Here is a 72,089-nt window from a genome sequence, read left to right as displayed (position 1 = left end):
GGATAATAGCTTAAATGTGCATAATTTCATCAAATTAGATAAAGTATCATTACAAATACGTAGTGCTAATTGTATGAATTTGATAAATAATGTCACCAAGGTTAATATGAACAATGAGCCACATTACTAGTTGAAACTCATATTGGTTAAGTGCCTGTTTGGTTTTGATATTAGAATTTTAAAATGTACTTTTTTAGCCATTTAAAAGCCCTTATATAGAAAAATAATATGTTTGATAAATTTATAAAATACGTTTTAAGAACTAAGAAAAGATGAAAAATTCATTTTCGAAAACCACCAACCTGAAGCATTTGTTGATAAGTTCATGCAAATAACGTAAACACCATTGTAACTCATTCAACGTAAATGCCACTAATTCAAAATGCACTTTAGGTGTATACTTACTAAACAGTAAATAGTTTCTTAGTAGTATAATTTTTTAGCAAAGCTTTACAATGAAAAACTCTATTGCTTACAACAATCCCAAACAAACATGCTTTATGCTATAAAGTAATCCGTTATTTTTATCCTTTGCCATTTTAATTAAAACTAGGGGCCAACATGATTTTGAAATTCAAAAATTATTGAAAAGAATGAGTATTGTATGTGGGCGAGACTTCAATAAGGAAACAAATTTATTTTACATGAGAAAACATTGTCAAAATCTCATCACAAAAGAAAAAGAGAGCAGATTTGTCACTTAATAAAACACTAGTTGAGAATTGCACGAGAGATGTATCAAATTTAATTGAGTAAACAAATGTTAAAAAAACTATAATATGCATTTTTATAACAGTTCAACTATAACTTTTGTCAAAGTGAAAGATATAGTATAGTAAGAGGCAACTGAACAATGAAAACAATCTAACAACAAGTGTAAGGAAGGAAGATATTTTGAGAGCATAGACCACATAAATGTTTAGTCCAAATTTCTCAATGGTCTAATAGAAGCCATCAAAACTAAAATAAATTATTTTACTCAGTTTTCATGACATTGTTATGAATGGAACAATGTTATAGCAATAATGTGCATTTTCACATGGTTGAAATAGTCATAACTTACACATGAAAGATGAAAAGACACAATTGCAACAACTGAGACACAATTGACACACAAAAAGTGAAAAGATTGAAAGAGAAGTAAGATGGACGCAAGGAAAGCCAAAGTGCTCAGGACCCCAACGAATGAGGACAAATGTTCACCTTCATTGCTCAACAACTACGGAGTTTGAAAGTGCGCAAGCTCGAGGGGTGAGGACAAGCGTTCACCTTCATTGCTCAACAACCAAGAGTTTGAAAGTCCTCAAGAACAAAGTGAGCAACATATTCGGGGCTAAGAGAGGACAAAGTTGGGCAATCCCTCTAGTAAGTACAAAGAAGGGTAACATGTTCAAATCTGGTAACTAGCATACAAAGTCATCGAATAAGAAAGATGAAAATATTGGATGAGTACAAGGGTGAGCAAACTTAGGTGGGAAGCAAAGCGCTCGCCACCTCAATGAGAACCACAGGCTCAAATACTCGTTGCTCGCCCCTAGGGTTCGAGTACTTGTTGTTTGTCAAGTACTTGTTGTTTGTCCTAGCGTCCGAGTATTTTTTGCTCATCTAAAGTAAAGACAATTGTTATTTGTTTTCCTATGAACTGAGCACTATTGCTCACATTCTAGGTTGTTACTAAACCTCCGGCTTCAAGTAGTCTTTGTTTGTTTCCCCCTAGATTAGAGAGCCAATCCAAACTCCCACGTGATCTGACCGGTTTCATTAGGGTTGATACTTGTGGAGATCGGGATGGGCTTTACATGCAAAGGAGCTCCCACATAATCCGACCAAGCCGAAGTGCTTCGCATGTTAGGGAGCCAAGGTCCTATGCGATCCTATTTTGCTCGCCCCAGGGTTCAAGTATTCGTTGCTCATCCTAGGATTTGAGCACTGGCGAATTTAACTGCATCACCCAAGAGATTGGTTCCCTAGCAAGGTTGCTACAAGCTAAAGAGCTCACCCCATCATGGTCTCCCCGTCCATGGGAACATAGGTAAGCAGAGTGTGAAAATATTGGCGGGCACTCAAAGGGCTAGCTCAGCCTTTCACCTTTGTTGCTCGATAACCGCAAGTGGCCAATGTGCTCACCCTAAAGCAAGTACAACGAGGTAATGTGCTCGAACCCATCGGCTAGCACAAAAAGCCATTGACAGCGAAAGATGGAAAGACTAAGCGAGTATAAAGATGAGCAACATTGGCGGGAAGCAAAGTTCTCAACACCTTAGGAATTGAGGAATGTTGCTTGCATTCCATAGTGTTTTTGGTCCTTTAGGTTTCGGACAGTCTTTGTTTAACTTGGCTATACAAAAAGCAATAGGACGAAAAAAGTAGTAATACACAAAAATGAAGATGAGACGGAAAAATGCAATAAGATGGAAAAAAAAAGAGTAAATAGAATAGAAAAATATAAAAAAATGAAAAAAATATCATAGGACAAGAAAATGAATAGAGAATGGAATAATGCAATAGAATGGAAAAATGTTATATAAGTGAAAAATGAAGACGAGACGAAAAAATACAACCAGATGGAAAAATGCAATAGGAAGAAAAAATGAAGATATAACAGAAATGGAGATAGTACAAAAAAAGAAAAGACTGAAAAATGCAATAGAATGGGCAAATGAAGATAAAATGAACAAATGAAATAGGACGGAGATGCGAGTACTTCGCCTCCTAAGGTGCAAGTTGATGGTGAGCACTTTTCCTTTCCACTTTGCTCACTAGGTTGGCGAACACTTTGACTCCCTAGGTGCTCAACCGATGTTTGAGCATTTTGCCTTTAGTAGTACTCTAAGATAGAAATAAAGATAGGATGATAAAAAGAAGATAAGATTGAAAAATGCAATAGGAGAGGCAATTGAAGATAAGACAAGAAGAAAATGCAATAGGACGGGAGGTGTGAGCACTTTGCTTCTTGTGATGCTTGACTGGGGTTTGAGCACTTTGCGTTTATCATTGTTCGCCTTGGTGTAAGCACCTTCTCCTTTTGGATTGCTCACCTAGGTTGTGAGCACTTCGCTTTTCTGACTCCTTTCTTGAGGTATGAGCTTTTTGCCTTTTAGGGTGCTCGCTTGGGATAAGAATACTTCATCATCTAGTCTACTTGTTTCGGTGCGAGCACTTTGCCTTTCTGGGTGCTTGCTTTGGGTAGGAGCACTTTGCCTCCTAGGATGCTTGAGGGTTAGATTCATTTAGACCAAGGTAGGCTTGACATGATCTGGAGCTCCCACCCAATCTAACCAATTTGATAGGGGGTTGGGCTTTGCATGTTCGGGAGCCAAGCTCCCATGTGATCTTACTTTGCTTTTCTCGGGGTTCAAACACTCAATGCCTAAACTGTTGCCCAGATGACTAATACAAGAGGGGGGTGAATTGAGTTGTATTAAAAAAAATAACTATTATAAATCAAATATATAATATAAAATATAAACAAAATAAAAAATAGCAATAAATATAAAGAGTAAGGGTAAGAGAGAAACAAACTCAGTATGTTAACGAGGTTCGGCCCCACTGCCTACATCCTCGCCTCAAGCTACCCCTTGAAGATTCCCAAATTTACTATTCAATCTCATTCAGGTGGAGATAGAAACCTATTACACATTTGAACAACATCGCTACAAAGGATCCGTGTAGAACACCCTCTACACTTGCAATCACCTTACACGTGGTGATTCAACTATTTCCTGTGTGGAACACTTTCTACATGCACAAGGGTTATACACACCCTTTTATTGATACAAAAGCTTATAGTGGATAGGTTATCAGAAAACACTCCTCAATGACTGAAATAAGAATAATACAACGCAAACTATATCTCTCAAAATGAATAAAAATTAAGACTCAATACTTAGAGAAGAGAGAATGAAAGTTTTGAATAAATATTGTATGCTCTGAATGTTGTAAATGTGAAACTCTCAAATGATCTATTTATAAGCATATGAGACTTCATATTCAAATTTAAAAAGATTCACATGTCAAGGACAATATCATTCACTTTTTCAAAAAATTCAAATAAAAGGTTCTTCTTTTTCAATTGTCAAAGATAACATCATTCATTTTTCCAAAATTTCAAACCTAATTTTGTACTTTTGGCATATGACAAAATGAGCACACTTTACTTTTCAAAAAATTCAAACCTAATTTTTTACTTTTTGCATATGACAAAAGGAGCACACTTTACTTTTCAAAATTTTCAAACAAAATCATCTACCTTTTACATAAGTCAAAAAAGTATCAATCACTTTTGAAAATATTCAAATAAAACATGCACATGTGAAAGATGACAATCAATCATCTTTAATATTTTCAAAATTCAACCCTTTAATCAAGGTATGCACATGTGAAAAAAGACAATCAATCATCTTTCAAAATTTTCAAATTTAATTTTCAAAATATTCATGCACATATGGAAAATGTGTTTTAATGCTTTATGATAAAATATTAGTTTTGAACCTTAATCCTAATTTCAAATTTTTAAGAGATTTACAACATTACTCTATGACTTTAATGTGAACTTTTTCCCTTCTTGCTCATGCTTGTTTTCTTGATGTGCTTGACTCCATTGTGTAGACAACTTGAGCTTGAAACTCTTTTATTCTTTGAATTCATTTGTTATCATCAAAATTCATGTGTAGATATATAATTACTCAAAACTTAAGATCTTGGGTTCAACAATCTCCCCATTTTTGATGATGACAAATATTTGATAGAACCTGAAGCCTGTATTAATACTTAAGCTCCCCCTGAAAATGTGCGTTAGTTTTTCAAGCAAAAGTATGAATATAATTCCAAACATATATAACAAGTTTAGCAATTAAAACAATGTTAATGTTTTAGTCTAACACTTCTCCTACTTTTGGCATCATTAAAAAGGATCCGCAATAAGTAAATAGACTGAAGAAAACGGTACGTTAGTAGAAATTATAGATAGTTGAAAAAATGGATCTATCCGTGACCCGACAAGTGTAGCTGGAGATTTGAAAAAAATCGCCTAATATTGTTGACAAATGAGTTTGAGGGCTCAGAGTTTCTAAAAGAATGTCATTTTCACCGATCGGTAAAAAAAATCACATTGCTGTTTGACTTGGATGATAGCTCGTCTTGTTTTTTATGCTATCTTTATAAAATCAGTCTTAAAATTCATCCAATCCGCATTAAGTTTTCTTCTCATCTCTATAACTCATCTGCATTCCTTCAACATTCTCGTTTTAAGCTTTCAATTCTTTTCTCAATGGCTCATTCTTCTAATATTTTTCTAGATCCATCCATGAGGCATTCTGCACCTCAACCTCCTGACCTTTCTGCAGCTGTCATTGGTGCCATGTTGCAGCAAGAAAATAATAATTTGGCTAATAAGTCAGATTCCGATGTTATCTACGACTTGGTGAGTCTTGAGACTCGCTACTCCTCCCCTATTGTGACTTTTTCTTAGCGGCTACAAGTTAGAAATCATGAAATTGAAAAGCTTAAAGAACAAATTATTATACTTCAACGAATTGTTCAAGAGTCTCACACAAGGAAATGAATCATTCGGCATAAGAATAAACAATTGAAATCTTTATTAGATTCTTTATTCCGCTTGCCGGTTCCCATTGATAAGAATGATATGATAGAAGTATTTAAAAAATCACTCTCTATTTTTATTGACTCTGGTCTATTTTTTAAGAGATATTCATAGTATACATCATACATATTTCTCTTCTGATCATACATAATCTATCTTCTGGTAAAGGTTTTGTAAAAATATCTGCTAACTGATCGTGTGTATTTGTGAACTCTAGTACTATATCACCTTTCTGCATATGATTTCGAAGAAAATGATATCTTATTTCAATATGCTTAGTTTTAGAATGTTGTATTGGGTTCTTTGAAAGATTTATAGCACTTGTACTATCACATTTGATTGGAATGTGATTGTATATGAGTTTACAATTTTTGAGTTATTGCTTCATGTAGAGAACTTGAGCATAACAACTACCCACAGCAACATATTCTGCCTCAGTAGTAGATAGTGCAACAAAATTTTATTTTTTACTAAACCAGGAAACTAGTGCATGACCTAAGAAATGGCATGCTCCACTAGTGCTTTTTCGATCTATTTTACAGCCAGCATAATCTGCATCTATGTAGCTGATTAGATTGAAAGATGTGTGTTTAGGGTACCATAACCCTAGATTAATTGTACCACTAAGATATTTAAGAATGCTCTTAACTGCAATTAAATATGATTCTTTTGGAGATAATTGAAAGCATGCACATAAGCACACACTAAACATAATATCTGGTCTACTGGCTGTTAAATATAATAAGCTACCAATCATACATAGATATATTTTTGAGTCAACTGGCTTACCGGATTCATTTTTATCAAGTTTATTTGATAGACTCATTGGTGTTCCAATTTCCTTAGTACCTTCCATACCAAATTTCTTCAGTAAGTCCTTAATATACTTTGATTGATTGATTAATGTCTCACTTTTCTCTTGTTTAATTTGCAATCCGAGAAAGAATGTAAGTTCTCCCATCATGCTCATCTCAAATTCTTCCTGCATAGTCTTAGTAAAAACTTGACACATATTTTCATTAGTAGCACTGAATATTATATCATCAACATAAATATGAATCAAAAGAATATCATCATTTTCATATTTAATGAAAAGAGTTGTGTCAATTTTTTCTCTTGAAAAATCTTTTTCAATCAAGAAACCATTGAGTCTCTCGTACCAAGCTCTAAAAGTTTGTTTAAGTCCTTATAGTGCTTTTATAAGTTTGAAAACATGATTTGAAGAAATATGATTTTCAAAACCTGGAGGTTGCTCAACATATACCTCTTCATTTATAAAACCATTTAAGAAAACACTTTTATCATCCATTTGAAAAAGTTTGAAATTTTTATAAAAAGCATATGCAAGTAGCATTCGAATAGCTTCTAATCTTGCGACTAGTGCATATGTCTCATCATAATTGATTCATTCTTCTTGATTAAAACATTGGGCTACAAGTCGAGCCTTATTTTTAGTAATGACTCCGGACTCATCTTTCTTGTTTCTAAAAACCCATTTTGTTCTAATAATAGTATGATTTTTGGGTCTAGAAACAAGTGTCTAAATATCATTTCTTTCAAATTGATTCAACTCTTCTTGCATAGCTAGAATCTAAGATTCATCAAGAAGTGCGTCATCAATATTTTTGGATTCAATCTGAGATAGAAAAGCAATATGATTGCAAATATTTCTAAGAGATGATCGAATACTTACACCTCGTGAAGGTTCGCCTAAAATTTGTTCAACTGGATGATCTTTCACAAATTTTAACTGTTTGGTTGCATCTTGTATTAAATTTTGATGATCTTTCCTGATGGTTCCATGTTGAACTTCTTCTATTGTGTTCTCTTTGTTGAGATTGAGACTTTCTGTGTTATTTATACCTCCTGTTTCTTCATCAATAGATTTCTTAGAGAGTGAAAAATTAGATTCATCAAATACTACATGCATAGATTCTTGTACAGTCAAAGTCTTTTTATTGAATACTCTATAAGCTCTACTATTAGTAGAATACCCGAGAAAAATACCTTAATCAGATTTTGCATCAAACTTGCCTAAATTATCCCTGTCATTCAAAATAAAACATTTGCATCCAAATACATGAAAGTAACTAATGTTGGACTTTTTCTCATTCCAAAACTCATAGGGGGTTTTATCTAACCTAGACCTTAACATAACTCTATTTATAACATAACATGCAGTACTTACTGCTTCGGCCCAAAAATAACTAGGCAAGTTGTTCTCATTGAGCATTGTTCTTGCCATTTCTTGAAGAGATCTATTTTTCCTTTCTACTACCTCATTTTGTTGAGGAGTTCAAGGAGCAGAAAAATTATGTACAAAACTATTTTCATCACAAAAAGTTTCAATATTTCTATTAACAAACTTTTTTCCCCTATCATTTCGGATACTTGAAATAACTTGGTAAATGCATTATGTACCTCATCTTTATGAGTAAGAAAGATGACCCAAGTATATCTAGAGAAATCATCAATAATAACAAATGTATAATATTTTCCTCCTAGACTTGCAATTCTATTTGGTCCAAAAAGATCCATGTGTATCAGTTATAATGATTTAGTAGTGGAAATATATTTTTTGGTTTTAAAAAAAGTTTTTGTTTGTTTATCAAATTGGCATGCATCACAAATTTTGTTTTTAAGAAAATTTGTTTTTGGTAAATCTCTCACAAAATCATTTTTTGAAAGTTTAGAAATAAGTTCCATGTTGGCATGACCTAATCTTCTATGTCATAGCCAACTAGTTTCATTTTGAGCTGAAAAGTAAATAGCATCTTGTGAGTTAATGTGACGCCCCCAAATCCTACATACGGATACGTGGAAATCGAGACGTCCGGATGATGACAACATGGGTCACCACTCTATCGCCAAGTGCCAAAAGTGTGTACATGCAACAAGTGTGCAAAAGAAAACACGCAGCGGATAAACAAAGTCATATAACTAAGTACCAGAATTTTTTCTTTGTTTAATACAAACACGTTCAAAACATACATAATAAAATATTACAAGCCACAAATATTATTTCAAACCAAACTACAAAGCAAAAACTCCAACTCAATACTCCGACTGAGCCGCCTCCTCGGGCTCAGCCTCCTCCTCCTCCTCGATCTCTACATCAAAATCTACGGTACCAAAAATGGTGCCGCAGATAAGTAAGATCCAAACACCACTAGATAAAAACATATTAAACTCAAACAATATGCATGAAATAATACAATGCACATAACCCATAAAACACATTTTTCCACGCACGCCAAAATCCCATTTTGGCCCAAAAATATGTCCTTTAAACCAGTCCTTGCCATTATCCCAGATAATGACTCAAAACAAGAAACCACTATTTTTCCAGAAAATGGATCACAAAACCTCAACGTAACCTCGTCATTTTTCCAGAAAATGGCCTGTATCCGAAATCCATAAAACCGATCCAATTATTGCATGCACCATGATGTCCCTAGGGATTATCCGCACACTCCGGCTCCTGTGCCACACTGCAGGTAACGACTACGCATGTGACACCTAAACGAGCGATGCCCAGTACTCACGCCCAGCGCGTCCCTAGACCAGGCCATCCTCTAGTCCCTGCCACTCTAGGAACCATGAAGTCGACACAACAGCGTTACCGTATCGTGCGATCCGGTCGTCGCCCAACGACAACCCAGGGGATGTCACTCAGTATTATTCACTTTCGAATGACCAGAGGAGCTCCACCGAGATAATACCTCATCCCGGCTTGGGGTCGTGATACATACGTACCCGAAAATTCATTTACATGAATAAAACTGAATTTTCTCAATTTAAATAAAATGCACATAAATGCACCATGTAATGCACACCTCAAGATACAAAACATCCAACCAATCACAAAAACAACCAAAGCAACTCCGTCCTCAATCCATCCGACCCTCGAACTCCTCGGACTCAGTCCGGAATCAACCAACCAGTCCAAATAAATAATTGTAAGAGCAAAAATATATTTAAATCTAAAATAGATTTTGGAAAATACTTACAGTGCTATAAGGTATTTTTTGAAGGATCATGACGTTGCGAACGGCGGAGAAAAAGTAACGTAACAGTGTATTTTACACTGTGGTCGTGGGTAGTAAATTACCCACTTTTAAATGGGGACAAACCAAGACACGAAATTGATAGGGAATGGTCTAGAGATGTTTATGAAACTAATGGAAGTGAGCTTTGGCCGTGGGTGGTGGTGGAAATGGCGGTGGAAGTGCAAAAAGGGGCAGATCGGAGTTGAGCTCGTAGGAGCTGCTCCGGCAACGGATCGGGGCCAGAAATGAGTGGGTTAGGACGGCAAGAGGTAGGGGATGAAGTGGTGAAGAGGTGGTGGTCGGAGGTGGAGTAACGGTGCCGGAAATGGCTCAAAGCCATGAGGAAAGGTGGGGGCTCTAGGGGGTTAACGGCGGCTCTGATGGGGCTGGTTTTTTGTGGGGGTGTTCACCGGCCGAAGGGGAGTCGACCGGTGGGGGTGGTGTCGGCCAGCGGCGGCGGGTCTGGGTGGCTCAATTGGACGGCGACGGGAAGAGAAGGAGAGTAGCTCGCGCGCGGGAGGAAGGTGGAAAATGAAGAAGAAGAAAAGAAAGAAAGAAGAAAAGAAGAAAAGGAAAAAGAAAAAAGGAAAAGGGGAAAAAGAAAAAAGGAAAAGAAAATATGGAGAAAGAAAATGAGGTCCAATCCTCACCTCCGGAATCCAAAAACTGATCCGACGAAAACGATTTTAAAAAACATAAAACGACTAAAATAAATTAAAAACCACATCAAACTAAAATAAAACCAATTAAAATACAATAATTTAAAATAAAAGAACTAATGTATTAATTAAATTAAAATATCCCTTTAGTGAAAATACACTTAAAAACGGGATATCACAGCTAATTTTTTCAAAATTGATTGTATAAACATTGTTACTTCTAAAAGCAATAAAACAAATATTACAATCATGATCATTCAAAATAATGCACTTATCCATTTTGAAAGTAACTGTAAATCGTTTATCACATAATTTACTTATGCTTAAAAGATTATATTTTAGACATTCAACAAGTATAACATCTTCAATTATGAGAGAAGATTAATTACCAATTTTACCTATTCCCACAATCTTCCATTTCGAGTTGTCTCACGTGTCCTTCTTCTTTAGATATAAGATCAAAGAATTTCGTCTTATCTCCTGTCATGTGTCTTGAACATCCACTATCTAAAAACCATTTGTTTTTGCTTGTGGATAACTTCATGCATTCCTATAAAAATAATTAAAATGATTTTTCTTGGTACCTAAGTTCTTTGGGTCCTTTGTTTATTAATATTAGAAAAAAAAACAAGATTTTTAGGTACCCATATAACCCTAATAGTCATTGTATGATTTCTTCTAATAGGACAAACATGATAATTATGACTATTTCTATTACAGAAATTACAAATAGCATGTGACATATATGAAGAACTTGAATGATTATAATAATATCTCTTTTTGTCAAAATTATTTTTATGAAAAAAATTTTGAATATTGGTCTTTGATGTAGAATGATTATCAAAATTTTTTTTATAAAATTTGTATTTTTGTTTTGGCATATATCCCAAGTCTGACTTGTCAAAAACACATCTTTGACTACCAAGAAGTTTTTCAAAATTTCTTTTTCCATTCGTAAAGTTTTCAACTATATTTTCTAAATCAGTTTTCTTCTTATTCAACTAAATATTTTCATCTTTCAAAATGATACTTTCTTTTCTTAAAATATCAATTTCATTTGTTAAAGAAAAATTTTTCTTTTTCAAAACAGTATACTTGATACCCAATTTTTCAAATTCCTCATATACCTCTTCTAAAACATTTTGCAATTCTTCATATGAAAGATCTTCAATATTATCAAGATTTGTTACCTCAATGTCATATTTAGCCATAAGACAAAGATTTGCTGATTCTCCATTGCTTGCTTCACTATCTGAGCTACTTGAATCATCATCTCATGTAGCTTTCATTACTTTCTTGCCCTTGTTTCGATCTTTCTTTAACAGAAGATAATCTAGTTTGATATGACTAGGCTTATTGCATTTATAACAAATTAAAGTGTCATTTTTACCTAAATTTTTTGGAAAACCTTTTGAATGATTTCCTCGGAAGAGTTTATTTTTCTTTAAGAACCTCTGAATTCTTCTTGTTATCATCGCAACTTTTTCATCTTTGTCTTCATTTTCCTCATCTTCATCACTTTCACTTTCATGAGGAACAGTTTTAAGTGACAAGCTCTTTTTTGGCTTTCATTCTTCTTCTCCTCTTTTCAATATGTACTCATGTGTGATAAGTGACCCGATGAGTTCATTCACTTAGAGCTTCTTGAGGTCTCTAGCATCAAGAATCGCTGTCACTTTTGATTCCCAGTATTTTGGTATAGAGTTGAGAATTTTTCTTACTATCTCCACCTTAGAATAAATTTTATCAAGAGCTGTCAAACTGTTTATGATGTTAGTAAAATGAGTGTGCATACTAGAAATAAATTCATCATCATTCATCTTAAACATTTCATATTCATAAGTAAGAATATAAATTTTTGATTCCTTAACTTGCAAATTTCCTTCATAAGTAACTTCCAAGTTATCCCAAATTTCTTTTGCCGTAGCGCAAGTTATTATTCTATTAAATTCATTTCCATTGATAGCATTAAATAATAAATTCATAACAATTAAATTCAAAGTATAAAATCTATCGTCTTCACGATCAAACTCTTCTTCTTCCTTTTTGACCTTTACTCTATCAACCACTTTTGTTGGAATATAAGGTCCATTTACAATGAATTTCCAGATTTCTCGACCTTGAGCCTAAAAGAATATTCTCATTCTAATTTTCCAGAATGAGTAATTATCTCCACAAAAGAGTGGAGGTCGGCTGCTAGATTGACGTTCACCAAATGAAACTGCAATGTTAGTCATAAGATCTTAACTCAAAAGATAGTTAATCTTATAATAGAGCTCTTAGCTCTTATACCAATTGTTGCCCAGATGACTAACACAAGAGAGGGGGTGAATTGAATTGTATTAAAAAAAATAACTATTATAAATCAAATATACAATATAAAATATAAACAAAATATGAAATAATAATCAATATAAAGAGTAAGGGTAAGAGAGAAGCAAACTCAGTATGTTAACAAGGTTCGGCTCCACTGCCTACGTCCTCGCCTCAAGCTATCCCTTGAGGATTCCCAAATTTACTATTCAACCTCCTTCAGGTGGAGATATAAACCTATTACACCTTTGAACAATAAATATCGCTATAAAGGATCCGTGTAGAACACCCTCTACACTTGCAATCACCTTACACGTGGTGATTCAACTATTTCCTATGTAGAACACTTTCTACACGCACAAAAGTTATACAAACCATTTTACTGATACAAGAGCTGATAGTGGGTAGGTTATCAGAAAATACTCTTCAATGAGTGAAATAAGAATAATACAGTGCAAACTATATCTCTCAAAATGAATAAAGATTAAGGCTCAATGTTTAGAGAAGAGAGAATGAAAGTTTTGAATGAATGTTGTATGCTCTGGATGTTGTAAATGTGAAACTCTCAAATGATCTATTTATAAGCATATAAGACTTCATATTCAAATTTAAAAAGATTCACATGTCAATAACAACATCATTCACTTTTTCAAAAAATTCAAATAAAATGTTCTTCTTTTTCAATTGTCAAAGACAACATCATTCGTTTTTCAAAAACTTCAAACCTAATCTTTTACTTTTGGCATATGACAAAATGAGCACACTTTACTTTTCAAAAAATTCAAACCTAATCTTTTCCTTTTTGCATATGAAAAAAGGAGCACATTTTACTTTTCAAATTTTTCAAACAAAATCATCTACCTTTTACATAAGTCAAAAAAAGTATCAATCACTTTTGAAAATATTCAAATAAAACATGCACATGTGAAAGATGACAATCAATCATCTTTAATATTTTCAAAATTTAACCCTTTAATCAAGGTATGCATATGTGAAAAATGACAATCAATCATCTTTCAAAATTTTCAAATTTAATTTTCAAAATATTCATGCACATGTGAAAAATGTATTTTAATCTTTATGATAAAATATTAATTTTGAGTCTTAATCCTAATTTTAAATTTTTAAGAGATTTACAATATTACTCTATAACTTTAATGTGAACTTGTTCCCTTCTTGCTCATACTTATTTTCTTGATGTGCTTGATTCCATTGTGTAGACAACTTGAACTTAAAATTTCTTTATTCTTTGAATTCATTTATTATTATTAAAATCTATGTATAAATATATAATTACACAAAATTTAAAATTTTAGATTTAATGATGAAATTGCTTGGATCATGAGGTCCTCTACCCACTCTTATCGGCTGGCTTGGCGAAAAGACAAAATAATTCAGGTAAGAAGGGGACCGCCTTAGATGACAAGACAAAAGGCTGAATGCAAAGAAGGGGTTTGATAGTAGGCTAGGGTACGATGCTATACAATACAAATATAACTTATTTACCTCAAATCATAAATACTAACGTAATCAATAGGAAGGATATTGTAGTCTGCATAACTATAAGAAAATACAAATTTTGAGATCAAGCTAGATCTTTTATCATAAGTATAGAATAGAGGAAATATTACAGCAAGAAACAGGCAGGAGGAGAACATTGCTTGATGGAGAAAAAAAAAAAAGCTGCCACACGACCATTAATTGGAAAAGAAAAAAAAGTATATGGAGCTGTAAGAAAAAAAAAAAGTAGGGTTTTTCTATAGTCCTTTTTTTTAATAAAAAAAAGAAAATGAACCTTTATTCATCTAAAAATCAATTGCATCATAGAATCTGATCAAAAAATTTGGGAAATACACTTGAAAATGAATTCCACCAAACTGACATGTTTTCAAGACTCCATGCATGCTTTGCCAACCGATGGGCTACTTCATTAGCTGTACGTCTTGTATGCTTGATTGAGCACCTTAGAATCATCTCCATTAGCTTCTTAACATTATAGACTAAGTTCCCTAGCAAAGACCAGTTATGACCATCATCAAGTAAGTCATTTACCACAAGAAGGCAATCAGACTCCACTACTAGATTTGGCAAACCCAAGGGAACACATAATTGTAAACTCCTTAGAATAGCTAGCAGCTTGATTTCCATTGGCTCACTGACTTCTTCTTCCTTCCTGCTTGCTACCATAAGGATCATTCATTTGTCATCTCTTAAAATTACTCCAACTCCTGCTTTACATTAATCACTGAAGATTGCACCATTAGCATTTAACTTTACACAACTTGTAGTAGGTAAACCTAACCAAAGATAGAACCTTTAGAATGACTTAATCCCTTCTTGATCTTAGTATGTAACAATGTTAATGTTACGAAAGCATTATAGATTTATTTTTTTATTTTTTTATTTTCTTTATTTTATTTCAAATATCATCTTAATTTTTATTACTGTTAGGGTTATAAAGTTTATTTTCAGGAGCTTGTTATCCAAATTATCAACTAAGGTTAATGATGAAATCTCATTGAGAATCAATAATATTTATGAGATTTGGTTTTTTTCTAATTACTTTTTTGTTTAATAATTACTTTTTACTTAGTGATTAAGGAAGAAAATTTTTAATGATGTTGTGAATATTTAAAAAAAAAAGTTTAAGAATATAAAAAATAAAAATAAAATGCACTTATCGGGATCCATCTCGGGCAACACCTGTTCATTAATTGTTTTTGCTTTATCTCAATTGATAAAGATATAATCTTAGATATGAGTTTAATCATATTTTAATCATGATTTAGAATAATCTTAATTAATTGAATGTTTGATTCCTATTTTAATTAAAAAATCAAATATCTTTAGACAAAATTAATAGCTTGATCTTAAAGTTTTTAAGCTAATAAGAACGCATTTTAGATATTTTCTTTTAAAAAAAATGTTTAACAATGATATTTTTATGTTAGTAATATTGATTATAGATCATATAGATGTTTTGGGAGAACCAATATCATAAATATATGTTGATTTTAATTCTTTTATGGTAATAGACTTATAAACTTCATTACTTAACTTAGCAGAATTAATTTCTTATTCTTATTATTATTATTATTATTTTACTTTATTTTAGACGGTTCTCTTTTTTCCTGCGTTCTTACAAGGGGTTCCTTTTTCCACGTGAGCTTCCAAATAAAATTAATTTCTCCTTTCTTTATATCATTTTCATCTTTTCTTGTTTATTTTTCTATAATCATGTGTGTTTCCTTAGATTTTGTGTGTCTTTTACTAAAAGATAGCACGATCTCATCTCTTTATAAATTTTTTTAAAGAGAACTGCAACTATACCACCCTAGTTATACCGCTCACTTTGTCTCATTGACCCACTACCACTTGATGTCACGTAATTTATTAAATATATATATAAATTCAAAACAAAATTACAATTGAATGTTAAAATCCTAGATTTCCCTTTATCCTTTTTATGTTGTTTTTTTTTTTTTAATAAATCACGTGGCACGCATAATGGTCACACGTTAAATGTTAATGAGACAAATAACTGGGATAACATAGCAGCATTTCTCTTTTGTAAATTGTTTCTGTCTTGGATCATATTTCCCCTTTTGTGCATTTGCCAATTCATGAATTTGACATTTTGATATTTTTCTATACATTTGATTGTAGAACTAACAAAATATATTATTACCACTGTTTGAATTATATTATAATTTTAGACACAAACACTACAATAAAAATAAAAAATATACTTCTTTTCTATTTATCTTGAATTTCGTATGGCTCTCCTAAATAAAAATTTTGACAATATCATCACTAATTGAACCTGATAGATGAACAATGTTGGAAAGTAATTGACGTTGATATGGCATGGATTACATTGCTATGATTCTCTAACTATTCTATGCATGATTAATATCTTATATTAAGAGATATATGTGGGCTAAATATAAGAAAGTTTTTATTTAATGTAAGTTATGAGTGATGTTACTCGTTAAAGATTGTAGATCATCGTGATGATACATTATTATATATCAATTGTTGCATTTCTCGATGGAAATGCGCTAACAATAAACACCATTATAAATAGATTGAAAAGGTCCTTAGCCTACCATGAAAATGGTAATAACAGGATTTGTAAGTCTAAAATTTAACTAAAAGTTGAGGTTTTGGTTAAAAATAAAATTATTGGAGATATTAATCCACATTTGACTATGTCCATCTTAAAATCAAAATAATAATATAATATTATATATTTTAATAATAATTTTTATATTTTTTTATATTTTACAAATACATTCTATATATTAATTAATAATTTAGTTTTTACTTAAAATTATTGTTACCCAAATATTTTTTTCTTAACTTAATTATCCAACAAACATATTTCGAAATATTTTTAGAGAAAAATATTATTTTGAAGATAAATAGTAACTGACCAAATTTAGAAAAATAAATAGAATTACTATAACTCAAAAGTGAAGTCATAAAATTTTGACTACATACAACCATGTTTGCTCAAGTTAGCTAAAATTTGACTACACACTGGCATTTGGTTAATCTAATGTCAGTGCTCTAAGCATATATATATGTACTTCATCTATGATGGTTTATGGAAATTAATTAGTTAGAATACTTCTTCCATAATCGGGTTGAGTTTTCTTTCTCGAGATTTATGAATTATATTTTGACAAACATGACTAAATGTACATATTAACATTGTATTTTTCGTATTTCTCGCGTGCATTCAACATTTCTTATATTGATGGATAAGAATAATAATTCCATTTCTATTCTTTTATATTCTCTATTAGCTATTCCTATCAAACGTTCACCATGATTCAGCTGAATTGAGAAACGTGTCCTCCTTTGTCTATAGAATTTCAAATCAAGGCACCTTAGAAAGAGTGTTCTTAAATACTTAGAGCTTGTTGGGGGAAGTGAGCTGATTTCATATCATCCCATATCAACATTTTTCATAATTTTTTCTTTAAATACTATTTAAATACAAATACTCTTTAATTTTAAATGTTCAATTTTTTCATCTAATCATTATTAAATCATTACAATTTTTTAAAATTTCTAAATAAAATATAAGAAATACTAATTTTCAATTTTCAAAATAAAAATTATATTAAAAATGATATTTTAACAAAATTTTAACTTTATAATATTTTTGTTTAACTTTTTTTTTTCTTTCTCAAAACTCAATAAAATATCTTAAGCCTGCGTTTAGATGTTGAGATGATCTCAGATTATTAGGGTTTATATGTGAATAGTAATGTTTTATAAGTTCCATTGATATGTGTTTGAATGTAAATAGGTTGAGATATATGTTTAGATATATAAAGTAGATTGAGATAAGTTAACTTTTTATGAAAAGTTAAAAAAATAGTAGATTCCATCAATGATAAATTTAACATAAATTATGATGATATTGACATCTAAACAGAGCCTAACTTAATTAGTATCATTTATAAACTATTTTAATATTATTTATAAAATTTTTATCTTATCTCATTACTTAAAAAGCAAAATGGATTTCAGCTTTGTAAAGTCAAAAAACCTATGTTCGATTAATTAGCCATCAACACCCAAAAAGGACAAAGAAAAACAATAAAGGAGAACTTGGAAAGAGCAGGTATAGCATTCCAAATTGGCTTCCGCTTGGAATCTTCAACTCAATTTTCCATCACCTGCAACAAAAGGTAAACTAAACTTCCCAGGTGATAGTTTTACATATTCTAACTAAAAAAGGTGCAGTTAGATGGTGAGACAAGATCAAAAAATTTTAAATAAAAGTTAAATAAAATATTTTTAAAAAATTATTTTTTAATATTATTATTATTTAAATATTTAAAAAAATTGAATTGTTTATTATATTATGTCGAAATTTAAAAAATTTATAATAATAAAATAAGATGAAACTATTTCTATATCTAAAATATGCAGTACTTATAACTTTCATAGCTCTTTCTCATGAGAATCATAAACGTACTATTTATTGTAGAGCCCATCAATATAGTTTTTTTTTATAATGAAAAAGTTAAAATACAGATATTTTTTTAAGTAACATTTAAATAATTTCATCACCATTAAATCACAAAACTCTAATTACTCAAATACTGAGAATTTTCATTGAACATGTAATTTTTTGTTTAAAACAATTTTAAATACTTTTTTCAAAAAAATATAAAATTATTAAAAAATAATTCCTTAATAATTAAATCAAAAAATAAATAAATAGATATCAGTAACTTTTGTCGGGATGCATCCACGATAGATGCATCATTTCCCTTATGGTATAATGGTTATAGGCAACCTCACCCATTAACTTGTGTAATGCCACCTTCAAGCTTATCTCTTCTGTTATAGCCAAGAGACCCCAACCAATTATTTGAAAAGAGAACCCCATTTTTTTTTTTTTTGGTCTTATATTAATTAGATATTTCGTATTATAAAAAAGCAGAAAAATTGGTTATGTGGACCTCAAATTAGAGGTAGTTAAAGCTTATGAAAAATCAGAATGCTCGTTTGATCTGATTTGGTCAACTCTACTTTGGATTTGCTCTTAATAATTTTAACCAAAAGAAGATAAAAACAATTTGCACGTACTCATTTGATTTTATTTTATAAGAAAATATATTTTATATGAAAAAAGCTTTGAAACATGCTTTTACTAATTTTATTAACTTAGTGGGATTTATTAAAAAATTGTTCAGAAAAGATGCATTTGTTTTTGAAACTTTATCAAAAATTGTTTTGATTTTCATGTACAATGAAGTATGGACCAATGATTCAGCGGCTTTCCTTGATGTTTAAGGTTCAGTTTGGTAAGTTAAAATTTACATCTTAAATTTAAAATTCTTATCTTATCATTATAATTTTTTTAAATTTTTATATAAAATATATTAATATTTTAATTTTTAATTTTTAATTTTAAAAATAAATATTCTCAGTGGCTAAACCGTGTCGCTGTCAGGTGACTTCCCTTTTGGCTTGAATTGGCCACCGAGTCATTGTCTACCCACCAATAAATATTTGCATTTCTTTTTGTCAGTGTGAGGCCCAGCTTTTAAAGTTAGGTGTGTGCATTAGTATAAATTTTATTTTTTATTTTTTACATTTTTTTCATTTTTTAATATATTTAAAATTTTTACAAATTCAAAAAAATTATACCAATTTACTAAAATTTACTTCTTTAATCATTAAATAAAGAAAAAAAATTAAAAACATATATGAACAATTAAAATGATCGAATAGAAACGTTTGAGACATACTAACATTTTCTTATATTTTTAGTCAATGATGTTAGCAATTTAAAGAATAATAATACATTTATAATTAGTTAATATGATAGTGCCATCCCAATTAAATCAACAGATGTTTTTTTTTTCTTTTTATATTTTTTCATTTAAAAACTCATATTTATCTATAATAATAAGTATCTATAACACAGCTACAGTAATGAACAGTACTTTCTAATTCCGTTTCCGTGTTTTTTTTTCAACTTTTGTGCAAGCTGTCCGTGCAAGATCATACACTTCTTTCTCGGCGCCGCTGCCACCTTGTTTCATCTCTGTTGGTAGTTGCTTGGTTGTAGAGCTTCACGCTTGTGGCCTACTCAAACCAAAAGGCGAACCGAAAGTTGCTGCCACCAAACTCAACCTAGACCGAAGCCAAGCTTCACCTCCACCCAGACCCATTTTCACCGTCGCAGCCTCACTTCCTCAAAACCTCTGTTTGGTTGCTTAAAATCAGAGCAAACGGCTGCTCAAAATCACAGCCCAGAACCAAGCAAATCAAATGAAGCTCATGGTTTAGGGGCTGAAAAATAGAGCAAAACTGAACTCAAGGCAGCCGGATTTGGAGAAGAAAAATTGGAAATACAAAGGGAGTTTCACAAGCTTGCATTCGGAAATACTAAGGGAATGACGAAGACAAAACGAGGCAGGCATGGAGGCTCACATTAGACCTGCAAATGGAGAAAAAAGAAATGAAAAATAAAACAATAGAAAAGAAGAGAATGCAAGGTTTCGTAGTAGAAGAAGAAGAAAATCAAAGACAGAGAGAGAAAAAAACCATACCAGACGAAGAAGAAGAATGGAGCAGCTTGCAACAAGCATGATTGTTGTCGTGTGGAGAGCTATGCGGCGTTGCTGGGCTGCTGTGGCTTTCGGTGGAGGTTGGATAGCTAGGCACACACGACTGATTGCCCGAAAATGAGAGGAAGAAGAACTAGAGAGAAGCAGCAGCAGCACGCAGAAAACAGAGGAAGAAAAAATAAAAATGGAGGAGAAGCAGTAGGCGCCAGCAAGAGGAAGAAGAAAAAATGAAACCCTAAGGGGCATGGACCAAAACGGCGCCATTTAAGGGAATAAGGGGCCTGGACTTAAGGTACACGGGTTGGGCCTGAAAACTGAAAGGGTTTGACCCAAAAATAAAGGAAAAATCCACTAAAACAGAGTCCATCCAAAAATATAAGTCTAATAAGGTAAAAAAGTACAATAAAAATTAAATAAAAACACTACAGCTCAATATTAATAAAATAAAATAATTAAACCCAATAATAAAATAATTTAAAGTAAAGAGTAATTTAAATATAAAATAATAATTAATATCAAGAAAGAACATTAAAATAAATTTTATAACTTATAAATCATAAAATAATACAATAAAAAACAAGTTAAAATTAAAATAACAAACTTGTTTTAATTTTAACGGAAATGGGGTGGAGAAGAACTACAGTGCGCAGGAGAAAGAAGGAGAAAAAAAGAAGAAGCCCTAATGGCTGGATTAAACGACGCTGTTTGGGAGGAATTTAGTGGGCCGGGTTGAAGGCTCACGGGTTGCTGGGTTGAAGGCTCACGGGTTGGGCTGGGCCCAAAAGAAAAATAAAATACACTCTCCCGGCCCAGTCTGAAAATAGAAGAGTTTAACAAAAGAAAAATGCACAATAAAAAAAATAAATAAGAGCCAAATAAAAATACTATGACTCAATATTAATAAAATAAAATAATTAAAGTCCAACATTAAACTAATTTAAAGTAAAGATCAATTTAAATGAAAAACAATAATTAATATCAAGAAAACACATCAAAATAAATTTCACAACTTAAAATTCATAAAATTAATGTTTTCATTCCTATTGTTTCTATACTATACATTAAACATTTCAACTTTATATTATAATAAAATACTAATTATTTTTTTATTTTACTTTTTTTGTAAATTAATTATTTACACATTTATTCATTCTCTAATCTCATTAAATATATAGCATATACGAGCATACTAATTATTTTTTTATTTTACTTTTTTTGTAAATTAATTATTTACACATTTATTCATTCTCTAATTTCATTAAATATTTAACATATAGGAGCAAGTTTATAGAGACTATTGCAGTACAAGTTTCAGAAAAATAGTGGATGATTCAACTTACTGCAGATTCAAAAATATTCAATCAGCAACAATATAAAAATTTCAATGTTCTCTCTATTGGCCCTATGCAATATAGCTGAGAATTACAATGATCATGAACAAAAAAAAAAAAACAAAATTCTGTTTGTATTTCTATTTTGTTGTTCAAATTTATTCTAAACAAATTTTTTTATAAGACAATTATAAAACACAACTAAGCAAACGTGCAAAGCACGTTTGGCCTTCACTAGTATATACATACTTATATATAAAGTGTAAATCGTTTATCTACAGTATTTTCGTCTAACTTTTTTTTTCCTATTTTGCCCTTAGTTTTATTAGGCAATTACGGTCGTCTGTATTTTACTTTCCTTTTACTGACAGTCATTTTGGTCTTTGTACCTTCCCACCGACTAATTTGCTTTTCCTGTTTTGTCTCCAATTTTGCCCCATAATTTTATTGTTCAGTTCGTTAACTTTGATGTAATTGCTTCGCCGACTTGATGTTAATGTCTTTTTACGGTTAAAACTTATTACTTTGTTTGACAAATTCAATCGGACTGAAATTTAAATGTTAATGTTTATTTCATTCCGTATCTTGTGTTCTCTACTCTCTGTATTCTAATTTTGAAAATAAAATATCCTGAACGAAGTTATTCGTGAATCTCAGCAATTGTAGGTTTGTTCTTATTCCTTCTCAATATTGTATGAATGAATTTATTCCGGTATGTAATTAGTTGATATGCATATTCATCTTCTGATTTGCTCGTATGTATTGAGAACACCAAAAAAAAACCTAGTTAGTGTGAAAAAAGAAAACCCAGGTGTTCCTAAATCTTTGAAAAAAAAAACTAACCTTAGTGAAGATATGTTGATGGGATTGTTGAATTTCTTCCTTAGAGAAATTTTTTGTTCTATAGATCTGACAAATACAAAGGAAATATAAATCAAATGTTGAAGAACAAGAAACAAAAAAGTAGAAGAAATTAAACCCAAGAAAAAAAAATAAACTTGAATCGAAAAGAAAGAAAAGTATATGAACACAGATAGCAAAAAAAATAAAATTGTTGTCTGTAGATGTGAAAAATACAAACCTAATATATATCAATCGTAAAATAAGGAAAAAAAGTGCCAGAAATGAAACAAATGGATAAAAAATTTCAATCGAGAATATAAAAGCCCTAGGAAGAGTCGAAGAACAAAGGAAAAAAAAAGTAGAAGAAATCAAACCGAAGAAAAAAATAAACTTAAATCGAAAAAAAAAACATATGAACACAAACAGTAAAAAAAATAAATTGTTCTGTAGATATGAAAAATACAAACCTAATATATATGAATCGCAAAACAACAAGGAAAAAAAGTCCCAGAAATTAAACGCATGGAAAAAAAATAGAAGACATGCAAGGAAAAAAAAACTTGGATCGAAAATAGAAAAACCCTAAGAACACAGATCACAAAAAAATACAAATTATTCTAGAGATCTGAAAAATGCAAAGATAATATACATCAAACGCCGAATACCAAGAAAAAAAATTAAAAGAAATGAAGCACAAAGAAAAAAATTTTCTACAGTCTGCAAGAACAAATGCAAGATTTAAAAAAAAATGTGCGATAAAGAAAATAAATAAAAGAGACAAGAAGAATAAGATGAGAGAAGAGACACGGTGCAAACGGAAAATAATAAGAACAAAAACAAAAATCCACAAAGAAAATCAAGAAAATAAAACAAAAACAAACATGTTCAGATCTGAAAGCAAAAATGAAAAAAGAAAAAGCCGTAAACAACAATCTAGATCTAAACGCACAAAAAATGAAAAAAAAATAAACGAAATAAATACAAGAGATGAGTAGTGCAGACGAAAGTGCAAAAGACGAAAAGAAGAAGAAAATAGAAAGAGAGACGAAACGAGAAGAGGAAAGCTATGAGAGAGAGAGAGAGAGAGAGAGAGAGAGAGAGAGAGAGAGAGAGAGAGAGAGAGAGAGAGAGAGAGAGAGAGAGAGAGAGAGAGAGACAGAAGCAGGCGCAATGAGAAACAGCTAATTAAGGAGGTTTATATATGAGGCCTGTAGGGTTAGGGTTTTATGGTGTTCAATTACGCTTTTGTCCTTCCTTTTTGGTTACTGCCTTTCACGAATTTGTCCGCTTTGTTATTATCAAATTCCGGTTTCTTCTTTTCACCGCCTACACCTTAGTATAAGATTGATTTCACATTCACTTTCTTCATTTTCTACTATTTAGAATCAGGTAAAATTAACTCTTCCCATTGTTTTAACTTTTTGAAATCTGCTTCTTCAGTTTTGGGTTCTCAATTTGCATTTCGGGTCTCAGCTTTAACAGGTAATTCTTTTTAATGTTGGTTCTTCTATGTGATGCCTCCAATTCCCACGTACGAACACGTGGAAAATCGAAGCGTCAGGATGATGACAACACGGGTCACCATCCTATCGCCAAGTGCCAAGTGTGTGTACATGTAACAAATGTGCAATAAAAACATGCAGCGGATAATAAAAGTCTTATAACTAAGTACCAGAAATTTTTGTTTAATACAAAACCGATTAAAACATACATAATAAAATATTACAAGTCTCAAATATCGTTTCAAAACCAAACTATAAGGCATAAACTCCAAATCAAAACTCCGGTGGAGCCACCTCCTCGGGCTCAGCCTCCTCCTCATCCTCCTTAATATTTGCATCAAAACCTACGGTATCAAAATGGTGCCGCAGGTAAGTAAAGATCCAAACGCCACAAGATAAAAATATGTTAAACTCAACAATATGCATGAAAGAATGCAAATGCATATATTCCATAAATCCACATTTTTCTACACACACCAAAAATTCCATTTTGGCAGGAAACATATCTTTTAAACAAATTCTTGCCATTATCCTAGATAATGGCCCAAATCAAGAAAACCATCATTTTTTTCAGAAAATGGATTACAACAATCTCAAGCAAAATCTAGCCATTTTTCCAGAAATAGCTCGTATCCAATATCCAAAAACCCGTTTTAATTATCGCATGCACCATGATCTCCCCTAGGGATTATTCGCACACTCTGGTTCCTGTGCCACACTGCAGGTAACGATTATGCGTGTGACACCTAAACGAGCGATGCCCAGTCTCACGCCCAACGAGTATCTGGACCAGGCCATTCTCTAGTCCCCGCCAGCCTAGAAACCACGGAGTCGACATGACAGCGTTACCGTATCGTGTGATTCGGTCGTCGCCCAACAACAACCCAGGGAATGTCACTCAGTATTATCCACTTCCGAATGACCAGAGGAGCTCCACCGAGATAATACCCTATCCCGATTTGGGGTTGTGATACTCACGCACCCGAAAACCCATTTACATAAATAAAACCAGTTTTTCTCAATTTAATAAATGCACATGAATGCACCATGCAATACACACCTTAAGACACAATCCATCCAATAAATAACAAAATCAACAATAACACACAACTCCGTCCTCAATCCATCCGACCCCAACTCCTCGGACTCAGTTCGGAATTAACCAACCAGTCAATGAATTTATTGTAAAAGTACTAATATATTTAAATCTAAAGTAGAGTTTGAAAAATACTTACAGCGTTATATGATAATTTTTAAAGGATCAAGGAGCTGCAAACGACAGAGAAAAAACAACGTAACAGTGTAAAATACACTATGGCCGTGGGTTGTAAAATACCCACTTTCGAACGGGGACAAACCAAGACTTGAAATTGATAGGGAATGACCTAGAGATATTTATGAAGCTAATGGAAGTGAGATTTGGTCATGGGTGGCGGTGAAAGTGAAAAACGGCAAAACGGAGTTGAGCTCGTGGGAGTTGCTCCGGCAATGGATCGGGGCTGAAAATGGGTGGTTTAGGATGGTAAGAGGCAGGTGATGAAGTGGTGAAGAGATGGTGGCCGGAGGTGGAACGACGGCGGCAGAAATGCACAAAAATCGTGCGGCTTGGAGGGGCTCTCGGCGGCAAACGGTGGCTCGGATGGAGGTGAAATTTGGTGGGGAGGTGCGCCGGCCGGAGGGGAAGGTTTTTGGGTAGGTGGTGTCGGCCACGTTGTCGACGAGCGGCGGTGCTGGGCAGCAAAAGCTGGACGACGATAGTGACGAGAAAGAGAGAGCACGTCGCTCATGGGAGAGAACCGGAAAGAAAAAAGAAAAAAAGAAGAAAAAGGAAAAGAAGGAAAAGAAAAAGAAAAGGAAAAGAGAAAAAGAAAAAGAAAAAATGGGGAAAAGAAATGAGGTCAAATCCTCATCTCTAAAGTCCAAAAACTGATCTGACGAAAACAAATTTAAAAACTATAAAACGACATAAAATAAACTCAATTAAAATACAATAAATTAAAGTAAAAGAACTAATATATTAATTAAATTAAAATACTTTATTCAGTGAAAATATATGTTAAAACGAGGTATCACATTCTGGATTAAAGATGTTTCTGACTATTTATTTATTCAGTTATTTCCTTATACACAATAGTTAATTGTTACAAATCAATTTAGAAAAAAAAAGGGTTACAATAAATTTTAGGATTGATGGACGAATAAACTCGAAATGAAAGAACAAGAATAAAAAGTGCAGGGGTGTTTGAATTTACAAAACTAAATTTAGTTGAGTAAGGGGTGACTAAATCTGATCATGCTTTCCATTTCCAATTGTAGTGCTATTTCTGTCTCCTTAAATCAATCCAAATTGATAACTATTCATAAAATTCTTGAAAAAAAATAAGATCAATCTGTATTTGTTTATATAATTATTCATAAAATTCTTGAAAAAAATTAATTTATGAAGATATATAATTTTGGAAGTTTAATCTTTGTTTATTTACTAACATCAAATTTATGATGTTATTTGATGTCTATTTACTGTTTCAAATGTGGTATATATATATTCTGTTTAACGTAAAGGATGAGATTTTTTTATTATAATTATATGATCAAATTATGTAATATTTATTATTGTATTTTTGAATTTTAAAATTTAAGTGTTATGTGTTTATTCTGAAAATAACAAACATACAACATATGTGTTTGATTTTAAATGTTAAAAAACACACAACATATGCTTTCGATTTTAAATGTTAAGTGTAGTAATAATAAATAGAATAGTATATTTACAAATTTTCATAAAAAAATAAATTGTAACTTTTTAATATTTTAAACATATAAAATTTGGTTTTTACTATATTACTTAGATAGGCGTGAGAATGTTAAATCAATTATTTTTTTAATTTTTAATATTTCTTATACTGTCATAAAAAAATTGAAATCATTAAGAAATTTTTGAGTATTTCATTTTTATGTCTTAATAGTGCTAAAAAAAGGTTATGAAAACTCTTGAAGTAAATTAAGATGATATGGTTTTCATTATTAAAGTAAGAGTTAAACAGCCTTCGGAGAGATGCAATGATGAAATTATTATATGTAGTACTAAATAATATAGTATAGAATATGTTAATATAATGGTGAAATTGTTTTATACATATTTATAAATAAATGTTTGATAATTATTGAGAAATTATCTTCTCACAAAGATTGAATACAAGATTTAATAACACTCTTTAATAATATGTTACTATAGTCCATAGTTTAAAAATATTTTCTCCCATATAAATATGAAATAGATTCATTTTTTTGATATAGAAATATAATAAAATTATCATTAATATTATTTCTAACTGGCACATGTGCACTGCACGTGTACTATTTTTATTGATGTTTCTTTTTTTTTTTTTTAATTTCTTTTCACACCTTCTTATTTACTATTTTATATTATTTTTATTTTTTTATATTATCATCTAGGTATATGTGCAGCACACGTTTTCCTTACTAATATATACATATAGCATCTCATTAACTGCCCTTGTTTTGATTCTAGGTAATCAATTGGAACGAGGTCAAATGGGACGCCAGCAATGATTATAGTGAAGTTGAGACTGACTGTGCAGTAGGGAAAAAAAAATCATAAATAGGTTAAATTGAAATATAAAAGAAAATAAAAAATTTTATATGATAAATATTTTTATTATATTTTATTTTTTATAATAAAAGTAAAAATAAAAAAAATGATAAAATTAAACTTTCAACCACACAATTAATTTACAATAAGTTGAATTGGAACATTGTTATCAAAACTATTTTTTTTATTTTAAATGTCTTTGATTGATATGCATGTTGTATTTCCTTTTTATGTTATTATTATTTATTTATTTATTTTTGAATTGAAAAGATATAAATTAAGAATTTTGTTACGTATAAATAAAGTCACGTATTAATTTACGTATCAATATTAATTATTTTATATTTAAAATTTAAATTATTATTATTTTTAATAAAATTTACTTTTTAACTAATTATAATAAATTAATATATATATTAATACATAATTATATTTATAACTAGATATTTTTATTTTAAAATGGAAAACAAAAGACACGTGCGAGAAACCAACAAGGGTTTTTGTAGTTATGTTTTGTGGCACCGCCATGTAATAGTTATCAACGTCTTCCTTTTTTGCCTCTCTCTCTCTATCTCTTCATCTCCCATTGGAACTAGAGGAGTTACTCATGGCGGCCGTCTCACCGTGGCAATCACCCGTACGGAATCAGAAGCTGAACCCACTTTTGAAACTGGATTTGGGGCATGGGTTTTACAGAAGCTTGGATTTTGGATATTTGAGGCCAACCCAATCGAGGACTTTTGAATGCAAGAAGCTGGCGGTCTCTGCCGCTAGCAACGACAATGCAGCGTCTCTGACCGAGTCCACACCTACACTGACTCGGTCTAAGTGAGTTGCTCAGTCTATTTTTCTTTCGCTCTCGCTGATTTTCTTTTGCTCTTTTCTGGGTTTTCTAAACCCAATAAGATGTTTTCTAAACCGAATTAGATGTATACGAAGGATTGCTTTTAACTAATCAAGATAGTGTATACACTTGGTTGACTACGGGCTTCTTTTTCTGTTGGGGTTGTAATGGTTCTACCTGAGCTTTCTTTGGTTCATTAATTGGATTTAGTGGTTGCATGCAACTGTTCTATAGCTCTATTTTATTTATTGAATAATCTTTTTTTTGTCCTTAAAATTGCAATTTAGTTGTACGAAGCAGTTATTTTTCTACAGAATGATTTTTGGTTAATTTGTCGTAAGTTGAAGCGATAAATACTGGAGTTTGATGGCCGGGTGACAAGGGTCTCATTATCTTTGTTCAGCAATAAAATGTAAGAATGGTGATAAGGTTCAGAAATACAATCTGTTGGTCATTTTTTTAATATTTTTTTTCCTAGATATCTATTTCTGGTTTCTATTTGATATAATTACGTTCTGAAAAAGCTTTGTATCAGATAGCTTTACTTAATTAGATTTTCCTTGGAAAATTGCGAGTTTTTTCTTTGTCAAAAGGCTACTTTTGAGCCTGTTTTCTTTCCCTGTACGATATCCATACCTACTATATTTATTATGGTTATAATGTGGTATCTTAATTGATTTCAGGGTGAAACGCCATACAATTTCAGTGTTTGTTGGGGATGAGAGTGGAATAATAAATCGAATTGCAGGGGTATTTGCTAGGAGGGGTTACAACATAGAGTCCCTTGCAGTTGGTTTGAACAAGGACAAGGCTCTCTTTACCATAGTCGTCTCGGGTACCGAGAAGGTCTTGAGACAAGTCGTCGAACAGCTGAACAAGCTTGTGAATGTCATTAAGGTTATATCTCTCCTAGATAATCTTAAAATTTTCCATGGAAATCCTGATTTCTGGTTGCTGATGATTTGTTGGGATGGGGCTAGGGGACTTTTATTTTCAAATGAATCTTTCAAGACTCTGCTTTCTTGCCAGTGCCCTATCTCTTCTAATAATTTGATTCTAGTTTTTTTTTTCTTTAATAAATATCTGTATATATATTTTAGAAGTGAGTGTTCCCTAATTTGGTTCCACACTTTACTTCTCGAGTGACTTATATTATGTATCAGGTTGAAGATATCTCAAGAGAGTCACAAGTAGAACGTGAACTGATGCTTATAAAACTTAATGCGGAACCCAACAGTCGTGCTGAGGTAATGATTTCGATCATTCAACCACTAGTCTGATCCATCTCTTGGATGGGCTACTTTGACTAGAAAGCAAAGCTCCTCCCATCAGTTGGTTCTCTTTTTCCTGAGTATATTGCTATGTTTATCTGTCTGAAGGCAACTTATTTGGACAGATATTGCATTGATGGAGTAGGAATAATGTTTTAATTTCTTTTTTATTTTGTACTGGGTGCAATATTGCAAGAAAACATTTCTGATTTTTAGATGCTTATGGTTTGATTTTCTCCTTTTGTTGTCCAAGACTTCGTTTCCTAAAAATATTTTGGGGTATGTATAAGAAAACTGAACTGATCTTCCCTTTAAAATTAAATTTAATTGATTAGCTTCTCTAAAAATGTAAGCATATGTTTATATTGAATTTTGATAAATTTAGAACAGTTTGTATTTCCATAAAAAAGTGTGCTAATTTGTCAGTTATATAGTCTGGTCCTAAGGTGGGTCTACTAAAAATGAGTTCATGCCCTACATGTATGCCATGCGCCTTTGCACTATATAGTGGTGTCATGAATTTCATTTGGTTCAAGCAGGAATTAACCAGTAAGGTCTACTATATGTTTCTTTGTGTATGGAGTTTAATTTTTATTTCAAGATAATGGGAGTAGCTCTCTCATTTGAAGATAAGAGAGCAATGGCTTTTTGTTGGCTTTTGTTTTATTTAGTGCCTTGAAGTACCTGATGTCTTCTTTGGGCGGTAATCTCCAGATCATGTGGTTGGTAGACATCTTCAGGGCAAAAATTGTTGATACCTCCGAAGATTCACTGACTATTGAGGTGAATTCTGTCATATCCTTGGCCTTTTCTTGTGTTTTAGTCATTATAATGGTCTATGAATTTAGTTTTGGAGATAAATAATAACATTGATTATAGAATAAATTCACAAAGGTATGATTATGAAGAGGGTAAATTCACCTCACCAGATCTCTGTACCATTGGTTTGCTGCAAACGCATGTGTTTTTGCCTTCAGTTTTCATGATTTTCTTGATCTTTTTCCTCTTTTTGGCTTGGTGTTTTAAGTTCATACTCCCTGTATACGGTAGCGCATTTATGCTCGCTCATAATCTATTTATTACTACTCTGCTACTGCTGTTGTTATCATTATTAGTAGTAGTGTTATAATTACTTTGACATGGGAAAGCTCTTATTTAAAGAAACACTCATGGTCAAAACCATGGTAAACTTCACACCATCAATGATAAAGAACATAGCCCAAACTTGCAAGAAGCCAAGGTCACCTACCACTATATATGAGCCTTGTATAGTTCCTCGTTAAAAATTTCTGAATTCTTTCCTATCTTTTCTCTTAGCAGCCAAGGAAACAAGAGACATATAGAGATTCCATTCCCTCTATGAAAAAAACACTTACATAAGTCCCCAAAGAGATGGTACTTTTTGGAATATATATTTGCCATTTAAGTAGGTTTCATTTCAGTGAAGGCACCTCTCCTGATGCAGCTCTGATTTAGGTTAAAAATCATGATATCCAAAAAGCATAGCTACTGACGAAATGTGTAACAGCCCCTTCCTGTGGGTATAGGAATGCTACCGAAATGTTGAATTGGTGCCAGGTAAGAAATCCGCATAATAAATTTTCTCTCATTTTAATGAAAACACTTTTAAAAAATATAATAAAAATAGTTTCATGGCAAGAAAACTTAAAACTAATCCTATTGTGTAAGGGCACTTAATCTTGGACACCAGATTCTGATGTCTAATCCTAACCCGGCTGTATTCATCTTGATCATTCTCTTCATCTAGAGGGTTAGAAGAAATAAAAACAAACAAAATGAGTTGGTATGCCATACAATATACATAATTTCTAACTTGGTTTTTCTTGAAAATATCCATACCAGTCATGGCATATAAAAGCATCTATGTACGCAACAATTTGACATCTAACTTGTTTGGCATGTGACTTAACATATTAAGCATGGTAAGCTATCTATTAAATCGTCTTTCACTTTTCTTATGGCCAACACACGACTCCCTATGTGTAGGGTTGTGCCTTGGTTTCACAGATTGTGGCTACATGGGTAACCACTTAGCTTATTCATAAGTTTCTTTGGCGGACCACAATTTCATGTAAATGTCTTTAAGCAAGCTAACATGACATTTGTATGCATATGTATATGGCATTTTTTTATTGGTGAATATGTACATGACATAACAAATCTTTTTTTTGATCAGTAAATGGGAAATTTTATTAGAAAGAGGTGAAGCCAAGTACATAGTTAATATACAAGAACCGCACCTATGCATCTATCTAAAGATACAAGAAAATCATGTACGTTCATGCTATTAAAGTTTATTACAGTCGACCAATGGAATAGCGTATAAAGAAAAAAAGTTCTAATCTTGTCCATTGTCCGTTCACGATCCTCAAAACTCCAACCATTCCTCTCCATCCATATTCAGCACCATAGGCAGATCGTTATCGTCTTCCACATAGCTGCGATTTGAGAGTTACCTCAAATGCCATGCCAGCTGGCCAAAAAGTCAACAACCCTTCTTGGAATTACCCAAAGGAGTCCCACTCTAGCAAAGATATCATTCCATAAGCCCATGGCTACATCACAATGTAATAATAGGTGATGCACAGACTCCCCCCTTTTCTTACACATATAACACTAATCCAATATAATGAATTGGTGTTTCCTTAGATTATCTAAGGTAAGAATCTTCCCTAATGAAGATGTTCATACAAAAAAAGAAGCTTTTAGGGGGGCCTTAGTCTTCCATATGTTCTTCTATGGGAATGTTCTTGTAGAGTGTCATGAGGGACTTATGGTACAATTGTATAGTAAAATTCCCCTTCTTGGATTGTGACCACATAATCTTATCCGCTTGTTCAATCACTCTATTACGTTGCATATCTCATAACATCATGGCATTAATAGCATACATGTGCATGATATAAATTCAAATATGACATAATAAGCATACTACGTGTAACTTTAACTTTCATCATTGCTTGGGTACATAGAATGGGATTTTTTATGAAGGGTTTTATGTATTATAATAATTTAAAACAACATTGTTTGCTTTATACGTAAGGTTATGGTTATGCTATGTACTTCTAGCTTGAGCACAAAACTTCATAACCACCTATAATTAGACGTAGTACCTTGTCAACTTTTATTGAATCCCTTGCTAAATTGTAATGCCTCAAGGGAGGCCTAAGCCACATCTAGGCCATAATCTAAAAGAGCAAGAGCTTTTCCCACCTGAGTAATGTGGGATCCTATACCTTGCTTACATCATCACTCAATATTGGGTACCACAATCTCCCCATTTAAATTCTTGACATCCCCGTTGGGCCATTCCATCATAGGTGGCACAGTTCAAGTCTCACACTTTTGGTTGGGGTAGGTTTTGGTATCATTTGTAATGCTTCAAGGGAGGTCAAACCCACGTGTGAGCCATACTCCAAAAGGACTAGTCAATGGTATAATTGGAGCCCCATTGGAATCATTATAAAGAGCAAGAACTTCTCCTCCCAAGCAATGTGGGATTCCGTACACTACCTACACTCATCACTTAGTATCAAGTATCAAATAACTAATCATGCATGTAAGGTGTTCTAGGGCTGTTTTTTAGTAAAATAGTTTACAATAATTGTCTTTTTGAATCCCTAGGGGTTGGCTCAAGTGGTAAAGGCCTTAGGCTTGGGGGTATGATCCCCCCAGGTCTAAGGTTCAAATCCCTTTGGGTGTAAACAATCTCTAGGGGCTATTGGACTGTGAGATTTTCTCCTTGAATTAGCCGACGTGCACTTGCGGGAAATTCCTTGCCGAGGGCTTGTGCACCCCCGGGATTAGTCGGGACGTTATTCTTGGACACCCGGTGCCAATAAAAAAAAACCAATAATTGTCTTTTTGAAGCTATGTCTTGCTGGAATTTCCATCATCGGTTGCACAACCGCACAACAACACAACCGATGAACAATGACATTAATTCTGTCAGCACACCTATTGATTCTGACGACCACCAAAGCTATGATTATGTTTAGGGAGAACAAATAGAGCAATAAAAGGTAGAGAAACTCTATACCATGTAAAAGTTAGAGTTTAGAGAAAGAAGAAAAAATGGAAAAGAAGGAAAATGATGGGTAATTCAAAATCTTGCACTACTCTCTTACTATTTAATTATGTATATTTAGCTTGAAGTTGACAGTTAACACCCTCATGGAGTATACTTAATACAATCATACCCAAAAATATGGTTAAACTTTACATTTGGTAGGGACCAGATTTTCTGGTTTATCTTAAAGTTAATTTCCAAGTGGATATTCCAGGTCACTGGAGACCCTGGGAAGATGGTTGCTGTTCAAAGAAACTTAAGCAAATTTGGAATCAAAGAACTTGCAAGAACTGGGAAGGTAATATTTTTGTATGTATATGGTCTTTGTTTTGTATGCATGTATTTATGTTATGTATTCTTACATTATTCAATCCCTTATTGGCAATATTGAATTTAATTTGTAACTATTGAGAAATTTCCATCAGTTATTTCTTTTCAATTTAAATCAGAATGCTACATAAAGTGATCTTTCATGGTATGGTGACCATGAGATCTGATATTGGAACAAACGTTAATATATTGAGCAGTCAGTTTGTATTACAGTTGGGCAATATTCTTTCTGAGTTGAGCCTCGAGTGTTGGCTGTTTGAACTCGGTTCGAACAAAGTTATATGTAGGCTTGACCTTCATATATGTTCGAGCTAGACTCGAGCAAATTTAGCCAAGTTTGAACTCGGCTCAAGCTTGACTCCAATAACCCACATAAGTTGACCTTGAGCTCAAGTGAAATTTCAATTTAAAAAGACAGAAAAAAAGAGTGTAGATCTACCATAAATCTAGCTTGAATCAGATTTCAGTACAGATGAACAAACAAAAGCACACATTACCATTGATTAATCATCTTACCCCCAAAATACAAATGGTGGAAGAAAATGAGAAAAAGGACCAAAATAATGAAGGCAGCGATCTTTGGGGATCTATAATGGAATCACAAATGGCGGAAGAAGTGGAGGAGGAGAAATTTCTAGATTGTGTGGTCCTTGGAAAGGGGAGAAGGTGGCAGATGATGGGGCTGAAAATTTGGGGGATGGTCTGGCTGTTGACAAGTAGCACAAAGGCCTTCTTTAGGGCTCTGATATTCAATCTGAAGTCCATGAAATCATTTCCTTCCAGGCTTGTTCTTGGTTGGTTGGTTAGAGAGAGAGAGTGAGTGAGAAGATTTGGTGAAAAGCTGAAATTTGCATGGTTGGGAGGTTGGGGAGAAAGGAGATTTGTGTGAGGAATTAAATGTGATAATCTGAAACTGGTCGTTTACACATGATTGTTGAAAAAGTTGATTGACCAGCTGGCATACACTTCTTTTTCCTCTCTCTGTTCTTTTTTTTTGTTTTTTTTGGGGGGGGGGGGTGTATGTGGTGATTATCAATTCTGTAGGTTAAGGCGATGAGAAAGACCAACATTTGTGCACATGTTGGGCTTGTTTGGCAGTTAATGCACTATAGTAGAACTTTTTGCAATGCTTTACCTCGAGGCTCATGAGTAGTGCTTTCCTTATTTTTTATTTTTGATAAGTAAAGTAGTGCTTTCCTTATTCTCCACAGCTTTTACCATTATGATGTTGGGTCCTACATCCATACCATAATGCACTATTTTTTTTTATCTGTTTATTCCTTTGTATTTTTAATCAACATACTTTACTGCCACCAGTATTTAGCTCATATTACGATTTGATTTTCCACACATGTTTGATACCATGTATATAACTACATATATAATTTATGCAACACACACACACACGTATTTAATTATTTCAGCATTTTTAGAAGTCTTGGTTAAGAAGGGAGTATGGGTCTGTTGAGTTGTTTTTGGATGGAATTGAAGCTTTCAAGCTCTTAATGGAAATAGGTATTGATACAAGGAAGATTGTGGAGATGAGCAGACGGGATGCGAGGTTAGTCTCATTGAGTTGTATTAGTGTATGGTGACTGGTGACCATGGTGGAAGCGGTGCAATAGGCGAAGGGACAGCTGAAGTTCATAAAGCACATGTGATGGAAATAGAGCATACTTGGGTCAACGGTTCTAATGTTCATGGTTGCTATTGAGAATTTACCAAGTACGGTGGAGGAAGCCGGCAAGGTTTTGTCATTATACCAAGGGATGTTGAAGTTCTAGGATGGGAGAAATGTCACTAAGCTCCACAAAGCTGCGTTCTTGGTTTTCTCAGTTCATGGTAAACTGCCATGGGGGAAGAGCTCGTATAATCTAGCGGTGGCAATATGATGTTACGTAGATAGAATTTGGGCATAATTATTGTAATTTAGTAATACTTTCCTTTCTAGCTAGCAAATACATAATTGTCAATTACCTTGTAAATACTTTTTTTTTTTTGATAATTAAACTAATTTTATTGATCAATGGCAAAGCCAGTATTACAACTCTAACGCCCTAGCTAGGTAGGTACATTAGAGACAAGAAAATCATGCATGGCCATGCCATCAAAATCCACAGCAACAGCCCAGTTACAAAGTGTTCTGAAAAATAAAAGTTTAAGCTCCGCTACTGATCTTTCTTGGTCCTCAAAGGTCCTCCCATTTCGCTCCTGCCATACACACCACATGATACATAGAGGGATCATCTTCCAGATAGCTTTAATTGGTTTTCTGCCCCTTATATTTGACCAACTAGCCAGTGCCGCCTCCACAGTTTTAGGCATAACCCAAGCTATATCTAGTCGTAAGAATACCTCATTCCAAAGGGCCCTTACTGTATCACAGTGTAGAAGGAGATGGTCGACCGACTCTCCCCCTCTTCTACACATGCAACACCAGTCCGCGATAATGATCCTTCTTTTCCTCAGATTATCTGTAGTAAGTATCTTTCCCAAGGATGCAGTCCACACAAAGAAAGATACTTTGGGAGGAGCCTTATTTCTCCAGATTTTTCTCCAGGGACAAGGAGTGGAGTGCTCCTGTGTGAGGATCTTATAAAAAGAGCGAACAGAAAAAATACCTTTGTCTGTTAGAGACCACCTCAACACATCCTCTTGCTGGCTATTGGGTCTTATGGAGTATAAAAGGCCGTAGAAGTCCTCAAACATACTTAGTTCCCAGTCTTGCGCAGCCCTACTAAAATTAATATTCCAAAGAATCTGACCCCCCTCCAACCCCCTGACTTCTGCCACTGAAGCATCCTTATCTCTAGCCAACTGGAACAGAGGAGGGTACAAGTCTTTCAAGGCCCTACTAGCACACCATACATCTCTCCAGAATTTGATTCTTAAACCCGTACCCACACAAAGCTTTACATGTCGATTAAAGAACCCCCATCCTCTTCTTATATGTTTCCATAACCCCACACCATAAGCTCCCCTTACTTCTCTAGTGCACCACTCCCCCCATAAACCGCCATACTTCTTCACAACCACCAGCTTCCAAAGGGAATCATGTTCGTTGGCAAATCTCCAAAGCCATTTGCCTAATAGCGCTCGGTTGAACATCCTTAGGTTTCGAACCCCCAAGCCTCCCCCTGATATAGGTCGACACACTTGCTCCCACTTAACCAAGTGGAATTTGAACTCCTCCCCCAAGCCCCCCCATAAGAAATCTCGTTGGAGCTTCTCAATACGAACCGCCACGCTTGCTGGTATTGGGAATAGAGATAAAAAGTAGGTAGGTAAGTTAGAGAGTGTACTCTTTATCAATGTAGTCCTTCCCCCTTTCGACAAGTACAACCTCTTCCACCCCGCCAATCTTCTCTCTATTTTTTCGATAACTGAATCCCACACCGCAGACGCTCTCGAAGCACTCCCTAAAGGAAGTCCCAAATAAGTCATAGGGAAAGAAGATATCTTACACCCCACCGTTCTCGCTAGGTGTCGAATATTAGAAGCCTCCCCTATGGGCACCAACTCTGATTTTTCCCAATTCACCCTTAACCCGGAGACGGCCTCGAAGCAAAGGAGTAAAATCTTTACCACTTGCATCTGATTTTGCTCAGCTTCACATAGTATAAGTGTATCATCTGCAAACAGGAGGTGAGAAATGATAATAGTTCCCCTGTCCGTGTTGCCAATCGGAATCCCGTTTAAGAGTCCGTTTTCAACCATAACCAAGAGCATCCTACTTAGAGCCTCCATAACTATCACGAACAGAAAAGGTGACAAAGGATCCCCTTGTCGCAATCCACGAGAACTCTGGAAGAAACCTACTGGAACTCCATTTAACAACACAGAGTACTTTACCGTAGATATACACCAGTGAATCCACGCCCTCCACCGTTCCCCAAAACCACATCTCCTTAGCAAATGTAGAAGAAAATCCCAATTAACATGATCATAGGCCTTTTCCATGTCTAACTTGCACATGATTCCTGACTTTCCCTCTTTCAACTTGCTATCAAGGCATTCATTGGCAATTAGTACCGCATCCAAAATCTGTCTGCCCTTCACGAAGGCATTTTGGGGTTTAGTAATAAGCTGTCCCATAACCTCACTCATTCTGTTTGCAAGTACTTTCGAGATTATCTTATACAATCCATTCACTAGACTAATAGGCCTAAACTCCTTCAAATCCATAGCCCCCACCTTCTTGGGAATCAGTGCTATAAAAGTGGTGTTTAGACTTTTCTCAAATTTTCCAGCCATGTAAAATTCCTGGAAAACCTTCATAAGGTCCTCCTTTAATACATCCCAACAATCTTGGAAGAAACCCATGGAGAAACCATCCGGTCCTGGTGCTTTATCCCTGGCCATCTTACTCACTACCTTAAAGACCTCTAACTCCTCGAACTCCCTTTCCAACCGAGAGACGTCAGTCGACCCAATAGTATCAAATTCCATCCCATTTAGGGGAGGCCGCCAACCCTCCTGCTCTGTCAGTAGATTCTCATAAAATTCAACTACGTGATTGTGAAGTACCTGCTCATCTCTACACTCTGCACCATCCACTATCAGCTTCTCAATATTGTTGTTCCTCCTATGTGAATTTGCAATTCTGTGGAAGAAACTTGTGCTTCGATCTCCTTCCCTCAACCACAGTGCCCTGGACTTTTGCCGCCAAGACATCTCTTCTAACAGAATCAGTCTCTCAATCTCAATGACCAGCTCTGATCTCCTGTCTTGTTCTTCCTGGGTGAGTGGTTGTACCTCTTGCAGCCTCTCAATCTCCTGTAGTTCCAACATCTTGGCTTTCCTGTTTACTTCTACGTTGCCAAAAGACTCTAAGTTTCATTCTTTTAGATCTCTTTTTAGGGCTTTCAATTTACTTGCAAAAATGAAACTGGGAGTACCATGGAAATAATAAGAAGACCACCACTGTTTGACCCTCTCCACGAACCCTTCCGATTTTAGCCACATATTCTCAAATTTAAACGGCCGACGACCATTATGAACTCCTCCGCAATCAATCAGAATAGGCCAATGGTCGGATCCAATACGGGGCAAACGTTTTTGCCAGACACATGGGAAATGGCTTTCCCATTCTGGAGAAATTAAGAACCTGTCCAATCTGGACCATGACTGATTATTTGACCAAGTGGCAATTCCCCCCGCAAGTGGCAAGTCCACTAAGTTCACATCAAAAATAAACTTCGAGAATTCCTCCATGGCTGGTCGCAATCTTCTGGTACCCGAAACTTCACTCAGGAATCTCACCACATTAAAGTCTCCCCCTATACACCATGGAAGTCCCCACCAGGAATGAATCCCTGATAGTTCCTCCCACAAAAATTTTCTTGACTGGTCTAGATTGGGGCCATAAACACCTGCAAAAGCCCATGAGAAATTATCGGAAACACACTTAAAAGAGCATGCTACCACATACTGCCCAATGCAATCCTCCACCTTCTCTACCACCCGTCTATCCCACATAACCACGATCCCTCCGGATGCCCCCTTTGATGCCAGGAATGACCAATCCACATGATTACCCCTCCACAGGCTCCTCACAATTTTCCTATCAATCATTTTCAGCTTGGTCTCTTGTAAACATACAATATCCGCCTTCCACGCCCGAAGTAGATTCCTAACCCGTAGCCGCTTATTTATCTCGTTTAACCCGCGGACGTTCCAAGTCACAATTTTAGGCTTCATTGAGGAATGGACAGCCCCTTCCCTTTCACCCTTCCCCTCCTAGCGCTGCTCTCACTGTTCATCGACCAATTTAATCTTTTAAGTTCCCTATGCTTCTTCGATTCACCTTTAGTATTTTTATTGTAACCCTCCTCGATTGCTGTAAATAAAGCCATGAATTGCTCCTCATATCCTTCACTTTCAATCCCCACTAATTTTTGAATTTCCTTCACTTTATGGAAGACCCAATCTGAAATAATTGGTTGCGTTGGTAGGTGGAAGTTCAACGGCATCGGTTCCTCCACCCTACTGATCTGCAAACCTGTAAAATCTCCTTCTACTGGTAGATCATCCAACCCCAACTGTCCACACACGTCAGGGAAGGTGAGTTCTTCCCCCTCTTCCTCCACCGAAAGCTCTACCTCCTCTAAACTCCCCTCCTCTTCAACCGCTGCCTCCGTTGGTGTGATAAAGGCCTCCACCGACGGAGAGAACCCATCCCGATGTAGTCTCGGGCCCGTTGCTACACTCGGTAGCGTCAAATCATTACACAAAACCGTCGGGAACTCGTCGACAGTCTCCAGCACCACCGTCGGCGAGGTCTGTGTCGTCGTCGGGACCATTGCCACCGATTGCTGCCGCGGTGAAGACACCAGGTCCTCAGATGTGTTGCGGAAAACCGGGTTGGAAACATCCGGATTACCCGGGTTTGGGTCTTCAGAAGAGGACCTGGGTTGAGGAGGTCCAGGCCCGAAACCAGGCCCTCCACTCGTGGAAGCCTTGTTTCCGTTTACTGCTAAAGGGCTACTGAGCCCCATTCTGTCATCTTCACTTCTCCCTCCTTTTTCCACAACTAGCCCGACAAATACTCTGACTTCCTCCATCTCTTTCTGCAGCTTCCTCAACTGCCCTTGTAGCTCCAACAGTCTTTTGCTGGACACCCACGTCTCCTGTCCAACCAGCCTACCACCCTCTACACTTCGGTGTTCCCCCCCACCAACGTGACCTGCACTTCCAACAGGCCCCCTCTGCGCCCTTCCCGCCGTGAGAACCTCCTTGAAGGTTCTGGCCACCATGTTTGAATCCCTCTCAACTTGATACCTCTGCCCCCCTCCCCCTTTTCCAGACCCAATCCCTTTTAAATGAACCATCTCGGTAGCCAGGTTTCTCATTTTCCTCCATCCCCACCCATCTGCACCTTCTGGAAAACAGAGCAACCTTGTTCTTCCATTCTTCCCGTATTCGGCAATGGACAAATAACGCCCACGCCTATTCGAACACCGTTGAGCAACAAAACTGCGATAACCCTCTCTAATTACCGAGTACACCTCCTTCTTTCCCCCCTTAAGGCAATCCTCCAATATTTTTACAATCCACAGGGTTGTATTTCTGCCCACCAACAAGTCGTACCTCTCCTTCCATCCAAGTTCAGAAAAACGAATATTAACTCCCTCCTTTGTGAGGATAAACAACTTGGACTCAACAACAACTTCACGTGATACCATTGCACTCTCCAGAAACTGTAAAGACTACACCAGGAAAACAAAAAAAACACCTCGCCGGAACAGTACACCTCGCCGGAAAAACAGCTCTGACAGATCCGGCGAGGACCCAGGCTGCCCAGAACCTGCCGATCAGGCTCTGCCTGTCACCTCGCCGGAAAACCGACAACCCTCCCCTCGCCGGAAAACAGCATCTCTCCCCTCGCCGGAAAACAGCTCAGACAGAGCCGACGAGGACCCAGGCCACCCAGAACCTGCCGACCAGTCACCGCCTGTCACCCCGCCGGAAAACAAGCACTCTCCCCTCGCCGGAAAACAGCAGACAGGTCGCTGTTCCGATTGGACGGGACGACAGGACGACTCTGGTTCTCGTTTATCGACGACGACGACGGGACTCACGACGGGATGACGGAATCTGGTATGTACGCTGGGTCTCGTACGACGCGGCGGGTCAGATGGACTTTGTGTTCAGCAATTTGGCGGTATTCTATAATTAGGAATTCTACGCATTCACAGTCCATACCAGCAACAACCAACGAACAAATGATAGATATGAATTTTGCTTTTGTACCTTGTAAATACTTACCTTGTATAGAAGATTAGGCGCTGGAAATCTGGCAGTAATGGTGTAAATATTCTTATATAATGAAAGCAAACCCTATGGAAAGGGTATTCAGACCAAAATTGACATGGTATCAAGAGCCCCTACTCTGATATTCGTCATTGTGGACGAAATCCTTGCTGTGTGATACTTGCTGCCGACGGGAGAATTTTTTTTCTCTGTTCTGCAAGTTTCCTTTGTGTTCTTGGTGGGTCGGCACCTTCTGTGCTTCGTGGGTTTCGGTTTTGGGATTTCCATTCAGCATTGCTCATGACTGCGTGTTGGCATTTTCTGTCGGTGGCTGAGTGACTGTCGGCATTGTCTGAGTGGCTGTGGGCATCTTCTGTGGCCGTCGGTGATGTCTTTGGGTGGCTGGGTTGCAGTTGGCTCTCTCTGTCGGTGTTCCTGGTGCTTTCGCAAGTGCTGGACAGGTATCGCACATTCTGAGTCTTCTCTTCTCGCCATGGGCTACTCTTTTCGAGTGGGTCATTTTGTGTTTTGGGCTTAATTTTGAGTAGGCCATTTGATCTCTGTTTCTGTTTGGCCTTTTTCTCCACTGGTTTGAGTGTTTTGGGCCTCATATTATCTTGACTTGGATCTGCTTTTGGGTTGAATTTACTGCTTATTTACTTGTGACAGCTTGGGCTTAATTTTTTGAGTGGTTTTCATCATGTCTATTGAAAATTTTATTGATCGATTTACTAGAAAGAATTTTCCTACGTGGGCGTTTCAATTTAAAATGTTCTTGAAAGGGAAATAATTATCAAATCATATTGATAGTTCTGCTAAAATTCCCATTGATGGAAAATAATTTGCCTAATGGGAGGTCAAGGATGCTAAGGTGGTCTCTTGGCTATTGGGGATGCTTGAACCCCATCTTGTGACAAATCTTTGCTGTTTTATTATGGCTCAGGCTATGTGGGACTACTTGCATCGTATTTATCATCAAGATCACAGTGCTCGGAAGTTCCAATTGGACTTGGAAATTAGTAATTCCCGTTAAGGTAATTTGACTATTGAATAGTTTTATTCTGTTTTTATTAATCTTTGGAGCGAATATTCTGCCATTGTTCATGCTAAGGTTCCCCCGGCGGCACTAGTGGCTCTTCACGTGGTTCACGCTGAGAGTCAACGCGATCAGTTTTTGATGAAGTTTCAACTTGAATTTGAGTCTGTTCGAGTTGGTTTATTGAACCGTAATCCGGTTTCTTCTTTGGATATTTGTTTGGGCGATTTATTGCGTGAAGAACAACTATCCACTCAGATGTGTATGACTTCTGAGAAGGTATTCTCTGAGCTTGTGAATGTAGCACATGTAGCACAAGGGAGAGGGAGAAACAAGTTGCAGTGTTTCAGTTGCAAGGAGTTTGTTCATATTGCTCGCAACTGTTTTAAGAAAGTTTGTAACTACTGCAAGAAAGAGACCCATATCATCACAAACTGTCGAGTGCGGCCTCAAAATCGTCAGTCTCAAGCTTTTGAGGTTGCTGTTCAGTCCTCTTCTTCTTCTTCAGCGGCACCCACTGTAAGCTTTGATTCATCTGTTCTCACTCCAGTAATGGTCCAATAGATGATTGTGTCTGCTTTTACTGCTTTAGGCCTGCAAGGTATGGGTACTAACTCAACTTCTTGAATTGTTGATTCGGGCGCTTCTAATCATATGACTGGTAATATGACGGGTCTCCATGGTATTCGTAAGTATAGTGGCACGCAAAATATTCAGATTGCTGATGGTAGTACCCACCCTTCCTATGACTGTTGTTGGAAATTTGAGCTCTTCATTTCGCAATGTTTTTGTCTCTCCTGGATTGTCTACCAATTTGATTTCTATTGGACGATTGGTATATAATAACTATGATGTTCATTTTTCTTGTGGTGGTTGTCTTGTGCAGGATCCGGTGTCGGGGACGGTAATTGCGAATGGGCCCCTAAAGTGGGACGTTTATTTTCTTTACAGTTTTCTATTCCTCACGTTATTTCTCTTGTTTGTACGACTACTGCCAATAATAATGAAGTCTGGCATAAGAAATTGGGTCATCCTAATTCTGTTGTCTTGGCTCATCTTATGAAACATGGTTTTTTGGGCAATAAAGATTCTTTTTCTTTTTTTCCTGTCTGTTTTGATTGTGCTACTTGCCGTCTTGGTAAAGTAAAACTTTACCTTTTCTTGCGCATGGTAGTCGTGCTTCTAATTGCTTTGAGCTTGTGCATACTAATGTTTGGGGTGTTTGTCTTGTTATTTCTCATGGTCAGTATCGTTATTTTGTGACGTTTATTGATGATTATAGTCGTTCTGGGTAGAAGCTTTATCTACTGCTGTTTATTTGATCAATCGTTTGCCTACTGTCACTCTAAATTATGATTCTCTTTATTTTTGGTTATTTGGCATATCTCTTGAGTATCAATCCTTTCATCCTTTTGGGTGTGTTTGTTTTGTTCATCTGCCACTTGTTGAGCATCACAAGCTTGCTGCCCAGTTTGTCACGTGTGCCTTTATGGGATATGGTCCTACTCAGAAATGATTTTTTTGTTATGATGCTCATGCAAACAAATTTCAAACCTCCCGAAATGTGATTTTCTTCTAAAATCAATACTTCTTTCAGTCTCAGGATATTTCTGATATTCCTATTACTCTTCTTCCCGCTTTTGATGATGTGTCTTCTTCTATTGAGAGATTTAAACCAAGTGTGTGTATCATCGACGTCTTCCCCCTTCAACGCCCTTTCCAACCACTGATCCGTCATCTGATTCTGCGGTTCTTATACCTTGTCGCTCCACTCGGATTACACATCCACCGGATAGGTATGGTTTTTCTCATACCTCACTTATTACCACTCTCGACATTGTTTCTGTTCCTTATTCTTATACCTAGGCAGCAACCCAAGTATGTTGGCAGTAGGTCATGCAAGAAGAAATCCAAGCTCTTCAAGACAATCACACTTGGGATCTTGTGACTTGTCCAACTGGTGTCAAATCTATTGGTTGTAAATGGGTGTACTCAGTCAAATTTCGATCTGATGGCTCACTAGACAGATATAAGGCTTGTCTCATGGCTCTTGGGAACCAGCATGAGTATGATATTGATTATGAAGAGACCTTTGCACCTGTTGCCAAAATGACTACTGTGCGGACTATCTTGACACCTGCTGCGTCGCAGGGGTGGTCTCTTCAGCAGATGGATACGAAGAATACTTTTCTACATGGGAATTTGAATGAAGAAATCTATATGTCTCCATCTCCCGGCATGTTTGCTACACATTCCTCAGAGGTTTGTCAGCTACGTCGATCCTTGTATGGACTGAAACAGGTTCCCTCGCATGGTCTGATAAATTTCGCTCTACCCTGCTTGCTTTTCATTTTACTCAAGAGTCAGTTTCATTCCTCTCTTTTTCTTCGCAAGACTTCTGCAGGAATTGTATTACTTCCGGTATATGTTGATGACATTGTGATTACTGGATCTGATACTGAGTTAATTAAGCAATTACAACAGTATCTTAAGGCCTCTTTTCACATGAAAGATCTTGGTCCCTTGCAGTACTTTCTTGGCCTTGAGGTGCAGATTACTCCGACTAGTACGTTGTTACACCAGCACAAATATACGTAAGAAGTGATTTCATTGGCTGGTCTCCAATCAGGTAACTCTGTTCTTACTCCATTGGAGGTAAATCTTAAGCTTCGTCAGGAAGAAGACGAGCTTATATCAGATCCATCCTTGTATCGGCAGCTTGTTAGGAGTTTGAACTACTTGACGACTACTCGTCCTGATATTTTTTTTTGCTGTGCAGCAAATTAGTCAATTTATGCACACTCCTAGACATCTTCATTTAGCCACTGTTTGCCGCATTATTTGCTATATGAAGGGCACCTCTAATCGAGGGATATTCTTTCCTCAGGAGTCTTCTCTACAATTGGTGGGGTATAGTGATGTTGATTGGGCTGGTTGTGCGGATACTCATCGATCTATAATAGGGTGGTGCATGTTCTTAGGCAATGCACTTATTTCTTGGAAGAGTAAGAAGCAAGACCGCGTTTCCAAGTCTTCCACGAAATCTGAATATCGTGCTATGCCTTTTGCTTGCTCTGAGATCACGTGGCTTCGTGGGTTATTGGGTGAACTTGGGTTTCCTTAGCGTCATTCCACTCCTCTTCTTGCTGACAATACCGGTGCTATTCAGATTGCCGCTAATCCTGTTTTTCATGAGCTTACGAAACACATCGAAGTTGATTGTCATTCTATCTATGAAGCTTTTGACAAGCATGTGATTACTCTTCCTCACATTTCCACTACACTTCAAATGGCTGACATCTTCACTAAAGCTCTTCCTTGGCATCGACATCAATTCTTGATTGACAAATTGATGCTTTTAGATCTCCCAGCATCAATTTGAGGGGGGATGTTACATAGATAGAATTTGGGCATAATTATTGTAATTTAGTAATACTTTCCTTTCTAGCTAGCAAATACATAACTGTCAATTATCTTGTAAATACTTACCTTGTATAGAAGATTTAGGTGCTGGAAATATGGCAGTAATGGTGTAAATATTCTTATATAATGAAAGCAAACCCTATGGAAAGGGTTTTCAGAGCAAAATTGACATATGAGATACTTGTGAACCTAACACGTATATGACACGAAATAAATGGGTTTAGTTCAAAACAACTTGACTCGATAAGGCACGATTGATAAACGAGTCAATTGCTGGTTAATCAACGTGCATACCACGAATAAATTCTATCTTCAAATTCTATAAATTTTTAGTACATTTAATATGTCTTTGTTGTTGTTGAGATGTAATATTAATATTAGTATTTGACTATTTAATATAATATATCAAACTATTAAACTTTTTTTGTTAATATGTAATTTTATTATTTGGAGATATTAATTTTCTTTTATATTATTGGTTTGGATATTGATCATAAAATACTTTATCATGAATCTAGTTGTAATTGTGAATGACTTGTACAGTTATCATTGTATTATATATGAAATTATGTTAAATGGGTCAAAATAAATATACGGGTTAGCTCAACCCATTTATATGTAACTGGTCAAAACAGGTTGAAATAGGTCATGTTTAGGTTAACCAGTAAGATTTTATTATTAAAATTTTGATTATTAAACGGGTTATACGGGTCATGTTGTATCATCAGTTATTTATATGGGGTGTGTTAGGGTTTTAGGGTTTGATCCGTTTAATTAAATGGGTTGGGTTTGAGTTGATCCTTATAGTCGAATACTCATGACTTGACACGACATGAACACGAATTGCTACCCCTAGCATAAGCTCTTAGGTCAAGAGGGATTTTCAGTGAAGTTGAAGAACAAAACTCTAGCTCTTGTGACAATGGTAGAGATGTCATATATAGAGGAGTGCAATGAGAAAAGAGTTTGGTCCTATCAATGGCTGCTTGATAGTAAGAGACGTAAAATATGCTAAAAAAGATAAGATAGCAGCTGATTGAAATGAAAGATGACATCGTTTCCATATTAAAGAAGATGGACTCAGGTTTGGGCTTGGGTGAAAGTGGTTTATTTATCAACTGAGATGCTGAGAAGAGGCCTAAGGATGGAGAGTCCAATTCTAGCACAGTGGGGAGCAAAGGTCCAGCTCATGTATTAACTGAAATAAAAGGTCCAAGCAGAAGTGGGCCAAATTTAACCAAGTCCAATAAAGGGAAAATTTAGACCAGCCTGTGTACTTTAACCTGGCCTAGGCATTAGTGGTGGGCCAAAAGACAATTTGGCCATCGTTATTTGAGATGGGCTCCACATTAGGTATTAGCTATGGGATGGCTGAAACTCTGATTCCTCAGCCGGGGGTGGCACAGAAAGGGTTGGGTGTGAGCAGTGCACATTTGGTGACCATACGATCTGATGTCTTGCTGGCACTCTTGCCAGAGACGAAGGACCAAGGTGAGGCACCGAGGCTTGGAAATGACATTGGGTCTGCTGCCAACCCATATTTGTTGGAGGCAGTCTTGAGGGGTTCAAGAGGTGAAGACAAGCCTCTTTATGCTCCATCCAAGAAAGGGAAGTTCAATGTCCATTCATTCCACGAAGTTCTTATCTCTTATAATACCACCCGCCCATTCCTTGGAAGAGAATATGGAAAGACTAAGCCCATGTTGGGTTACTAGGTTTTTCCAGAATTTTTCAAAAATTTTTACATTTTTTTTTTTTTTAACTTCAATTCATTTTAAATCTCAAAACCTTTTTTCTATTTCTTCAAAAAAATTTCCATTTAATCAATTGCATAGGTTTCCGTGAAAAATAGAAAACACAAAAACCAACCCCTAGGGGTTGACTCAAGTGGTAAGGGTTTTGGTCTTGGTGGTATGCTCCATCAAGGTGTAAAGTTCGAATCCTCTTGAGTGCAAATAATTTCTAGGGGCCATTGGACTAGGGTGATTTTTCTTTGAATTATCCAAAGTCCACTTGTGGAACTGTTTGCCTAGGGCTTGTGCATCCTTGGGATTAGTTGGGACTTTGTTTTCGGACACCCAGTGCCAATAAAACAACTTTTACAAGAGCACAAGAGGTACCCCAAAAAATTATATTCAAACTTTTCAAATCTACCTACCTACTTTCAAAAACCCCAATAAAACATATTTTGAAAAACTTTTATCCAAAATTTCCTATCTAGTTTCACAAAACTCATAAAAAACATATCTCAAAACTTTTGTAAATTCTTATTTATTTTTATAAGTAATAAGAAAATTCTATTGACTGGTAAATAGACACAGGCCAAGTACACAAGAAGTGGACAAGAGAAAACACCTAAATACAAGCTAGGAACTAGAAAAGGAACTAGAATAGGCTAGAAGCAAATCATGAAAATGATCTCCATTCAATACAAGAGCCTTGCCCAAATGCACAAAGTACTAAATAAAAACTCTCTAAGTTCTCCCATCGAGCGTTCTCTATCTTTAAAGCACCGCCCATTCCTTCCCAACCTTAAGCACCATGTCAAACATAAAGGAATCATCTTCTATATAGCAACAATGCGATGAAACCCCTTAAAACCTTGCCAACATGCTAAAAGATCCACCACTTGCTTAGGTGTCACCCAACCAATACCTGTCCTACCAAAAATCTCATCCCACAAAGTCTTAGCCACCTCACAATGAAGAAATAAATGGTCAACAAATTCACCATCTTTCTCACACATGAAGCAACAATCCACGATAAATAATCCACGCTTTCTCAAATTATCCGTGGTCAAACATTATCAAATTATAAAAAACTCTCGAACATTCTCAAAATTTTCTTTACCCAAACATACTCTAAGTTACCTCCAAGAACTGAGTTTTTTGCTTGTACAACATCTATCTGAAGGATTCTTACCATGGACAATGAGGAAAAGAATGTTGGTGTAATTGAGTGGTGCTGTATGTGCAAGAATAATGGGGAGTCAGCGGACCATCTTTTACCACAATGTCAGGTGGCTAGTTCTGTATGGAGTAATTTCTTTAGTCAGATTGATTTGGCTTGGGTTATGCCTGGAAGCCTAGTTGCCCCTTTTAGCTCCTGGAGAGGAGGTGGCAATCCATACACCGCAGCAGTTTGGAATTGGTTCTTACATGTCTCATATGGTGTATTTGAAGGAAAATGAATGATAGAAATTTGAGGATTGGAAATGGAAGATAGAGGACCTCAAGACTTTTTTTTTTTTTCTAACACTATACTTCTCTGGACAGTTGACTTTCTTGTATGCATCTCATTGTACATGTAATGAGCATTTTAGCATTTTTGATGATATGGCTATTATTTATCAAGAAAGATGTTTATATGTGTTTATGCATTTAAAAAACATATAATGGTGAAAAAAATAGGTTACAAAATTTAATCAAATTTGGTCCGTAGCTTATGGTGATCATCCATGAGCAGTTTCCTTAATAAATGTTGTCAATGAACTAAGACGAATAGTTGTTGCTCATTAATATATGACCTGGGTTTCCATGTTTTGAGCTTTGAATCTGCATCTGCTTGTAGATTGCATTGCGACGAGAAAAGATCGGTGAAACAGCTCCATTCTGGGGATTCTGTGCGGCGTCCTATCCAGATCTTGAACAACCACCTCCTGCTAATGTTCTCGTAGAGAAAGCGAGCCAATCACTTAATGGTGTTGCCAGTACATCCTCGAGTGTATGTACCTTTTTTTTCTATAAAGGAGGCACAGTGTTATTTTTTTTTCTTCATACATAGGAAATTACTGTATAGAGCTAAGTGTTTTAAGTTTTAACTCATTGCATGGCATACATGGTTCTGCATTTTCATATGCCATTTTTAGAAGGCTTATCCTTTGGCGCGTACACACACACACACACACACACACACACACACACACACACATCTATATATTTTCACACGAGTATAGTTGTTGATATTTTTTGCATATGCTGCTGCCTCAAAAACATCTACAAAATGATATTTAGACAATTAAATTCTTTCTTTTTGTGGGATGAAATACTGAACTTAAAAGCTCATATTTTGATTTAATTGTTCTTAACTTCTAGTGAAATGAAATTTCAATTAAATACTCCAAGTGGCCTAAAGTATTTCTCTATTTAATATAGAGAACGTATACTCCTGTTTTAAACTTGCCTTGTTTGCCACTTTTTGATTGCTTTTTGTTCTGTGATGCTTCATGCTTGTTGTTAGCATTATAACTTTCTTTTGCAAAGTAGAAAAATATTACTTTATTTTTTATTTTTAATTTGAATGTATGATGAAAAAAGCCCAGAGGCAGAAGAGCATTGGTGAAAAACTGGTTTATAGAATTATGGTTGAAAATGGGGGTAGAGCACCGACTAGAGCTTGTTTGGTCTCCCTTATTTGAAGTCAATATCCTAATTTTGTGCTTCTATGACGTACCTTTTGCATTATTGGAATAAATTCAGTTGAAAATAGTAATCAGAAAAGATGACCAGCTAATAGTGTAGCTGTGCAAATAAATGCACAATTATTACTGAAGGTAGGAAAAGATCTTTGTGAGACTTTTCTGAATGCCTGATAGATAAACTTAAGAATGAAACTCACTGAGTCAGAAAGTGGCACAGCTTGTGCTCCAATTTTTACAACTTGAAAATGTGTTGGCCATATGCATGCTGATTCAGAAATTACTTAAATATAAATTGTTTGCCTGGTAAAGGCCTTGGTCTTGGTGTTATGCTTCCTCCAGGTCTAAGGTTCAAATCCTCTTGGGTGCAAACAATTTTTAGGAGCCATCGGACTGGGGGAACTTCCTCTTGAATTACCTGAGGTGTACTTGTGGGAAACTCCTTGCTGAGAGCCTGTGCACCTTTGGGATTAGTCTGGAATTTGTTTTCCGACACCCGGTGCCAATAAAAAAAATTTCTATGTTTTGGAAAGTATCTGGTTTTTCACCCTCTAGATATTGATAACATTACATGGGTAGGTAGCCTTCCCTTTTCTGAGGTGACCGTTTATGTTGCAAACAGTTTGTGGTCCAACACTAGTGGCATGTTAGTAAAATCATGTATACTATGATTTGAGGTTGGTAGAATTATAATCTAGTTCTTTTTTCTACTTGCATGTATCTGGTATTGCATAGTAGTGTTGATGTTTTCATTCACACATTGTTTCCTAGTATAAAGTTGGTGGCACTTTTGCCATAAATGGTAAAAGGGGGGAAAAAACTTATCGTCTGTTGGATCTTTATATCTGAATCGTGCTTTTATGATTTTTTTTCTCTGCCCAAGGATAGTTGGAGGTGTTGCAAGCAGATTCCAATAGTTTTTTAATATTTATCATGTCCTAAGGGTGATATTCTTTCTTACTTTAATGAAATCTATATTTTGCTGCATATATTTCACTTTAGTTTGTGTTGTTGGGTTTTAACTTGGGATCATTACAATTTTGGCTTGCAAATATTGAAATTTAATTTTCTTATTACAGGGTGATGTTTATCCGGTGGAGCCATACGATGACTTGTCAATGAAACAAATTCTTGATGCTCATTGGGGTATTCTCTATGATGAAGATGTAAGATATCCATGTGTCTGAAGATCCTATAATTCATGTTGTAATCTTTCTAGAAGATAAATATGGACATAAGTTGAAGTAAATAAAAACAAAGTTGTGAGGTAAGCACAAAGCGAAATGCTCTTTTGCCTTTTACTAAATAATGCCTGTTTTTGTAGGGGTTTCTCCCCGATGGGTAAAGCCCCAAATTAGAATACATAGAAGAAAAAGCAATTATGAAGAATTTCAGAAAATTATTGGCGTTTTTTTAGATAAATAAAAAGGCACAAAGGGGTGCAACCCTAGTATATAGGATATATACAAGAGAACCCCTATTTACTGATTAAAAAAATACAGAGAACCCCTATTCAGATTAAAGAACAATATTTTGAAAAATCTGGAAAGCAAAAAAAAAAAAAGCAGAGTGAAATAGCCATCATCCATGTATAGGGTGAGCTAAGGTTGAACTTTGTCAGCTCTACTACTGAAGCTTCCTTATCTTGAAAGGTCTGTGTATTCCTCCTCTCCCACTACACCATATTAGGTATGAATAAGGGTGCTACCCACCCTATATGGGGACCACCCAAACTATAAATCACTTTGCTACTTCACAATGAAGAAAAAGATGATCAATGGGTGCCCATACTTCTTACACATACAATATCAACTTTCCATAATGACATTTTGCTTCCTCGGGTTAATTACCATGAAAATCTCTCAATGCCACCGGCCATGCAAAAAAGCCACTCTTTAAGGGGTCTTTGCTTTGCAAGTACACATAGGGAAATGAGGAAGTATTAGGTAATATCAAAACCATATAGTATGACTTTATTTCAAACTTGTCTCTTGGATCAGATCTGACATATACCATCCTCACCTCCTTGTCTTACTCTGAAATTGTATAATATGTTAAAAAAAAGTGGAAACCACTTATGAAAAAAAAAAAAAGAAAAGAGTGGAGACCAAATCCACCTCCCAATCTTGCATGGGTGTAGTTAAAAGGTACCCCAATTAGTAGCTCCATTTCAGATTCACGTGCTTTGCTGCCCATGCATCTTTACTACGAGTAAATATTATATGACTCTGGGTAAGATATTTTAGAAGGTTGATCCACAGATTCCACACACCACACATCATGCCAAAAACTAACCTTAGAACCATCATCCATGTGAAATTGAATGAATTTTGACTTCCAATCCTGCTACTTCACTGTGAGGTAGCCTAGCTGTCTGGAATGGCTTCTTTGGTAGAGTGGGGCTTCCTTGAGTCATGCTGAGAAAATTAGTAGACTTCCTTGCATCTCGTAGATGCTTATACGGCTTCCCACAAATTGCAGCGATATAGAGGATGGCTCTTAAATGTTTACCATGGTGCATTTGGAGGGAGTGAAATAACAGAAATTTTGAAGATCGTGAGTGGACCACGTGAAGCAATTTTTTTTTCTCTCTCTCTCTCACACTTTGTCTCTGTGGGCTCAAGTGATAGATTTTAAAAGACTGGTTCATGATTTCCTTGTATTTGCTTCTAACTCTTGCTAGATGTTTCTCTTGTCTATGACCCATGGAGTTGAGCTATGCCTTGATTTTTCAGTAAAATTGTTGATCTCTTATATATATAGTCATCTCAAACCTGAGCTTTCATCTGTGGTGCTCTTTGCGACTTTCAGCAATGTAAATGAAGTTTAATTTTTTACTGGTGTATTCGATCAATCAGTGTGTTTTCACTAAATAATATTGTTATGCTGTTCTTTGAATTTCATGAGAAATGTGGTTGATGACTTCGTCTGCTATTCAAATAAACAATATTCTTCACCTTCTTGAAATTGATAATCAGCTAACTGTTTAACGGGTAATACTAGATACAATCTTCAGGTGTGCAAGCTCCTCTGCATACTCCCTTTGAAAAAATGTGGGGTCTAACATTAAAAAAATGATTTTTTCATGTGGGTCCCAGATTTATCCACTTTTTCAAAGGGAGTGCATGGGGCTTCCACAACATAGGATTGGAAATATCATTTCTTTTGTTTAATAATTGGTATAAAAAATATTTTGGTTGCTGTATTATAGTTTTTTTGTTTTTCCCGTTGTTTGTGAGTACCAATCATTGTATTGTGCTGGATGTCATTCTACAGTCAAGTGGGCTTAGATCACACACGTTGTCTATGCTTGTGAATGACTGTCCTGGAGTTCTCAACATAGTTACTGGGGTTATTTCTCGAAGAGGTTATAACATTCAGGTCAGTTTGGCATCAAACTGTGCTCCTCTTTTGGGCTTATCTGGTTTTGATGGTCTATGCTGATTCAATAGTTTGCTTTTACTTTATTTTCTAGAGTTTGGCCGTGGGTCCTGCTGAGAAAGAGGGGCTTTCCCGCATCACGACTGTTGTTCCTGGGACTGATGAGTCAATTGGCAAGTTGGTTCAACAACTGATAAAGTTAATAGATCTTCATGAGGTAATGGGTACTGGATTATATGCTGTGTGTATTTACCGAGACTTTGCAAATTTATTTTTCAAGACAGACCAATAAAAGAAGCCCTAAAACACAAAAAAATCTCCAACCACCTCTAGTTTGGGAATTAAAACTGTTAACTCAGTGGGTAATTTGGAATAATATGCAACTAAGTGGTAAGATAAAATAAAGTACTGACAAATCCTGTATGTACAATAGTCTCTAGAATCCAGAATCCTTTATATTGGTAATTACATCTATAAGTATGGAGTACTTTTATTATTTTCATGCGCCCAAAGTAATTATTCCCAAAATCAACGTGAAGTTATGGATTAAAGAAGAATGTATGTAAAAAATTTAGCATAAAATAAACATGTCAGTTTTGGAAAAATGCCCTACCTTGTGGGTCTAAGGCTCTACTTGTCATTGGATCTTTTCTTTATGATGAAGTTTGAGAACATCTGTAGTGCCTAGATTATAGATTTGGGTAAGTGCTTTTATATTTGTGTGCATGTCTGTGTTTTTCCTCGCCAGGAAAAAGTTTTCTATTGAACTAATTCCTAAACTTTCATATTGCTAAAAGAATTTGAGCTTTACTGGAATTGCTATTTCAACAGTCAGTCTTAATTTTTATTATTGCCAGAAGAGTTCTGTTTATTAAATAGTAACCATTATGACTTTGCATAGATGCTATTTTAATACGCAGTCTTAATTTGTATCATCACCAAAAGAGCACATGTCAAATAGTCAACGTTATAACTTTGTATATGGATGCTAGGCTTGATACCATGACTGGGTTTCCCCATTCTTGAACACTTGATGTGCATGAGTGAATGATTGACTAAAAGAAAGGTGGTCATTCCTTCAGGTTCGGGATATCACTCACTTGCCATTTGCTGAGAGAGAGCTTATGTTGATTAAGATTGCTGTGAATACTGCTGCTAGGAGGGATGTCCTTGATATCGCTAACATTTTCCGGGCCAAAGCTGTTGATGTTTCTGATCATACCGTTACCCTAGAGGTAGAAATTCTTACCATCTATCAATCATTATGTTGTTACGTCTTGGCATACATCATTTTGGGCACCTATTACTCTAATGTCATTTTTTTTCATTAAATGAAAAAAGAATTCTCATCTAGTCCTCTATTAATCATAACGTTGTCTGGGGTTTGGGCAAGGACCCTTCCTATTGCTAATGAGACAAAGACTATCAGTAGTGTAAGTGTGGAAGATAGGCTTGATAAGAAGAAAAATTTAATTGGAGACACGCATACCATTCAAGAAGAGGATGTAGGTACAGGTTACAATCAGAAAAGATGTTACTCCTATATTGTGTCGGTTGATCTTGTAAGACAACTTTTCATGTACGTGGGTTATTCTTAACCAAAGATCTAATTAAGTTCCATTCTCCTCTTTTAACCTTGGAATGATTGGCTAGGCATGTGCCAATACTCTGATTAGAGCTTGCAAGTTCCATTTGGTGTTTATATACCAGCAAATATTTAGTAATATTGTCATTGTCTACTGTTGTTAGCACTCCATCTCATTGCCCATCACATTTTTCTTAGGACCGATAGGGTCTTTGAGAAACCCTCCTTAAAACTTTGAAGCATTTCAAGGTCAGTATCACATACACCTTTAGCCTTACTCTTGAATCTGCTTAAATTGAACAGTGGCTCAACTTCGTCTGTGACCTTACCCTGATTGATGATTGCACTCGATCTAGTTTCTTTAATACGAACTTTGGGACTGAATATTAAAATTGAAATTAATGGATGTATATCTGAGTTTGGTGATGAAAGCAATGTAAATTATATGATTGCCGTTAACTTGATTTCGGGGAGCTCCCCATTCATCAATATTTTCCGATTACTTTTCCTGGTGTGCGGTCTCCATTTTCCTTGATTAATATTCTGACTATTTCTAGTCTGTTTTTTGAATGTGCTCCAGCTTACAGGTGATTTTAACAAGATGGTTGCACTACAGAAGTTGTTAGAGCCCTATGGGATTTGTGAGGTATTTCATGATTCTTGCGCATTTATTCTGGTTCTTATGTTTTTTGAACCGTTTTTATAAATTTGAGTATTGATTCCTACATTTTTGTTGGAGAGAGAGGAACTTTGAGTTGCCATGACAACACAATCATTTTATTTTTAAATTAATTTTTAAGAATACTTCACGTACATATCATGATTTGTTTATTGGTTGAAATTCCTGAACTTCTGCACAATAATGAACTGAAATTGCTATATACTGCCGAGGATAAGACAGATTTAATCTCTGTGCATCTAGTCAATTTTACTTGTGCCAACCATGTCACAGAAGAAATATTTGAACATCTGAAGATTCATGCCACATGTATTAAGCTGGTTGAAATATATGGCAAAAGAATCTCGAGTCGGTCCATTTGTGTTGAGTACAGGGCCTTTATGAGGTGCAGATGCACGTCCTTACAGTGAAAATTGCCATCCAGATATAACTGTCTCTGAAAGTGTGGAGCTTGAAGTAACTAGTAAGAGTGTTCTAATTGTTGCAATTCCCCCTAGGGGCTAGCTCAAGTGGTAAATGCCTTGGTCTTGGTGGTATGCTCCCTATATGTCTAAGGTTCAAATCCTCTTGGGTGTAAAAAATTTCTTGGGGCCATCAGACTGGAGGAACTTTCCCTTGAATTACTCGAGGTGCACTTCCTGGAAACTCCTTGCTGAGGACTTGTGCACCCTTGGGATTAGTCAGGACTTTGATCTCAAACACTCGGTGCCAATCAAAAAAGACTATTGTTGCACTTAAATCTGCAGATCAGCCAGCCAAAAGTTGGTTGCAACATTCAATAACTGCTGGTTTTAACTTTAAGTCAATCTATGAAATTGTTTGAATTGTTTAGTGCCTTTTCTCACTTTACTGGACTCCAGGCTCGCTTTCCCGCTGGTGTGTAACCGATTTCTTTGAGAAAGAGATAATTTTGCAAGTGAAGGGTGGAGACAAAGAGGAGAGGAAGTAGAGGGATAAAAAAGATATATATTTTTTTTTCGTTAGTGGTTTAAAAATGAAAAATTGGGAAACTATAGCTCGGTATGGGTGGAAGTTTAGTTAACGATGCTGATATTTATGCCTCAGTTAGTTTCCCAATGTTTGTCAGGAAATAGGTGATTTTCTAACACTGCATTAGAGGGTGTTTTTAGAAAATAATTGGTTACAAGATACTGTTCTTGGCTAACTATTTAACTATTACTATAGATTTTCAAACTGTTTCTTCTTACTTGAAGGTGGCAAGGACCGGTAGGGTGGCATTGGTTCGGGAGTCGGGGGTTGATTCTACATATCTCCGTGGTTTCCCTCTTCCAGTGTAATGCTGAGTCATTGAGTAGCTCTAACAATGAAGGAACATGTTACGTAAGTTTTCTGGTTTTGCCTTTGATAGCCTTTTATTTACTGTATTTTTTTTCATTTTCAAATTGTAAGGGAAAAGAAATGAATTCAGGTTGTTCCATAATTGTGTTAGGTCTCTTGAAGGGTGGATCAATGCTGACTTTAAAGTGCAGAAAATGTGGTGCCTGTCGTAACTTATACCTGTGTCCTCTCTTTGCACTTTAGATCTTGTTTATGTCTTCCTAAGCTTTTTGTCAGCTTTGTTTTAACCGAATTGATAGGTATGCCATCACGTCAAAACTTCTAAGAACTACTTATTCAAGCATATCGTATCATATAGCTCAAGAAAACCAAAAACCAATTCTAAATTTTATGGTTCTCTGTTCTTAAAGTATTCTAGGGGAGAACTGCTCTCCATCTCCAGCTGCTTTCTCGACAACCGTCACAAGAGCATCATGCTTGTATGAGTGCTCAAAGCCACGGGCTGATTTGACCGGAGGAGGGGGTGACAATTCTGATGGTAGTGGATGGTGAGGTATTTTGACTGGCAGAAAGCAGTAGATCTATCCCCAAGTGTCAAAGAACAATGGAGAAAAACTAAGAAAAAAGATAGAGAAAGGACAAGGAGAAGGTAGAAGATGAGAGGGTGAGCAGGGAGAGTACTGAGCTAGGGAGACGAGAGGAGGAAGCTTCACTGTGTTTTACTGGTGAGTGGAGTTTTAAAGTAGGGGAGGTGACTTGGGAGCTGAGTTTGTGCCTCCATAACAGTAATTAAGGCTACTTTTGCTTCACCCACATATGGCTCGTTCAGTGAAATCCTTGCCGTCCAAGCATACAGACGGGTGCCATTGGAGTTATGGCTAGCTAATGGCAGCCACCATGTGGAATTTGCTTGGGACGGCTACATCAAAGTTAAAGTTTAATAGTGTTTGGTAGGGGTAGATCATACCATCTTTCACGAGTGGGATGCTTTATTTTCGATGCTTCTTGTAAGTCTTTAATTTTGACACAGTCGATCCACTCAAGCATTTCAAGATCGAGTAGTTTGACCATGACAAATGTTGTTCCTGAGAAGCCAGAAATGAAATTGTAAAATACCTTTTGTTTTTTGACATCGAATTTTGGAAGAGACTCCATATATAAGAATTGCACTGAACACATACAAAAAGCTGCAATAGAAACGACCATTCTAATGGTAGTGGATAGATCTACTGGTTTCTGCCAGTCAGAATTATCACTACCTCCATTTTTCTTTGACACTTGGGGATGGATCTACTGCTTTCTGCCAGTCAAAGACTCAAAATACCTCACCATTCACTACCATCAGAATTGTTACATTCAAAGCGACTTTTTATTTAAATAATTTACTTATGAGATGAGTTTAAGTACGTTACATCAATAAATGTGAATGTGTATGATAAAATTTAGGATGAAGGGTAGAATCACTTAAAAAAAAGAAATCAATAGGGACGTTGCATTTTGGCTTTAAACTTTAAATTTGGGTATAGTTTTCAAGCTATCCATGATTTTAAGCTCAAGATTTTTCAATGTTTAAAAGTTTATTCAGACTTTGTTTTAAATCCAAATCCAAACAAGAAATTTGTTTGTAGTTCAAAGCTTCAAACCCAAATTCTTTTAACGAAAAATTCATCAATCCAAACGCAAAATCATAGCAGAGTACGTTCCGGATGAGAAGAGCGTTGATATGGCTTTTCACAAGGTTGAAAGCACGTGACAGTTGGGAGGGTGGATTGTTGATCCCTGTGCATGGAACGAGCTGGACATTCTTGGTTACCAAACATATTTGTTCGCTCAACAAAATCGAATCGCTGGTTCAATTCCTACGAAGGAATTCTGCAGATGACGTTGATCTTCCGGTAATCATTATTTGCATACGTTAACGTCTTTGCTCATTGCACATGCTTAAAGCCAGCTCTTTTAGGTCATGAATTGTTAGCACAAAATTAAGAACGAAAATGATAGTCCCACCGCTCATAACGAGTGGGAGTTACCGCTGATATTTTTTATTATTTTTTTTAAATTTTTTTATTTTATGATTAAGGAAGTATTTTTCAGCGAAGTTATGAATTTTTAAAAATTATATATTTAAAAGTGTTAAAAAAATATATTAAAAAATAAAAAACACTTATGCCTAATGGTATCTCCCAACTGGAGCTGGATATGGTGGACATAGCACCGTCTAACCAAGAATATAGCAAAGCTGAACCCAAAAGGTTTGATAACTATATCATTGGCTGATGGTATAAACTGAAGAAAGAAGTTTTCATATCAAAATTCTTATTTTATCTCTTTTTTAAATATCACTTAAACACAAATATTTTTAAACTAATTATTACAACTTTATCAAGCTTGCAAACAAAAAATAAAAGTCATACCACCAACCTCTGATGTAGCAATTATTCCAAGGAAAAATCTATTTGTCATCCTCACACTTCACATACCACACTTATTTTAATTGTTTTTTTATTTTTTTATAATAAATAATTCCAATATGAGAATTTTTGGCAGTACCTTGGTAGGATTTCAGAGGTCCCCCACAGAGTCCTAGATTATTTGCATAGCCCTCCGCAGTTCCAATGGAGTCAAAACTAGGGACAGGCCTTGACAAGAGATTGTTGGACACACTAAATTCCTTGATCCGAGCAAGCATGGCAAGTTCAGGTGGGATCATACCAGTCAATTGGTTGTGATCGAGTTTAAGCACATTCAAATACGTACAATTCGCCAGACTTAATGGGATTTCACCCGAAAAACTGTTGGATGAGAGATCTAGGGATGTTACAAATAGCAGTTTATCTGATATATCACTAGGGATGGACCCTGATAGCTTGTTTCTAGAAAGATCGAGGCCTGTCAAGCTTGTGCAATTCTTGATGCCACGGGGAAACTAGCCCTTAAGACCCATGTCCGAAAGGCGAATATTTAGAACTCTGTTCTCATCAGGATGCCAACACTCCACGCCTTTGAACTTACAAATGAATCCCTCAGTATTGTTTTCAAAATTCCATGAAGAGCTCAAGTAGTTGTAAGGGTCTTCAAGAGAGTCTTTGATGGTTTGCAAGCAGTAAATATCACTCTCATTGGTAGTATTTTGGCAGGATTTCGAAGGCCCCCCACAGTCTTATATTATTCGCATAGCTCTCTGCAGTTACAGTAGAATCAAAACTAGGGACAGGCCCTGACAAGAGATTGTTGGACACACTAAATTTCTGGATCTGATTAAGCCGAGCAAGTTGAGGTGGGATCATACCAGTCAATTGGTTGTGATCGAGTTTAAGCACATTCAAGTACGTACAATTCGCCAGACTTAATGGGATTTCACCTGAAAAACTGTTGGATGAGAGATCTAGGGATGTCACAAATGGCAGTTTATCTGATATATTACTAGGGATGGACCCTGATAGCTTGTTACTAGAAAGATCTAGGCTTGCCAAACTTGTGCAATTCCCAATGCCATGGGGAAACTCGCCCTTAAGACCCATGTCCGAAAGGCTAATATTTAGAACTCTGTTCTCGTCAGGATGCCAACACTCCACGCCTTTGAACTTACAAATGAATCCCTCAGTATTGTTTTCAAAATTCCATGAAGAGCTCAAGTGGTTGTAAGTGTCTTCAAGAGAGTCTTTGATGGTTCGCAAGCAGTAAATATCACTCTCATTGGCAAAACTTGAACTACCACCCAAAAAAACCAACCCCACATGCAAGATCAAAGTGTGGGCAAGAATGGCAAAATATTTGCCCTTCAAAACCATTTGCGTGGGAATATTCATTATGTGGGTCTAAAAATAAAATAACTCAAAACCCTATTAGCAATTATACAAATAAGGGGCTTTCAGGAAATTGGAGCAATGATATACACAATCAACAAAACTTTAGTTCCAATGGCACTAAAACCAAAAGAAAAACAATTTTCATTAACAGAAAAGACCCAATCCAACCGAAGAAAAATCTATTCAGAGAAAAAAAATCCTACACAAGATATGTCACACGAAACAACAACCGTAACAATTCCAAAAGCCAGAAATTAATGCTAGGATGTTACAGACGCTAGCCTTTTATCCTTTGAAGACCCCAGAAAATTTGAAATCCAGGAAACTACTCTATGTTATACATTAAATATAAAGAAGATTTAGGACATACACAGAAGAGAAAATGGTTTCAGAGATACCTGACATCAGTATGCTGTTTCAGAACTACCTATAAGAAGAGAGAAAAAGATAAAGGGAAAAGAAAAATAGAGGGGAACACTGAACGTATAAGACCCTCTCTCCAGCATATGAACTCAAGAATCAGCGAGGAAACATCATTAGGATGTTATTCTCACAATGACTTCCTTTTATGTCAGTCTTTCTACCTTTTCCAACAACCCAAAGACACAAAAGTCTTAACAAAATTAAGTTTCCTAAGGAGGTTGGCAGAACGAAAAAAGCCTAGAGAGAAAAAATCAAAAAACCCTAAAGAGGGAGGTGGGAGCCTCGGTTGCTCCCCCTCCCTCTCTCCTTTTTCTTGTTTTTATGGGCGTTTAGGTTTTAAATAAGGCTTGGGGCGGCTGTCTTATGGTGGCTTAAGGGTGTTTTCTTTGGAAGTGTCTCTCACCTCTTCTTCGGAAATCAAGTTTTGGGTTTATGCGAACGTGTGTTTGGCTTTCGTAGTGGATTAAGTGTTGGTTTTGAGCGTCGGTTTCTCTGGGTTTCCATCAAAGATGAGAGGGACGAAGATACTCGGATATCGACAAGGAAAACAGCAAGGCTGTTTCAGCATGTTGGTCTCTCTGGTTTTCTTTATCGGAGCCAAACGTCAGAGGAGATGGACAGAGGTGCTCTGTTTGCTGCAAGGAAAACAGAGTAGATGCTCTGTTACGGACAAAAGGAGCCGCCTACGCAGTGAAGCAAAATGAACACACTCCGGACTGGAATGGATGGGATTTCTGCGCAGCTGTGGTTTGTGATGCCTGCGGAGGCCGATCTCATGTGGTGGTGGACTCACGGTGGAAGACACAAGAAGGGAGCGGGGTGGTGGCGCCTACAGAATATGAAGAAACCCTAAGGCTCCCACGTGCTAACAGGATGTCCTTTTTGTTTAGATTGGGCCATGTGTTTAGACTGGGCCCACGTGCTATAGCCCTATTGCCAGTGTTTTTGTGATTGCTTTTTCTAAGTATTTTGTGTTCTGTTTTGATTTAGTAATAAAAAAGAAATAGGCTATTGGACCAAGTGTCCATAGCATTTGAGTCCCACTTCTCCTCAGGAGGTATGTGGGTGTTTGTACTCCTTCTCTTTGAGAGGATGGAGTGTGGTTGTACTCCTCTCCTTTGGGAGGATGGAGTCTGTTTGTACCTCTCTTCTTTAGAAGAGAGGTCTGTTAGCTCTTTTTTAACAGAGCGCTTTCTCTATTGACTGTTGTCAAGAGAGAGTTTATAGAAGTTAAGACAATGTCCGTCACAAAGAAATTTGTGGTCGGAGGAGCCCCTAACAGATGTGTAGTTTGGCTGGTAATCTGGGTTTTTCCTTGTATTGATTAGTCACAGCTGTAACTTCGGTTTCATTGAATGAAATGAAGTCTATTTCTATCAAAAAAAAAAAGACACAAAAGTCTTGAGAGAGAGAGAGAGAGAGAACTGTTTATGCCGTAAAAGTTGTGAAGGAACGGCCATGAATTAGTGTGTGTAGACTGTGCCTCGTTTACTATTGAAAATGAATTGATTTTGACTGGAAAAAGACACTCAGAAGTTGGACCTTTCTTGCGTATCAAATGGGTTGGTCATTGGGTCTTCGTTTGTCACGCACTTGGCGAAAAACTGTTTGTGTCTGACATGTACTTTGATATGAGAACGGTAGGAAACTGTATATTAGAAATAAAATACATAATTCATTAGAGGGCTATTTTGAACTGTTTTCTTTAAATTTTACAAAAATATGAACTTTACATAACTTATTGGGAGTGCTCTAAGGTGGGTTTCTTATTTTTATCACTAGAAGGGTTCTTAAAATTTTCAATCTCAAACTAGGTTCTCTGTTCACATGCAAAAAGAAGTTCTTTGCTCTCACTATCTTGCAGCTTTTGATCTTTGCTGACAAAAACAACAGACGACCAGCTCCTCTTGGTACGGAGAACTGATTTATAATCCAAACTCATCTATTTGAGTTTGAGATGAGTTTTTGGTGTTTACATGTTTTTATTAAAGACAAAATAACGGTCATCTCATCTGCTGTTCTATTTGCCTCAGAGAAAAGAAGGCAATTTCGATTTAAGGATTGGCCGTGGTGGCGCTACAAGTAATTGTGGGTAGAGGCACTAGGCATGGGTAGGAGCATCCGTGAGAGGAGGTTTCTGTGGACGGCTAGGGACCACTCGTGATGGTACTTATGGTGGCTATGGGTAGTAGCGACGGCATGGGCTTGTTGCGGTTGAGCTGTGGTGGGAGAAGAGAAACCTGAGAGAGAGAGAGAGAGAGAGAGAGAGAGAGAGAGAGAGAGAGAAGGGGGGAATAGGGAGTGTAGGGTTTTAATTCTAGCCCTTCATCTTAGGATACTTAATTTTAATCTAATAATGGAAGTTTGAACACCTAGACAGATAAAATAAACTAGATTAAATAAATAAAAAATGAATTAAAACTAGATGTAAAAATTCAACTTATTTTCTTAGTCCCAAAAATACATAGAGTTCAACATTTTCTTTGCTATATGCGAGTTGTTGACAACATTATATGATAGAATTTTTCTGAAACAAATCTGAGTAATTTTCAGTTAAGAATGTGCATACATATGGTGTTTGTATAAAATAAATTCAAAAGCTGGGCAAAATGACCATCAGTATTTGAAAATTTTCAATTATTTTAAGCACAATATTTCCGATAAAAAGTATTTTATAGATATATAATTAATTATTTAATTAATTTCTTGACAAAAAATAAACAAAATTTTAATTTTATTAAATTAATATATTTTAATAAAAATATTGTCATTTTATAATATTATTATGAAACATATTATAAAAAATTATATTTGAGTAGGTAATTTATAAATTAATATTATTATATATAAATATATTTATAAATAAAACAAAATCATTACAAATACTATGCAATAATTGGTAGGACCCACATCTATCAAATCATATCAAAATTATAAAAAAAAACTATCTCATCTCATTTTATCTTATTTCAACTCAACAATCTTATTACTATTTACAAATTATCTCAACTTATTTCATTTCATCTCCGAATCCAAATGAGGTTATTTCGTTTGGAAATAATTTCATCTCATCTCATCTTATTCTCAAATATTATTTAAGTATAAATACTTTTCAACAAATCATTACAATTTTTACAAACTTTCAAACAAAAATTAAAAAATAATTAAACTTTTTTAAAATAAAAAAATAAAAATAATATTTTAACTTTATAATATTTTTTATTCAATTTTTTTTAATCTCTCATTTCTCAGAACTTAATAAATACATAACTTAAACTATATCATTACTATTCACAAACTATCTTATTAAAATTTACAAAATTCTCATTATATCTCATTCTTCAAGCAGCCTCTTAGAATATCTCATTATATCTATAAATAGTAGTTAAATGATTTGAGTTAAAATGCTTTATCGTGTTTTGGGAAAGAAGAGAAAAAAAAGTTTGAATATAGTTTTTATTTTGAAAATTAAAAAAAAAGACAGTATTTTTTTTATGTTTTGTTTAAAACTTTAAAAAAATTTATAATGATTAGACGAAAAAATTTAAAATTTAAAATTTAAAATATTTTATATTTAAGTGATTTTTAAAAATAAATTATCTTAAAATACCTGAGACTACCTGATAACAATTGTATTTCGAAATAAACGCTAGCGATATTGCATTTCTTCTAAAGATCCCCTCCCGACTGAATGCAGTGCCTTTATTAGATTTACACCCTCCAATAGCAGGATGAAATTTATTCAAACTAGACAAATTCTGGTAAGAGCGATACACCTTAAAACAATCTCCTTCTCGAATCTCTTTCACTCAGTCTGGCCACTCTCTCTTTCTCCACACTCTCTCTGAATGGCATGCCGAAACCTAGGTTTTTACTTTTTCATAAAAATTTCATTTGATACCTTCGTTCCCTAAGAGTATAACTCTCAATCAAAAATTGAATGAGTTTAATATAAATATAATCTACTAAAAGTTTGAATAACTGTGGTATTGATACTGTTTCTATTATTAGAATTCTTGGTAAGGATGGTAAGTTTAATCCCTCTTTTATCATTGAAGACAATAGCACCAATCTACAAGGTTGAAGCATTTGCAGGAGCGCTACTAGTGGTTTTTGGGTATTGGAACTAATCTTTGTTGCTAGTGCTTCGATTTTGTTTTGCCATTTTTATGTCATTATTTGATTTGTTGATCTGGTTTCTTAGGAGTGAATTCAACCTTGTCCAATCGATCACAGGGAGTTTTTGGGACCGGACCGATTATTTCGGTCTACCCTTTTTTCACATCAAACCAAACTGAATATCTATGGACCGGACTAAACCATTAGTTATTGGTTTGTCGGTCCGGCCCAACATCAAATGGGTTAGTTTCATTTTTTCGGTCCAACAAATATTTCTAAACCAATTGTAATCCAAATAATATTTTATCCCCTTTTTGAGTCTAAATTACATACAAAAAATAGAAATAACTTGAAATAGATGCAATATGCCAATTACACATCCAAACTAAAGTTTTGAAAACCGTTTCGTTCAGTATTTCGGTTGAGTTACTAAAATGAAATATTTTGATACCGGTACATTTTAATGTACTGTTTCAGGATAGACATTAAATGGATAAATTATATATGTAGAAACTATATTTCAAAATAATATCAACACAAATTTTAAAAATGTACATATTGAGAAACTTAATAATATTTTTGTACAAATCTTAAAAATAAATATATATGTAAAATACATATTTATTGATATATTTATGTTATTTTTAAAATCATAATAAACCCACCCAATTGGCAGTTGGCTTGCATGATGCAGATATTATAAAGCATTATAAATTTAATTTTTGTCTCATTTTTTTTTTTAATTTTTTTATCGTGTTGAGAATTTTAAAACCACGTATATTATATATATATATATATATATTTTTACTAGACAAGAGTGTCAGACATTGATGACAAGTGAAAAGCCAAAAGTGTTTTAGCAAGGAATGGAGTCTTGCGCATGGAAATTGAAGACTAGATTATAAAAATATAATTTTGTCCTTCAGTCCTCAACTTATTTATAAAAGTGCCATTATTTCAATGTTTATTTTAGTTTCAGGTTGGAATTATCATTTAGGCTAGAATTGACCGAAACTAGCTAAAACGGCCGGAATTTTGTCAGGTACGAAATATAGCACTCCAGCATTTCGGTCTCTATACCAAAACTGTAAATTCCGGCCATTCTAATTGGAATGGAATGGTTTTTAAAACTATGATTCTCAAATTCTAAATAAAAGAAAAAAAAAAGGAAAAAATATACATAAAAATTTCACATGGATCATATCCATCCAAAAAAGGTTGTCAATCATACTAATAAAATTAAAAAAAAAAATATAGAAAATGAAATTAAAAAAACCCCAATCATCCAAACTCCAAATAAAAAACAAAAACGAAAAAAGTAACGGCAACTAACAATAAAAATTATTATAATCCATGCATCTAGCCATAACCTACCTACTTATAGAACAATATTACAAATTCAAAATTACTCCACTACTAAAATAAAACGAATTGCATCAAACCACCACCCAAATAAACAAAAGGAAATTAACATAGTTATTAGTTACATAATTAAATGTTCAGTTAGAGGCCACAACTCAAATGTCAATACTCCACAAGTTACAATAAAAAATCCATAGCTCTAAGTCTCCAAGTCTTTACAAGTCACAAAAACGATTTTAGTGCAAAAACATAGTAAATAAATATCTTAATTTAAAAATATTTTTCATGCTAATCAAAATAACTAGAAGTCTAGTATGACAAATATTCTTCTTACCTTAATCATTTGTAATGGGTGTAGATATCGTATTGACGCCTCCATAGAATTTTCATCCTCTCCAACAAGTTCTATACATAGAAGATAAAAAAAAAAAAAAATTATATAAATTTACATAACATATAAATCAATGAATCATGAAAATATATAAAAGCCAAAATAAATAAATTTGTTACATACTCATATCCAATTTCTCAGAAGTCTCCACATCATCCATTAAAATCTTAATGCTAATTGAGTAGAAGAAAAACAAAACCAATTCTATGCACAAATGAGGCCCTCTACCATAATCGAAAACAAACTACTTAAAAAATGATCAAGTATACAACCCGCCGTGCTAAATGCCAAAACATCATGCGAAAGTTTTGAAAGTATGCGATATCTAATAGAATTAACCTTCTACCAATTTAGAATGTTAAAATTCGCATTAACTTTCCCACGGCTTTCTGCTAGCTAGATATCTATCAACCTATGACTTTCTTTCAAAAAAGTTTTCTGATTGCAACCGTTGCTTAAATAGGGCAAATCTTATTGTTTTCCTATCCTCAAGTCTACTACTTATAATAGTTATATCTTCATGTGAGGGATTTGTGCACTGTTATTGTTAAGCAGAATTGTTCCCTTCTTTAATTTCAACTACACATATATATGGGTTAAAGCAATTTTCACCTTCAATTTCAAATCAACCACTTTTATAGAATCATGGACACATATTGATTCTATTGAAAATTCAAGATATTGCATCTTGTACTGATGATTAAGAATAAGCCCAACTTACAACATATTCATATTATCAAAGTTGCTTCAATATTTGTCAAATTTTTGCCTAATATTTATTGCCAATAATTCCAACATGGGGCTTAATTCTTCACACTCCATGTCAATCATATCTTGAGTTGTAACTAATTCTGTAAAAATAGAGTTGCAAGTCACATAATAACCCCTTGAGTCATGCCGAGAAAATTAGTAGACTTCCTTGCATCTAGTAGATGCTTATACGGCTTCCCACATATTGCAGCGATATAGACTTCCTTGCTCCTAAATGTTTAATATGGTGCATTTGGATGGAGTGAAATAACAGAAATTTTGAAGATCGTGAGTGGACCACATGTGAAACAAAAAAAATTGTTTCTTTCACATTTTGTTCCTGTGGGCTCAAGTGCTAGATTTTAATAGACTTGTTTCCATGTATCGGCTTCTAACTCTTGCTAGATGTTTCTCCTGTCTATAACCCAAGGAGTTGGGCTATGCCTTGATTTTTCGGTAAAATTGTTGATCTCTTATATATATAGCCATATCAAACCTGAGCTTTCGTCTGTGGTGCTCTATGCGACTTTCAGCAATGTAAAAGAAGTTTACTTTTTTACTGGTGTATTCGATCAATCAGTGGGTTTTAACTAAATAATATTGTTATGCTGTTCTTTGAATTTCATGAGAAACTTGGTTGATGACTTGGTGTGCTATTCAAATAAACAATATTCTTAACCTTCTTGAAGTTGATAATCAATTAACAGTTAAATGGGTAATATTAGATAGTCTTTAGGTGTGTAAGCTCCATATATATACTCATTTTGAAAAAATGTGGGGTCTAATATTAACAAAGTAATTTTTTCATATGGGTATTAGATTTATCTTTTTTTTAAAAGGAGTGTGCGAGACTTGCAGAACATATGATTGCAAATATAATTTATTTTGTTTAATAATTAGTATAAAAAATATTTTGATTGCTGTATTATAGTTTTTTTTTCTGCTTTTCCCGTTGTTTGTGAGTACCAATCATTGTATTGTGCTGGATGTAAGTCTACAGTCAAGTGGGCTTAGGTCACACACGTTGTCTATGCTTGTGAATGACTGTCCTGGAGTTCTCAACATAGTTACTGGGGTTATTTCTCGAAGAGGTTATAACATTCGGGTCAGTTTGGCCTCAAATTGTGCTCCTCTTTTGGGCTTATCTGGTTTTGATGGTCTATGCTGATTCAGTAGTTTCCTTTTACAACAATATAAAAATCGCTGCAATAGATAGTTTTTCTTGTAGTGGTCCTGCTGAGAAAGAGGGGCTTTCCCTCATCACGACTGTTGTTCCTGGGACTGATGAGTCAATTGGCAAGTTGGTTCAACAACTGATAAAGTTAATAGATCTTCATGATGTACGGGGTACTGGATTAAATGCTGAGTGTATTTAGCGAGACTTTGCAAATTTATTTTTCAAGTAAGACCAATAAAAGAATCCCTAAAACACAAAAAAATCTCCAACCACCTCTAGTTTGGGAATCAAAACTGTTAACTCTGTGGGTAATTAGGTGCAACTAAGTGGTAAGATAAAATAAAGTACCGACAAATCCTGTATGTACAATAGTCTCTAGAATCCAGAATCCTTTATATTGGTAATTACATCTATAAGTATGGAGTACTTTTATTATTTTCATGCACCCAAAGTAATTATTTCCAAAATCAACGTGAAGTTATGAATTAAAGAAGAATGTATGTTAAAAATTTAGCATAAAATAAACATCTCAGTTTTGGAAAAACGCCCTACCTTGTTGGTCTAAGGCTCTACTTGTCGTTGGATCTTTTCTTTATGATGAAGTTTGAGAACATCTGTAATATCTTTTCTTTATGATGAAGTTTGAGAACATCTATAATGCCTACATTATAGATTTGGGTAAGTGCTTTTATATTTGTGTGCGTCTGTGTTTTTCCTCGCCAGGAAAAAGTTTTCTATTGAACTAATTCCTAAACTGTCATATTGCTAAAAGAATTTGAGCTTGGCTGAAATTGCTATTTCAACAGCTAGTCTTAATTTTTATTATTGCCGGAAGAGTTCTGTTTATTAAATAGTAACCATTATGACTTTGCATAGATGCTATTTTAATACGCAGTCTTAATTTGTATCATCACCAAAAGAGTACAGGTCAAATAGTCAACGTTATAACTTTGTATATGGATGCTAGGCTTGATGCCATGACTAGGTTTCCCCATTCTTGAACACTTGATGTGCATGAGTGAATGATTGACTAAAAGAAAGGTGGTCATTTCTTCAGGTTCGGGATATCACTCACTTGCCATTTGCTAAGAGAGAGCTTATGTTGGTTAAGATTGCTGTGAATACTGCTGCTAGGAGGGATGCCCTTGATATCGCCTACATTTTCTGGGCCAAAGCTATTGATGTTTTTGTTCATACCGTTACCCTAGAGGTAGAAATTCTTACCATCTATCAATCATAAAAGATGTTACTCCTATATTGTGTCGGTTGATATATACTGCCGAGGATAAGACATATTTAATCTCTGTGCATCTAGTCAATTTTTTTTGTGCCAACCAAGTCATACAAGAAAATATTTTGAACATCAGAAGATTCATGCTACATGTTTTAAGCTGGTTGAAATATATGGCAAAAGAATCTTGAGTCCATTTGTGTTGAGTACAGGGCCTTTATGAGGTGCAGATGCAAGTCCCCCTAGGGGCTGGCTAAAGTGTGGAGCTTGAAGTAACCAGTAAGAGTGTTCTACTTGTTTCAATTCCCCCTATGGGCTGGCTAAAGTGGTAAATGCCTTGGTCTTGGTGGTATGCTCACTGCCGAGGAGCACTTGCTGGAAACTCCTTACTAAGGACTTGTGCACCTCTTGGATTAGTCAGGACTTTGCTCTCGAACACCCGGTGCCAATCAAAAAAGAAAATATTGTTGCACTTTAATCTGCAGATCATCCAGCCAAAAGTTGGTTGCAATTCAGTAACTGCCGGTTCTAACTTTAAGTGAATCTAGGAAATTGTTTGAATTGTTTAGTGCCTTTTCTCAGTTTACTGGACTCCTGGCTCGCTTGCTGACTGGTCTGTAACCGATTTCTTCGAGAAAGTGAGAATTTTGCAAGTGAAGGGTGGAGACTGTAACGTTCTTGATCTTACAACAATCAAGAACTTACT

General features: G+C 35.2%; 2 protein-coding genes, 1 long non-coding RNA gene and 1 pseudogene across 4 annotated transcripts; 2 read left to right on the top strand and 2 right to left on the bottom strand.

Moving 5' to 3' along the window:
• The first annotated feature begins 28,550 nt into the window (after nt 1-28,550).
• LOC122317180 (acetolactate synthase small subunit 1, chloroplastic-like) lies at nt 28,551-59,251 on the top strand. Of its 2 annotated transcripts, XR_006244384.1 has the most exons (14): nt 28,551-28,842; nt 29,542-29,755; nt 30,022-30,105; nt 30,844-30,912; nt 34,434-34,517; nt 50,331-50,483; nt 52,257-52,343; nt 54,454-54,558; nt 54,653-54,775; nt 55,641-55,793; nt 56,724-56,789; nt 58,037-58,163; nt 58,273-58,420; nt 58,532-59,251. XR_006244384.1 is itself a non-coding variant. In XM_043134136.1 (13 exons), the coding sequence occupies exons 1-12, from the start codon at nt 28,622-28,624 to the stop codon at nt 58,118-58,120; spliced, it is 1,443 nt and encodes a 480-aa protein (XP_042990070.1). In that variant the 5' UTR covers nt 28,551-28,621; the 3' UTR covers nt 58,121-58,163; nt 58,273-58,461. The 2 variants fall into 2 exon arrangements, 1 of the variants encoding a protein (XP_042990070.1); XM_043134136.1 differs by lacking the exon at nt 58,532-59,251 and having other exon boundaries at nt 58,273-58,461.
• LOC122317181 lies at nt 45,606-49,340 on the top strand. Its single transcript, XR_006244385.1, has 2 exons — nt 45,606-47,629; nt 47,672-49,340. It is a non-coding gene; the product is annotated as an uncharacterized LOC122317181 (long non-coding RNA).
• A 1,391-nt stretch (nt 59,252-60,642) lies between the features above and the next one.
• On the bottom strand, nt 60,643-61,236 carry LOC122316226 (annotated as a pseudogene).
• On the bottom strand, nt 61,229-62,540 carry LOC122317038 (probably inactive leucine-rich repeat receptor-like protein kinase At5g48380). The gene has a single exon (XM_043133929.1). It carries the CDS (start codon nt 61,928-61,930, stop codon nt 61,238-61,240), a length of 693 nt encoding a protein of 230 aa, XP_042989863.1. The 5' UTR covers nt 61,931-62,540; the 3' UTR covers nt 61,229-61,237.
• Between the last annotated feature and the right edge of the window lie 9,549 nt (nt 62,541-72,089).

This window comes from Carya illinoinensis, chromosome 7 (genome assembly GCF_018687715.1).
Source record: "Carya illinoinensis cultivar Pawnee chromosome 7, C.illinoinensisPawnee_v1, whole genome shotgun sequence".
In the NCBI taxonomy this organism is placed as follows: Eukaryota; Viridiplantae; Streptophyta; class Magnoliopsida; order Fagales; family Juglandaceae; genus Carya; species Carya illinoinensis.
This window is presented reverse-complemented; position numbering and strand designations above follow the sequence as displayed.

Bases quoted from the DNA above. Each gene is read 5' to 3' on its own strand.
- LOC122317180 (XM_043134136.1), top strand. From the start codon at position 28,622: ATGGCGGCCGTCTCACCGTGGCAATCACCCGTACGGAATCAGAAGCTG. The intron at 30,913-34,433 runs GTGAATTCTGTC...TGGATATTCCAG, and splicing joins AAGATTCACTGACTATTGAG to GTCACTGGAGACCCTGGGAA. The intron at 56,790-58,036 runs GTATTTCATGAT...TCTTACTTGAAG, and splicing joins AGCCCTATGGGATTTGTGAG to GTGGCAAGGACCGGTAGGGT.
- LOC122317038 (XM_043133929.1), bottom strand. From the start codon at position 61,930: ATGAATATTCCCACGCAAATGGTTTTGAAGGGCAAATATTTTGCCATT.